The sequence below is a fragment of the Microcebus murinus genome, chromosome 8 (genome assembly GCF_040939455.1).
Source record: "Microcebus murinus isolate Inina chromosome 8, M.murinus_Inina_mat1.0, whole genome shotgun sequence".
Classification (NCBI taxonomy): domain Eukaryota; kingdom Metazoa; phylum Chordata; class Mammalia; order Primates; family Cheirogaleidae; genus Microcebus; species Microcebus murinus.
The window spans coordinates 53,231,780-53,303,868 of NC_134111.1; positions in this window are offsets into that span (position 1 = coordinate 53,231,780).

Here is a 72,089-nt window from a genome sequence, read left to right on the forward strand (position 1 = left end):
GGGTTATCGTGGAGCCCAGCAAAGGGAGCCTCTCGCATCAGTGATCGTCACAGCATTGTGGGTCAGAGCTGGGCTTGGGTGGGAATCTTACCTCCTCCAAATTCTAGTTGTGTAAATTTTGGTAAATTACTTAACTCTCCGTGCCTGAGTTTTCCCGTTTGTAAAATGAGGAGAATGATTGTATCCACGTTGTAGGGATATTGTGCAGATTAAATAAGTCAAGTGCATGTGAAGCAGTAAGGACAGAGTCTGGTACTCGGTGAACAGACAGAAAATAGTTATTTGTGGGTGGAACAAACATTCTTCCAAAAATCACAAGAAAATATATACTATACCCACCACTGATAGGCACTGCTATCTATGGGGTTATAAGGATGTTTGATGGGGATAGTGGAACTGAGATCTGAAGGAAGAGGGGGAAAGGAAGCTTGTGAGATGGGAGAAGGCGATTGCAACATCTGTGCCAGAAAAGATGGCCCCGGTGGGGGTGGGAAAAGGTGGGTGACCATGGGAGGGCCTGGCACAGCATGTCACAGATAATAGTGCTTGATAACCCCTTGAATGGGCTCATCAATGGGTAAATGAAATGACACGAGGTTCTAGAAAAGTCATTTCTGAGCACTTAGTTACCTGTTACAGCATTGGCAGAAGAATCCTCTTGCACAGAGGCGGCATGCACTTGGGCATGTGCCTTTGGGAAACACATGCACTGTTGTTTTGTAAAGCAAATATTTGGCCTCAGAATTGATTTATCACAGCAAGAGAGCCACTTTGCCCACCTCTGTGACTCTAAAGAATGGACCCAGTGCCCCTTCCTCACAATCTTTCTTGGTTTACTGCCAGCTCACATTTGGCTTTTGTGAATTGTGAGTTACTTTCATCTTGCCGATCCTTCAGTGATGTTTCTTTTTCTTTTCTTTCTTTTCTTTTCTTTTTTTTTTTTTTACAGTATCTCTATTTCTATTTCTCTACGAATTCTTAGGCCCACAGGTAGTTACTGTAATATAACAGGATTTTTTCTCAATTAACAAAATATTAGAGTTATATTTTCACATATTAAATGTTCTCTTTCAATGATATTTTAATGGCTATGCAGACTATTCCATTGTAAATATAAATAAACCATAATTGTTAGGCATTTAATTTTTTTAGTGTTTTGTTATTATAAACTATGCTGTGAGGAGCAGGCTTTTAGCTAAATTTTTGCCACATCTATGATTATTTCCTTAAAATAATTTCATAAAAGTGGAATTACTAGGTCAAAGGATGGGATGAATCTTAAGTGGCAACCTTCAAGCACAATGGCAAGTTTGATGGGGGAGATGTTTGGGGAATGTCAGGATTTACTGATGTCCTCCTACAAATGCCCTCTATCCCGGGGATAATTCTAGGCAAAAATAATAAAGTTGAGGGTAAAGTTTTTTCTCCCATTGCTTCTAAGCTCTCCTTTCTGCTCTCTTTTCTCTCTTCAAAAACTCACTTTCTCCTTTTTTCCAAAGAACTCAGTGTATTTTAAGTTATAAAGTTGTGAAGCTTATTCTGGGAAAGGGCTCAATAAATCCACTTATAATATTAAGATGTAAATGATTGCTATGGCATTATTTACAATTACCTTAGGGACTGGACTAACCCCTTGTTTTGGTAAGTCAAAAGGATGAGTATCCAAGTATAGGATTGGCATATCTATTGGAGAGGTTGACAAAACAGCCTTCTGGATGCCCTGGCACCAGACCTCACAGTGTGGACAGAGGCAGCTTTGCACATATCATAGTTAGCAGGCCGCCCTTTGTATATGACATGGTCCTGTTTAGTGCTTTTCGTTAGTGACTATCTCCATGCGATGTTGTAGCATCTCACACAGTGAAGGATTCTCATTTAAATCTGATTTTTCTAAGCAGGGTGGGGGGAGGAAATGGGTGAAAACCTGCCCAACTGGCACAATGAACACTATCTGGGTGACGGGCATCTTATAATCAAGCATAACAAAATCAATACATGTAACCAAAAACATTTGTACCCCCATAATATCTTGAAGTGAAAACAAAACAAAACAAAACAAATCTTTTTTTTTCAGAATAGTTTAGGAGCTTAGCAAATACCTAGTCTTATTAATAATCATCCCTGTTACTGAGTTTTAAAACCAGCACAGGAAACTCTTGTTATCTGAGGATAACCATTAGTGGAAAAAGGCCACTTGAAGTACATCTATATAAAATGAGGAATCAAATTTTACAGTAAATATAGAAAACTTTAGCTTAAAAATGAAACAAAAATTACAAAAACAAATGTATTTTCTCTTAAGTTTGGCCACATTTAGATCAGAATTGCAACTATGTGCCATATCTAAAAAAACAAAGAATCGATCAAGAGTTGATTCTTTTTGGTATAATTTTTCTGATGACACTGTGACAACATGACTCAGCATTCTTTATGGCATGTTTGACCTTTTCAGTATAAATGTGATGTTGGTGAGTTTATAAAAAATATTCTAGGGCTTCATCCGTTTTCCCAAAGGCCTCTTTTTGTTCTTTGATACTTAAATCATTGTCTTTTGAAGTGGCTATTATATTGTCCATTCTTAGCTGCTCTAACTTGGCCAAATCCTCATTTGTCAATGGCTTTGCTTTGTAGTTTCAACAGTTCCAGGCTAATGTGGAGAGGGCACTTGTTTTCTAAGTCAGTTCATTAGTGAATATGTTCATGTTCTCTAGATTTTTGCTTTCCTAATTTTATAACTGTAGGGACTCAAATAATTAATTATAGTTAATGAGCAACCCCTGTTCTGAATTTCTTGGTTGACGTTAGGAGTCAGGATATTTGTATTAAAAAGCAAAGGGCCATTCATCCCATTCTACAGATATGTAAACTGAGGTAATATGGCACCACCTGATGTCTTTAAAGTCAGAAGAGTAAAATTTAGGATGATACATGTTTTCTTTCAATTTTTACCCACCTGCAAACCTAGTTCCATTCCTTGAGGTTGTGAACAGGCCCTCATTTTGGAGTGATATTGCTGGCTAGTAGGAATTTGATTATTAGGAAAAATAGTATCTTTGCCCTGGCCTATACCATAATAAACTGAATGACAGAAAAACAAATGTCACTTATTAGAACATTGAGGTTTACTGTTCAAGTGATTAACTAAGAATCATTTGTATGATTAAATGCTGGAAAATAATCTGCTTTCCCTATGAACCTATAGCTTAGATCTCATTACACAGAAGTGCTGCATATTAGTTGAAGCAAATTAACATCCGAACACTTTCTGGAGTGGCTGCTAATCAGAGGCTGTTAATTACTGTCATTACATTAGGCTGCTGCAGAGACTATCCAAAGAATCATTCTCATGATCTTGGTATTTGAAAGTGATCTTCACCAATAAAAACACATGTCAGACATACAGAAATTGCAAATTGCTGAAATTGCTGACAGGGTTGAAAATTCCGCTGACTATAAGTACCCATCTAGTGATGGATGCATTCTTGACACAGTTTCAGTGTTTGGACTTAGGAAATAATGAGTATCAATGTCCTAGCAAGGGAATATGCAAAGATGAAGGAGCCCTTTTGTATCCTTAATTAAGGAAAGTAGTAGCAGAACTCGTTCACAGATAAGTGACTGTACATAATAATCATGTATTTATGTAAGGGACTGCTATGCTATATTACTGTAGTGGCAATTAGATTTTCACAAAGTCGTTTTAATAAAAGGCATACTTACATAATAAATAAACAAAACCGCTCATTTTCATGGCAGGCTCTCTAATTATACACTGGCTTAAAATAAAATGTTCTGCAATGCTAAGTTAAACATATAGACTCTAGCTGCCTTCTGCAATATGCCCCAAATCTTTTTTCACCCACAGTCTCCGTCGCCCCAGGAACTCTGCTAAACAGGGAAAGAATATTTGTGCATTTTGCTTGTTCTGTATAAGGGAGGAATCATTTGAGAATTTAGAGGTCAAGGCTTCTGGTGCCTACTGACCTGACTTCCTTTATTGCCCAGAAGTTTGCTGCCCATCCTGTGACTGCCAATAATTGGGATCACCTCAGTGCCCGAAAGGTGAGAACTCGGGTGACCAGCACATGTGTTGGCTTTGCAGGCGATTCAATTCATTAGCAATACTATATCAGGGAAGCCCAAGCCACCAGCCTTTGGAGATCCATTTGTAGGTCTTCTGATTCTGGTTTCTCAGTCATTCATAATTCGTTCAATAAATATATATTAAATACTTTCCTTGCAGAGCACATTGTACTGGGTACTGTGGGAATGCAAAGATGAATTAGATATAAATTTTGCTTTATAGAACTTTAAAGAACTTATAGTTTAGTATATGCCAATCATCTTACTGATGTAAGCCTCTTGTCTCAGGAGGACAGAGTGAGAGATTTTGAATGAATCTGGGTAAATTCTGATCCTGTAACTGTGGAACAGCTAAGACAACTTGCCCTACTAACTCTGAGTGTGGGTACATCAATAAAGGAATCCCTGTCCCTAAGTACACAGATAGCACACTATCTCCTAAGGACTAAGGCACATCCATAGCTATGTATCTCTTCCCTTCTTCCCTCCATCACTCCCTTCCTTCCTTCCTTCCTTCCTTCCTTCCTTCCTTCCTTCCTTCCTTCCTTCCTTCCTTCCTTCCTTCCTTCCTTCCATATTTACTCAGTGTTTGCTATGTGCCAGCTTCTGGGGATTTGAAAATGAACATGATATATATGATCCTGCACAGAATTTGCAATCCAGTGGGGAAGATAGATGAGTAGAAAGGCATTTCCAATATGTGTGTCCTTTGTTGGGGTACATCTAGCATGCAATGAGAGCACATGAGAAGGACTCACAGACTTGAGGGGAAAGGTTAACTGGGATTTGCAAAAAGACTAGCAATGAGCAGTGAGAGTATGGGGGGTGGGTGGGTGCTAGCATGGTGTGCTGAAGGAACTCAATGAAGTTCAGCATGACTAGCCTGTAGAAGGCAAAGGGATGAGAGTAATGAAGCCCAATGCTGAAGAAGTAAGGCTTGTCAATAATGGTGAAAATATTAAGATTTATCTCAATTAATTGTTTCCTAAAAAAAGCTACTGATATTTTAAAACAGGGAATGGCACGATCAAATTTGTGTTTTGAAAAGATCACTCTGGATTTGCCTGGACAGTGAATTGGAAAGGCGCAAAACTGGAGACAGAAAGAGCAGTTAGGATGCTATTGGAGTGATCTAGATGGCTTGGGTGATGTGGTAACAGTGGGCTTGGGAACCATTGAATAGGAAGTAGAAACAACTAGACTTGGAGCTTGCTTGGATATGTATGTGTATGCGTGTGTGTGTGTGTGTGCGCGCATGTATGTGAGGGTGCTTGTATTGAGGAAGAGGAAGAAATCAAGGATGACTCTGAAATTATTGGGCCCATGATGTTCATATTTCTAAAATGATGATGTAGCCGGTTTTGGGGGGTGTTGATGATAAGTTTGGTTTTGAGCGTTGACTGTGAAGTCTATTTTAAGGGCTTCCAAGTAGAAATGTCCAGTAAATAGCTGGATGTCAGTAAATATTCTGAGGCTCAGAAGAGAGAGCCAGCATGAAGAATAGTCCCTGCCATTGTCCTTTGTGTTTATTTGCTTTCAGTTGCTCGGTTTCACTACATTTCATCAACAGAGGCAGAGATTAAAGTCAGTTCTTTTCGAAAGCGTTTTTCTCCCAGCATGTGTGCATACCTTTTAATTATCTTGCTTTATGTATTATTAAATATAGGAAATTGTGCTCAGATATCATGGGCTTAATTTAAAATGACAGAAGCAAAAGACATTACAAACTAAAGTTGCTATGTTTCTCTTTAATGCCTTTAAAACTTTCCATTTATTAAAAGGAAATTTCAAACAGGAAGTGGTTGTGTTTTTTTCCGGAAGAAGTATTTCTGGAATGTATCCAACCTTGAGGCAAGTTCTTGACATGGTATTAAAAGGAAATATATAATACAAATACCAATCAGCTTTGGGTGGATTTATGAAATGCTTTTCCCCTTTGATAGGAGTAATGCTGTGGTTAGCCATAGGAAAACACTTCAATGGGCTCCCAAACCTGGGCCAGACTGAGTTCCATCTATAGCTGGTCTACTGGCACTGTCTCCACTTCTTTCTCTAGGAAGGTGGCTGTCAGCATCCAACTTCATGACAAACCAGTGATGGGGATTTTGTAGCAAGGCCAGCTTTCCTGGGGAAAGCTGGAAGAGTTTAGTGGGTGGGTGGGGTCACCCAGACCTGCCTGCCGACAAAATAAGAGGAAGGAGTTACCTGCCTCAGAACAGTTTTATGAATATGTAAGACTCTAGACCATCACATAGCACAGATAAATTCATCCACTAATGCAGGTTCTATTTCAAGATTAGAGGCATTGTTTCCCTATTACTAGCCACTGAGGAGCACCATGAGGTGCTTGTTTAAGAGATCAGGTCCCCCTGACAGAATGCCACTCTGTGAGAGCTTGCAGAGTTGCAAGCGACAGTGTCGTATACTCTCATTTGATGGGAGAATCTCAGCCCATTCTGTAGGATGGGGTGGCTCCATTCTCACCCTTTCCTTTCTCACTAACCACTGGTAATCTGTGGTAGCCACTGGACAGAGATAAGCTAACAGCCTACTCAAGGACCAGTTTCCATTAACTCAGGGCCATGCGGTGTGAGGATCCTTTGGCCACTCTACAGTGTGCACGGATCTTTCAACCCCCAGCATTTTCCTAAACAGAGGTGAAATCTGGCTGAAATAAATATTAAAGTCAGTAGTTTTCACTTGGACTCAGATGATGGCTGACTGAAGTCTCCAGGGGTTATTTGTGGGAGACAGACCTCTGTGGGGATTCAGGGTATGAGAACACATTGAAGGGTGCCATCCTCATGAGTGAGAAGACAAGAATTCCCTTCCCAGATTTCCAGGTACTGGGAAAAGAACTTAGAGACAACAGACTCAAAAACTTAAGAATACTCTGGAGACTATCCTGGGTAGGTCTGGAGTTGGGGATGAGGGTGAGAAAAGTAAGAAATTGTGATAGGAACAGGGTGTGGGCACAAAAGAGGGAAGATAAACATTATCCCATCTGTGTTGTTGATGGATACAGTGAAGACATATGTTTACACAAATTATGATTAAGCACCAGTGGTAGATTTCAGGGCCCATTTTAATGCCGGGGGACTTCTTTTCTTCCTTTTGCCATCATTACACAGCTCTAAAAGTGTTGGTATTTCCCAAATCCAAGACCCAGATCTAGTACTACCATGTGCTTCATCCTAATTGGCTCCAGTACCCACCAACAGACCTACTGAGTCAAAGATAATCAAAGCAAGCTAGGTCTCAAGCATAATAATTATAATTGTTAATAACAAGTGCCACGCTATGAATGACAGGCTTCAATAGGATGTAAATATTAATATGTCTCTAGTTTCTTCTAAACATTAGTAAATAATAAGGCATTTGTATTTCAGCTCAGATGAAACAATTTATTAAATCAGAATTCCTCTTTGTTGTGCAAAATTAGAATATAAGGACACTTGTCCTTATACATGAATATCAATGTAGACAAATTTACATAACTTGCCCCAAATTTTGCTGCTCTAATCTCCCACATTCTGGACTGTAGCTTGAATGGAATTAATTCTTTTTTTCATATCTTTTCATTCCAATTTTCTGAACATTAGCCCCCCTCCTGCAAGTCTCGCTCAGTTTTTCACGAGTCACCAGGTGTTATGGCATGTCTCATCTCCCAGTTCGCCTCATCATGAGTGCTCGCCCAGCTGTCCCTTCGAGGGCACTGTCTGGTTCTGGACTCTCTGCAGCCCTACTCAGGTTAAGAGCCTCTTTCTGGGTTCCCAGTCCTCTAACTGTCCCCGGGCTGTGTTCTCACCACTCAGCAAGGTAACTCCTTTCTCTTTTTTTGCTCAGGCCCAAGCATGGGCAGGAAGCCCCTTCCATGACCCTGCTCAACACACACAAAGTTGAAATTGGTCTGCAGCATGAAGCAAGACCTTTCGGAGGGCTTTGAAATAATGGAAGGAAAGCACAACCCTTTATAACTTGTTCCTAGATATGGCTGCTCCAAAGCCCACAGAGTTTTGTCTATTTTCAAAGAATTCATGTAAAAACTGCCTCTAAGCCCAGCTGCAGAGCTTCTTCCCATCTCAGTTACAGACACTTCTCTGGCTAATCAAGGCACAATTTCCAGGCCCAGCCTGTTTCCAGATGCCACCTGAGGCAGAAGCCATATTCTTGTCACCAGGTAAGAGTGCTTTAGGTATGTCTAACCTCCTGCAAGGGGCGAATCTCCTAGTCCATCCACTCTTTCACCCCTAAGGGAAGAAACATCTTCCTTTGCTGGTTTAGGCTGGTCTTTCTAGTTTTGTTTTCTTTTGGTTTTTTTCTTGGGTCCAAGGATTTTCTTTTTCCCAGAATGATTGATAGTAGAAATAATCATTCTCTTGTATCAGTAGAAAAGCTGCATAGACAGCAGATGTCTTTCCTTTCACTCATCCAAATTAAAGAAAGAAAAAAAAAAGGCTCATTTTATTTTTGCATTCTCCATATTTGAATTATACCTTTAAAAATAATACCATACCAAACCAGACCAGGTTAAACCTCTGAGTCCACTCAATCCAGTTAGCATTTTACAGTCTTTTCTCCAGTGAGAGCTGGGGATCAGGTCTGCAAATCCTTGAAATCTCCTTGGTCTCAGCTCCTGATGTCCTATGGACAACTGATCAACCATGAATGATATGTGCTCACAAGAACTCACGGCCATTTAAAGGCCCAGGGCAAACTAAATCTATATTCTTTTATCTACTAAGTATTTATTCAGGACATACTTTATTCTAAATACTGTGTACACACTCTGTGGAGATGTGACTCTGTCTACATAATAGACAGTGTATAATAGTGTCCCACAGATCACAGCAAAATACCATACTGCCCCGAATCCATCAAGCGAAACTTAAAATATGAGCTACTATGCCTTTTACTTCTCAAAGAGCTCCATTTCCAGTTATGGTATCTTTCCATGCATGGCATCCAATCTGGTGATTTAAAAAAAACAAAACCAAAAAAAACAATAGAATATTCTAAAGGGATGTTTTCCAAGTTCTTTCTCTTTCAAAACAGAAACTCTTTGTATCTTTCAAGATGACAGCAACCTCCATTCTTTCCCCAGCTTCTCATCCCATCAAGGTTTCAAAATCCTTGTGGCAAGTTTTAGGCAGGACATCCTGGTTCAACAGAACAGGGGATAGATATGGTATCACAGTGGACAGAGTGTGGTGTAAGCCAGGAGAGCTGCCCCGCCACTTACTAGGGGCATGATCTGCCAAGACTGAGGCAAAATATTTCATGTTCCTGAACCTCAGTTTCCACGTCCTTGAAAACTGGTTCATAGGAATGCCATGAGGATCGAGTTAAATGAGGTAATATTACCTTATATTGTGCCTCTTACCTACCAGGCACTTTGTAGAGATGGAGTGCAGTTGCACTGTAAGTGCTGGCTGAGTTTAGACCCCCAAACCCAGGGAAAGATATGCTTAATCCTGACAAAGGTGCTCATATTTTATACTGAGGTTATATCCCAGAAAAATGCAAATTGAAATGGGAAGACTTATAAAGAAGAATCAACTCTATTTTAACTGACTGCAAAAAGTCTAGGTATATTCCCAGACCAAGTACCCAATACTTTTCCAAACACATTATGTAACATGCATTAAAAAATGTAAATGGCACAATAGGTTTTATTTATTTATGATTTTGGGTAATTTTTGTTTGATAAAATTTCAAAATTACAGAAAAGTTGCAAGAATAGTACAAAGAACATTCATACCCAAGTAAAATATATACTAATGTTAATGTTTTATTAATGTTTCTGACCATTTGCTTTGTCATTCCTCTCTCTCTCCCCCTTTCTCTCCATAAACACATGTGCACACAGACATGCAATGATTATTTTTGGAATGATCTGACAGCAAGCTACAGACATCAGGCCTATTTACCCCTAAATACTTCATTATGTATTTCCTAAGAACAAGGACATTCATCATAATATATATAACCATAATATAATTATAAATATCAGAAAATTTAACTTTAACATGATACTATTATTACCATGATAGTTATAAATGGTGAATTATACATTCAAAAGGTTGCATTCTACTATAAACATGAGCTTTCCCTTCTCTCTCATTTACTTTTCATTCATTTAAAATCAATATGAAGTCTAGACTCTCATGGTATTATCTATTATTCATTATTTTGATGCTCAAATTGTCCCAGATCTGGCCATTTGGAACCTTTTAAAGCTGACTCCTGTATCTTTTCTGACATGTCTGCATCATATTTTGAGTATTTATTTACTTTCTAGCCCCCTCCCAAATAATCCAGGCTTACCTTGTATTTTCTTCCAGTCATTTCTCTGAGGAACTCCAGTTTCTTTTAGTGTAAAATGTTACTTAGTAACCAAGCTTCAAGCATATATAATGTTTTAAATAAAAATAAATAATGAAGAATGAATGCAACTCTTTATGTAATTTTTCTCACCTAAAAATATTGTGACATGCTTGAAGCTCTGACTTGGGTGGGGCAAAGGCAAAATGCGTAACCTAAACACTTGTACCCCCATAATATGCTGAAATAAAAAAATTTAAAAAATGCTGTGCTTGTTGGAAGAATTATAGGGAATTACAGCACAGTCATAAACACATGTCCCCAGGATGGAGTCAGATAGGCAGTAAACCAGAAGGCTAGATGTGGATGGAGGGTGAAGAGTTGAAAGTTTGAATGTCTTACTGGTTCCTTATCCTTTGATACAGTCAAGAAAGAAAGAAAATTGTCAATAATTTCCACATGAACCCACTTTTATTCTTCCCCAGCCAGTGGACTTGAACTTACCGAAAGCTAAACTTAGGTTCACAGTGGCCTAGAAAAATGTGTTCCATTGACATGAGCAACATAAAGAAGAAAATACGCACAAAGGGTTGACATGTAAGGCAAACCTCTACCTTTATTAATTTATTTTACATATGAAGACACTGAGGTTCGTGGAGGTTATATTATCTGATGAAGATGAGACAGTCTCAGAGACAAGATTTGCATTCAGTTCTGCCAATTTCTAAGTTCCTTTATTAGGCTGCCTTGCCCACTTTGTCAACATCATGTTAAATCTCGTTTCCTTTATATACATTCCCAAGAGTCCTCCAGGTTGGAATTGGTCCTTTTGGGCTTTCAGCTGTTTAGCTCTACAGTCTTTGGAAAAATAACAATAGCTAATATTTCTAGAAAGTTTTCCAGGTGTTTATATGTATTATCTTGTTAAACCTCCAACAACACTGAAATGACTATCATTATCATCATCATCATCATCATCATCATCATCATCATCATTATCATCATGTTTCCATTTATAAATGAGGGAACTGAGGCTTGGAGTGAGTTAAATAACATTCCCCCCTTCCCCCAGTAAAAAAAGCAAGTCAGAGATAGAACTCAGATTGGAACCTGGTAGTGAGGTTCTAAGACTACATTTTTAACTATCTTCCACTGGAATCCATTAACAGGTGTGTGGGTATTACTGGTGGTCTAATGGCTCCTCAAGACATGCCAATTGGCTACTCCTAGGCTCTCCTGTGACCCATGCTTTTAGTAATGGATTGAACCAGGTAAATTGAGGAAGCAGCAGCAAGATGGCTCACAAATCATGGATACTGCTTTGGAGTATACAGTGATTTTTTTTTTCCTAGTATATATTGCCTCTTAATTTGTTCCTGACAATAATATTCACTTTTATTTAGGGCAAACAAGTTATAAAACTTGTTGGTTGGATGTGAGATAACAAATTAGTATTGAGATGTTTTTTTTTTTTTTTCTTTGTCTTTTGTGAGACAGAGTCTCACTTTGTTGCCCAGGCTAGAGTGCTGTGGGGTCAGCCTAACTCACAGCAACCTCAAACTCCTGGGCTCAAGCAATCCTTCTGCCTCAGCATCCCAAGTAGCTGGGACTACAGGCATGTGCCACCATACCCGGCTAATTTTTTCTATATATTTTTAGTTGGCCAATTAATTTCTTTCTATTTTTAGGAGAGATGGGTTCTCGGTCTTGCTCAGCCTGGTCTCGAACTCCTGACCTTGAGCGATCCTCCCGCCTTGGCCTCCCAGAGTGCTAGGTTTATAGGCATGAGCCACCATGCCCAGCCAGTATTGAGGTGTTTTTGTAGATAGACTTCCAAGTAAAAAGTGTACATATAGACAATCCAGAGTTTACCACATTTATGAAATTTAGCAAAGACCAAATACTCTGATGATGTCTAGCAGGAGTCAGGAGACAAGCTAACATGTCAGCTAAAAATGTGGGTTCTGGAGTGAGATCACTTATGTCTTAATCCTGGCTTTGCCAGTCCTTGCTGTGTGACCTTGAGCAAGTTATTTAATCTTTCCTTGCCTCAGTTTCCTTGACATATTCTTCTCCCTCCCTATCTTCCCTCCTCAGGATAGGGGTTTGAATGAGAATCTAGGTAAGGGAGGATTAGAGTTGCAATATAAAAAAGTTACCTATGAGTTTATGATACCCCCAGCTCTATCCACCTTCTTCCCACCACCCTATACCTGTATGCAAAACTACTGGTCTAAAAAATTGCTTGTAAAAACTGTACTTAGTTATAATGCTAGCTGCTATAATCAACACATCTGATGATGTATAATGGTTCAAACATGATATGTGTTTACTTTCTGTGACTGTAAAGCCCTAATGGGTGTTCCTAACTGGTGGTGGTTCAGGAACCCAGGCTACTTCCAACTTATGGCTTCACTGTCTTCAGTCATGACTTCCTAGTTGACCATTCTTGTCTGCATTAAGCAACTAGAAGGAACACGGAGGACACATCTGAGAGGTATTTATGAGCTAGGCTGGGAAGGGGTTTGCACTACTTGTACTCACATTGCATGGGTTGGAGCTGAGCCACATGGCCAGCCACACTTAAGTGTGAGTAAGATTGAAAGATGTAGTCTGCATGCCCAGAAAGAGGAGAAAGTGGGTCTGGTGAAAAGCGAGGCAATCTCTGCTACTCTGTTATGAATAGCAGCAGCAAAAGTAAGAAAAGAAGTTTAGAAAAAAACCCACATCTATCAGACTTACACTGTGTGTTGTTTTTTCTCCCTCTAGAAAAACCAGAAAAGATGTACTGTTTTTGCAAAATCAATAACAGGGTTCTCTGCCTCTTTCCTTCTGATTCTAGCCCTGTAGGCTGCACCTGCTGATTAGTCAGTCCTGATCTGACCCTTCAATTTCTGAAATGGAATTTTACTGTGGACATTTTCATCAAGCAAACGTGACATTGTGTAAACTCTGCAAAAAGTTGATCTAATACTTTTGATGGTATAGATTGTCACATTAGCATGCTATTACCATTACCCAGAGTGTGCAGAGGCCACTGTGAAAATGCTACTGCACAAACAGCCCATTGAGAGAAGTTACATTTTGTATACTCCAGTGAGCATAAAATACATGGTTGCATTTGACTCTAATATGTGTTAATTATGAAAATCAGCTCCAAGCAAAGAAAGCCATAATAATTAAAAAACATCTTTTCATCTTAAAAAAGCCTCCCTCCCCAAAGTATTTATGCACTGTAATGAAACAAATAAAAATAATTACGGCAAAATCTAAATAATAACCTCTATTAAAGTAGTATATATACTCTATAATATGTAATTATGTTGCACTTAGATAGCAACAGACATAAGAACAAATCCCTTTAGTGAATAGCAACAAAATAGATATTAGATTATGAATGTTGCTACTTCCTTTATTGTTTCTTTCTACATTCTGGTATATGTAAGTTATGAAATAAATGCTACTTTGGCAAGATTCTCACCCCATTTTATGCATTAAAAAATTTCAACAGCTGCGATACTGGCTCCGAGGTATAAAATAGGATTTATTTAATATGATAATTCCAACCAATTGTAGTGGCTGATTGGAAGGATGCATAGAAAAGACTTATGTAGCTCTGTCCAAACTCACTGTGGAAAGAGAGTCATGATCAATTAATGATATCTGCCTAGGCATAGGCATACGGAGCAGTGGCATTCTTGTCAAGTGTTTTCCAAGCATGGATATATTAATATATTCATTAAATAGACTAGGGATAAAAAAAACAGAAGAAGAATATAAGAGAAGGTCACTTGGGTTCTTACATTTGGACTAAAATTTTTCTTCCTAATTTTAGGAGTCAGTAGGGTAAAGCAGACAAATCCTAGAATCAAAAGCAACAAATAATGGACAAAGTTACTTAACCTGCTTTAAAAAAATTTGTTCTTTTTCTATTAGGTGTATTTCTCTAGGCCATCACCATATAGACTAGTCACCATAATGTGGTACTTTAATAATTTTTAATTGCATATCTTAAATCTTCAGCTTCCATAAATATATGCAAAACAACCCTATGTATACAACATCAATTAAAAAAGTTAGAAATGCAAACATTTACTTGTTTATTTTTTATTTCAATAGATTTAGGGGGTATGAGTGTTTTTCATTACACAGATGAATTGTAAAATGCTGAAGTAAGGATTTTAGCATAGCTGTGTTCAGAACAATGTATGTTGTCTCTCACCTCCCTTCCACCCTTCCTCTTTCTTAGTTTTCAATGTCCATTATACCACTTTATGACCATATATAGCCCTTGTTTAACTCTCACTTATAAGAGAGTACATGCGGTATTTCTTTTCCATTCCTGAGATATTTAGGATGATGGTCTCCAGTTCCATCCAAAAGACATTACTTCTTTCCTTTTTATGGCTGAGTAGTACTTCATGATGTGTGCATGTATATGTGTGTGTGTGTGTGTGTGTGTGTGTATGTATGTCTCCCACACATTTTCTTTGTCCACTTATCCACTGGTGAGCACTTAGGTTGATTCCATATCTTTGCAATTGTGAATTATGCTGTGATAAACTTATGAATATAAGTGTCTTTTTTGTAAAATTACTTCTTTTCCTTTGCCCAGTTAGCTAGTAGTGGGATTGCTGGATCAGATGGTAGGTCTATTTTTAGTTGTCTGAGGAATCTCCCTAGTGTTTTCCATGGAAGTTGTTTATATTCCTACCAACAGTGTATAAGCATAGCCTTTTTATTTTTTTACCACATCTGCACCAACATCTATTATTTTTTGATTTGTCAATAATGGCCATTCTGACAAGGGTAAAGTGATTAAAATCTCATTGTGGTTTTAATTTGCATTCCCCTGATAATTACTGATGTTGAGCATATTTTCATATGCTGGCCATTTGTTTCTCTCTTTTTTTATTTTTTGTTTATGTCTTTTGCCCACTTTTCGATGGGGTTTTTTCTTGCTGATTTGTTTGAGTTCTTTGTAGATTATGGGTATTAGTCATTTGTTGCATGTATAATTTGTGAATATTTTCTCCCATTCTGTAGGTTGTCTATTTATTCTGTTGATTATTTCCTTTGCTGTGCAGAAACTTTTTAGTTTAATTAAAGCTCATTCATTTATTTTGTTGTTGTTGTTATATTTGCTTTGGGGGTCTTAGTCATAAATTCTTTGCCTAGGCCAATATGCAGAAGAGTTTTTCCTATGTTTTCTTCCTGTGTTTCCTTTATGGTTTCAGGTCTTTAATTTAAGCCTTTGATCCATCATGAATTCATTTTGGATATGGTGAAAGAAAGGGATCCACTTTCATTCTTCTGCATGTGGCTATCCAATTTTCCCAGCACCATTTATTGAATGGGGAGTCCTTTCCCAGTGTATATTCTTGCCTGTTTGATTAAAATCAGTTGGTTATACAAAATGTTAAACAAAACAAAACAAAACAAAAAAAACTTCCTAGCAGGTGGTGGGCAGGCAGGAGTGGGGAGGAGGAAAGGGATGTGTGTTTCCATAACGTGTACAGTGCACACCACCAGGGGATTGGACATTCCGGGGGGAGGGAGGGGGCAGGAATAATATTTGTAACCCTAAAAATATTTGTACCTCCATAATATGATGAAATAAAAATCATGTTCTAATAAAAAAAATTAAAAAAATATCGGTTGGTTATAGCCATATGGCTTTATTTCTGGGTTCTCTATTCTATTCCATTGGTCTAGGTGTGTAGCTTTAAACCAGTACAGCTGTTTTGGCTACTATTATCTTGTAGTGTAATTTGTGGTCAGGTAATATGATGCCTCCAGATTTTTTCTTTTTTCATAGGATTGCTTTGGTTATTTGGGCACTATTTTGGTTCCATATGAAGTTTAAGGTTATTTTTGGTAGGTCTGTGAAAAATGACAATGGTATTAATGGAAATTGTCTTGAATCTATAAATCACTTTGGGCAGTATGGACATTAATGGGGTTGTTTGATTTTTTCTTGCTGATTTTCCCGAGTTCTATATAGATTCTAGTCATAAGCCCTTTGTCAGATGGGTAGCATGTGAATATTTTCTCCCATTCTGTAGGTTGTCTATTTGCTCACATGATAGTTTCCTTGGCCGTGTAGAAGCTTTTTGATTTGTTCAGGTTCCATTTATTTATTTTTGTTGTTGCTGTGATTGCTTTTGGGGGTCTTCTTCATCAATTCTTTGCCTAGGCTGATGTCCATAAGAGTTTTCCTAACATTTTCTTCTAGAATTCTTATGTTTTCATGCTTTAGGTTTAAGTCTGTTAACCATCATGAGTTGATTTTTGAGAGAGGAGAGAGGTGTGGATCCTGTTTCAGTCTTCTACATGTGGCTACTAATTTTCCCAGCAGCATTTATTAAATAGGGACTCTTTTCCCCAGTGTATGTTTTTGTCTGCTTTGTCAAAGATCAAATAGCTATATGAGGATGGTTTTACATAGTCCTGTTCCATTGGTCTTTGCCTATGTTCTTGTACTAGTGCCATGCTGTTTTGGTTACTATAGCCTTGTAGTAGTATAGCTTGAAGTCTGGTAAAATAATGCCTCCCAATTTGTTCTTTTTGTTTAAGGTTGCTTTGGCTATACAGGGTCTTCTCTGGTTCCATACGAAGCATAGAATTATTTTTTAGATATGTGAAAAATGATGTTGGTATTTCAATAGGGATTGCATTGAATCTGTAGATCACTGTGGGTAGTATAGACATTTTAATCTTTCACAATAGCAACAAAGGAAATAAATACCTAGGAATATACTTGTTTGTTTTTTATTGTTTGCTTATTGTGTTTGTTATTTAGGGGCTCTTTGGATTCAATCCTAAATGACTCACTTCTTCTTTTTTTTATTTTTTATTTTTATTTTAGCATATTATGGGGGTACAAGTGTTAAGGTTACATATATTGCCCATGCCCCCCTCCCCCTTGAGTAAGAGCTTCAAGCGTGTCCATCCCCCAAACATTGCACATCTTACTAGTTGTGTTTGTATATACCCATCCCCTCATCCCCCCCCCACACCCAATAAATGTTACTCCTATATGTCCACTTAAGTGTTGATCCGTTAATACCAATTTGCTGGTGAGTACATGTGGTGTTTATTTTTCCATTCTTGAGATACTTCACTTAGTAGAATGGGTTCCAGCTCTATCCAGGAATATACAAGAGGTGCTATATCATCATTGTTTCTTAAAGCTGAATAGTACTCCATGGTATACATATACCACATTTTATTAATCCACTCATGAATTGATGGGCACTTGGGTTGTTTCCACAGCTTTGCAATTATGAATTGTGCTGCTATAAACATTCAAGTGCAGGTGTCTTTTTCATAAAGTGACTTTTGATCTTTTGGGTAGATGCCCAATAGTGGAATTGCTGGATCAAATGGTAGATTCACTTGTATCGCTTTAAGGTGTCTCCATATTGCTTTCCACAGAGTTTGAACTGGTTTGCAGTCCCACCAGCAGTGTAGGAGTGTCCCTCTCTCTCCGCATGCATGCCAGCATTTCTTGTTTGGGGACTTTTTGATAAAGGCCATTCTCACTGGAGTTAAGTGATATCTCATTGTGGTTTTGATTTGCATTTCCCTGATGATTAGAGATGTTGAGCATTTTTTCACATGTTTGTTGGCCATTATTCTGTCTTCTTTTGAGAAGTTTCTGTTCATGTCCTTTGCCCATTTTTTGATAGGGTTGTTTGATTTTTTCTTGCTGATTTTCCTGAGTTCTAAATAGATTCTAGTTATCAGCCCTTTATCAGATGTGTAGCCTGCAAAAATTTTCTCCTATTCTGTGGGTTGTCTGTTTGCTCTCTTGACAGTTTCTTTGGCTGTGCAGAAGCTTTTTAATTTGATCAGGTCCCATTTGTTTATTTTTGTTGCTGTTGTGATTGCCTTTGGGGTCTTCTTCATAAATTCTTTGCTTAGGCCAATGTCTAGAAGAGTATTTCCAACATTTTCCTCTAGAATTCTAATAGTTTCACACCTAAGAGTCAAGTCTGTTATCCAGCGTGAGTTGATTTTTGTGAGAGGTGAAAGGTGTGGGTTTTATTTCAGTCTTCTACATGTGGCTATCCAGTTTTCCCAGCACCATTTATTGAATAAGGATTCTTTTCCCCACTGTATGTTTTTGTCTGCTTTGAATGACTCACTTCTTGAACCTCTTACCTGCCAGCCCCTTTCCTCCAGTGGATTATCTTTGCCTTGAAGTAAGCTCTTTGCTACATGTAGTCAAAGACATTGCATTTGTCTGGACAATCTCTTGTTTCTAATATGGGGCACATCCCCTGGCCACAAGACTTCCCTTTCTGAAACAGGTTTCCCCTGGTACCCACCCCTGCCTGCTTCCTCCACTACTGATCTCCTGCTGACCTTAAAACTGTAGCTGTAGAAAGTGTTCATTAATTTGCTTAGCATTTTCATTTTACCATGCTAATATATCCCCAGCTTTATTTCTAACAGGAGGAATTGCCTCTTCTTTCCCACTTGAACCTACCTTTTAAATTATACTTAAACAAACTAGAACAACTTTGGAAAACAGATACAAAATGATTTCTGCACAGTTTACTGAAAAGGGAGATTTTATTGTCCCATATTCCTAAGTCTTACTATTTAAAAATTTTAAAAATTTAGTTTTTATGAATATGCAATAGTTGTTGTATGTATTTATGGGGTATGTGTGATACTTTGATACAACCATACACTGTGTGATGATCAAATCTGAGTAACTGGAATATTTATCACTTCAAACATCCATCGTTTCTTTGTGTTGGGAATATCCCAAATCTACTCTTCTAGTTATTTTGAAATATAACTAGAATTATATTCAATAATATAACAATGAATTATTGTTAACCATAGTCAGCCTATTGTGATACTGAACACTAGATCTTATTCCTTCTATCTAACTGTACTTTTGTACCCATTAACCACCCCCTACCCCCTCACCCCTACCTTTCCCAGCCTTTGGGATTTCCTCACCATTCTACTCTCTGCCTCTATGGGATCAATTTTTTTAGCTCCTACATATAAGTGAGAACATGTGGTAATTGTCTTTCTGTGCCTAGCTTATTTCACTTAACATAATGTCCTCCAGTTCCATCAGTGTTGCTGCAAATGATAGGACTGCATTCTTTTTTTAATGGTGGAATAATATTCCACTGTGAATACAAACCTTATTTTTATAGCTTCATAGTGGTCTATAGAGCTCAGGTTCTGAGTTTTGTCTATTTCACATAGCAACTGAGAAATTCTTTTCCTGTTTTAGAAGGGAAGACTTGCATTAGATTCCCTTTACTCAGCCCTTAGAAGTAAGTGGTTTAAATGAGTTTTCAATTTTATCTTCTCCACATGGACAGATACAAATGATGATGTTATGAGGAAAAGTTATTGATGATAATTATAAACTAGTTGGTAGATATTAAAAGTTCTCTGAAATTTTAACTTCATCCATCATCAAAATACCAGTCTTCTCTCCACAGCATGACTACAATTGGCTTTTTTTTCCTGCTGTTGCCTGTCACTCAAAGAACAAAAGATAACTAAGAATTCTCAGACCACTACTAAAAATTGGAGAGCCTAAACCCAGCCAACATGGAAGATATAGAACTAGTCAGAGAACAATGCAGAAGGTGCATTTCATAGTACCTTGATCAACCCTGGGGAGAAATTTCTAATTTAATTCTATTATATATAGAGAAATAAATATATATGTTTTATTTCACATCACTGCTGAATAAAACTTTTATTGCCTTTCCATATTAAATCTTCTTTTGAATAATTGATTTTATTTAATTGTCCATTATTTACCAGTTGTTTTTTTATTGATAATTCAGTGTTTTACAGGAGTAGGACCTCTGCAGGGCAGAGGTGGAACCATCTGTAGAAGTGCTCAAGAGAGACCAATAGAAGAGCCAAGGATGAGCCAGAGACCAACAAATGGTCAGCGGTGAAACAGACTGAGGACTTTATCATCTCGGGCACTTTCCAAACATAGGAATCAATAACAATTAAAGCAGATTATGAAAAGGCAATACCGCATAGTTAAATCTTTGGACTTGATATAAACTGGGCTAAACACTTGCACATGGAAATTTACTTCATGAGGAGGGTTCAAAGCTTGCCAGAGAGGATAATTCATGGCTGTAGATGGGGTAAGGCTTGGAAGCATAGCTTATGTGCACAGACATATATGTAGATATATATGTATTTGCATATTTCTGGCATATGAGGATTGAGATATATATTGATTGACATATCTATATCTATATCTACATCTATATCAATACCTATATCTATGTTGTCTCTCAGTATCTGTGGGGGATTGGTTGCAAGATCTCTTATAGATACCAAAATCCCCAGATGCTCAAGTCCCTGATATAAAATGGGGTAATATTTGCATGTAACCTGCTCAATATCCCTCCATACACTTTAAATCATTTTTAGATTACTTATAATTCCTAATACAATGTAAATCCTATGTAAATAGCTATTATACCGTGTTGTTTAGATAATAACGACAAGAAAAATAATCTATCCATGTTTAGTACAAATACAATATTTTTTTCTCGAACACTTTTAATCTGCTGGTTGGTTGAATCCACTGTTGTGGAACCCACAGATAAGGAGGGCCAAGTCTCTCTATATGAATATATGATGTATACAAAATAAATATTATATATATATGTATGCCAGAAATCCACATAATGACATGGACTTGGTGCTGTTTTTCAGTCCTGTCGATATGCGCTTTCCTGCCTACCCATATGTGGTGGTTATTGCTGGGTTCTTGCAGACCTCACAGACAGTCTCAGGAAACTAAACATCAAAACAAACATGAATGACTTCTGTGGCTTGCTGTCCTAGAGCAGGGTCTGAGCAGCGTGATAAAGACGCACCACTGTCCTAATACCGTAGCACAATGTAAGGGCTCTTTCCCCCAAATTATGCAAATTCCAAACACTGATACAGCCTAACTTCCATCTCTGGGGCGAAACCAATCTATTGGTGAAGGTGGTGAGGGTGGAGGAAAACAAAAGGACGTGTTAAATCAGTATCTGGGCTGATGGAGTTTGGAAAGCTAAGTGCCAGAAACTGCTTGTCAAGAGAAACTAAGAGGTTGGAGAAGACTGAGGCAGTTAAAAAGGTGAAAGGTCCATCAAATTCCATTTAGTCACTCTGCTTTTCAGAAGCAGGAACTCCCAGCGCCGTAGATGTGAAGGTCAGAATGATTGCGTGCGTCTGGGAGAGGCAGATTGTCTCCAAATAGCTCTGGGCCTGGGAGGCAAGCCAAGGTGCCCGAGGGGAAGCTGAGAAGGGAAAGCCTTCGCTCAGCAACGCAGCAACTCGCTCGGTGTCCCTTTCCGTTCAGGAGGGCCCACCCAGCCCTCCTTGACTCATCTCCCATCCCCACGGCCTCACCTTACTTTGGGCCTCCATCATCTGACCACAGCCAGATCTCTCCTTTACTTCCGGTTCTATGTCTTCCTCAGTTTATCCCACACGTTGCTGACCTCACGATCCTTCTGCAAAATCCCTCCAGCAGAGTTAGTCTCTTCCGTCGCTGTGCATCTGGCGCTCCTGGGGCATGTTGCTCCAGAGCCCTTTTGACACCGCGCCGTCATTGTGCGTAGGCACCTGCTCTCCCCAGCCGCTGGTGAGCTCCAGTAGGGCAGGACTGGCCTCTTCCTCAGCTCTGCGTCCTCCAGTGCCGCGCGGTTCAAGATAGCGATTCCAGCGTCCTGTGGTCTTTCCCATCTCGGGAAGTGGCAGCTTTGTCCCTCCAGTTACTCAGGCCAAGAGCCCAAGAGTCATTCTAGATTTCTTTCTTTCTCTCCCACAGTCTTTCAGGCTTTGGCACAGAAGTCTAGGTCGTCTAGATCCGCATCATCTGAACCAGTGGTTCTCAACTCTAGCTGTACTTTAGAAACACTTGGAAAATTGTGCAAAAAGGAAATATTTAAAAATACTGATTCTCTGGCCCCACACCAACCAATTAGATCTGAAGGGTGAGGCCCAAGCCTGGGTATTAAAAAACAAACACAACGAGTGAGATGTGCAACGTTTGGGGGATGGTCACGCTTGAAGCTCTGACTTGAGGGGGGAGGAGGGGCATGGGCAATATACATAACCTTAACATTTGTACCCCCATAATATGTTGAAATAAAACAAAACAAAACAAAAACCAAAATAAAAAAAAATAAATAAAAACCTTTTAAAAATAAAAACCAGAATGCAATGTGTAGCCAGAGCTGAGGAACCTGAATTCCGGTGCTTTACTGGGATGCGATTGTCCCCAGCCCTTACCCTGTGTCTAGAGGCTGCACTCCTCGTCCACTTCCCACCTGACCTACCACTGCATCCTCTGTGCTTTTCCTGTACCTGGGCCAATCTTTATCTGCTGCTGTGTTTCCAGGTACTATTTACTGCGTGTTTACTGCGAACAAGGTACAGTGCAAAGAACTCCATCATCTCATCAAATCTTTTCAGGTATCCTATGAAGGAAGGACTACAATCATATCCATTAATCAGATGAGAAAACTGAGGCTTAGAGAAGCTAAGTAATTCACCCCAGATGAAAAAGCTAGTCAAGTAGCCTAGCTGGGATTTGAACTGAAGTTTTGTCCTTTCTTGCAGTCTCTCTTCTTAACTCCTATGCTAACTCATCTCTGTCTGGTCTATTTGGGGTTTCTAACTTCCATTCCTAGTAATATGTTCTTTCCAAATGGATTGTTTTCCTTATTCAATTAGTCCCAACTATTGCTGCTGACTCCTAAGGATCCCTTTAATGTCCTTCTGAGTATGCATCTAATTAATTCAACATCAGCCTCTATGATTGTAGCTGCTATAGCACAAATGAATGTTATCTTGACAATACCCAATGTGATCTTGTAATTACTGAGATGCTTCCAGTCAATTATTCTAGACTTGATGTCTTTTAGAGGCTACTCATGGACTTCTAAGAGGAGGCCCTTAGGATAACCTGCTGAAGATGGATTTAGAAAGGCTGAGATGGCATCTTTACTCTTGCTCCGGGGATGTCATCCTCTGAGGCCAGACAGAGAGACCTTTCTCGGGGCGGCTGTGGTCGTAGCTTTCCGAGCAGCATGGTCTTCATGACCCCGATTCCTTTCTGCAATAGAGCTGCTTTTAGCTTGAAAAGTTGCTGCTGGCATTGAAAGAAGGTGAAGTGAAAATGTGGAATTGATCTACAAATAACTACAGCTTTCTTTCTAGGTTCCCAAGGACACATGAATATCAGAGCAGAACCAATGCTAAAGGGTTCAACCCAAGTTCATCCCTTTAAAAGGACACAGACAGCTTAGTCCCACCTTCTGCTCTATAGCATTCCTATCCCCAGTCCCTTAGCCTTTGCTAAGGGTGGCCTCAGACTTGCACTTCCCATCCTATCGCAGCCTTTTTCTCTCTAGGTAAGGCTTCTCTAAGGGGGAAATGTTTACTCTGGAGCCTGCAACCTGTGAATAGTGGTTTGTGCTGTGTGTGCTATGAAAGCTAAACATAAAAGATGTGTGTAAAATGTCCTGACACGTGTGGTCTGACACTATGGTCTCAGTTTGGGCCCAGCTGCAAAAAAACAGATGGAGCTAGGCTTGATGACTGCCAGCGGTTGAAGATGCAAGCAAGTCCCCACAGCTCTTCTCCAGGATGGCATGGAGAGTGTCAGGTGCCCCTTTAAGAGCTTCTGTAGCTCCCTGTGTCCAAGCCTGCCACAGCATGCATTTGGGCCGGGGACCACTAGTTTACCGGTGTAGATCAAGGACTTTGGGTGAAAGTGAGTTTTTTGGAGATAAGGAGAGGATTCCTACCGTTTGTCATAGTTATCACTATGCTCTATTGTCTCCTGGTGTTGAGGGTGAGTGCTAACTTCCTGACAGCACCACGCATACACCCTGGCCCGCGGCCCTCAGGGAGCTCGCCCACTGGGCCTGGGTTCATGGGCACCATGGGAGCAGGACTGGGGCTCCCCTGCTCAGAACTCCACCCCCACAGCTCACCGCTGTGCCTAGCATGCAGAAAGGGCTTCACCTCTGCACGTTGAGTAAATGGATGATGAAGGAGTGAGGAAGACAGGGCATAATTCCTCCTAGCCCCTATCCCAGGCCTTCAAAATGACTACATTTCAGCTGCATTTCCTCAGTCCCCTTTGTTTATCCAACTGTCTTGCTGTTAAAAGGCAAGAGATAAAGTTTTTATTCTGTAATTAGCTATGAAAGGTGTAAAAGGCAAATGGCCTGGTAGAAGTAAAACATTAGAAATGATTTGGTTTCAGACAAGTGAAACCATCAGCTTTTTTCTTGGTCTGATATGAGGAGAGAGTAGTAGAAAGAAGAAGGCACTGAGATTCTGGACTTGGGGAAGGCATGACAGGAATTTATTCAAGATGAACCTGACAATGTTCATTTTCACTGATGTGCTAAAAGCAGAAATTGTGTGCAGAGGTATTTTATGTATATGTTACTGTGAGGGTCTTGTTTGGTGAGAATTATATTTGTGACTTACTAGATAACCTGGGCTCTAATTTTTGCTGCTAAAGGATTGTGTAATAGAAAGACAAATTATATTTGAAATGAAGATGATCTGGCCTTGAACTATGGTCTTGTGATTTACTCACTAGGTGTGACAAGAAGCATATCTCAGCTTCATAGGTCTCAGTTTCTATGTCTGTGAAATGGAATATAGATGATGAGTAACAAATGTTGCTCCCCAGTTGATTGATTAACTCAATGAATGAATGGATAAATGAATTAAGTAGTTCTGTGTTAGTTTCCAAGGGCTGCCATAACAAATTGCCACAAACTGGGTGGCTTTAAAGAACAGAAAAGTATTCTTTCACAGTTGCGGAGGCCAGAAGTGTGAAGTCAAGGTATCAGCAGGGCCACATCCCTCTAAAGGACCTAGGGGAGAGTCTGCTCCTGGCCTCTTCTGGGTTCTTGTGGCTCCTGGTGTCCCTGGGCTTCTCTGCTTCAGTGTCAACTCACCTTTCACTCTTCTCTGTGTGCTAAGTTTTCCTCTGCCTCACTCTTATAAAGACATTTGTTATTAGATTTAGGGGTCCCTTATATTATTTATCCAGGATGGTCTCATCTCAAGATCCTTAACACAGCCCCTAATTAGAATTATCAACCCATTGAAACTGCCCCAGGACTGATAAAGATGCTAGAATTAGCATAAAATGAGATTAAAACAGTCATTATAACCTTATTTCATATGTTCAACAAATAGGTAGAGACATGGAAGCTATATATATATATATATAAAAAGACTCAAATTGAACTTCTAGAGATGAAAAATTCAATGTCTGAAAGGTGTTGGTACTTTAAGACAGGAATCTGCCAACTTCCTCATTTGCTGGCAAATTAATAAACTTCCCTTTCCTTCTCCTCAAACCACATGTCATCATTCTTCTGGTGTAGCCTTGGGAACAAGTGCCAAACTTTTGGTAACAGAATTTGGCATCCCTGGGTGGGCCTATCAGTGCCCCAGTGTAAAGGCACCCTACGACTGCTGGAAGAGGCAGGGAGTAGCCCTGGGTCAAAGCTGTGGGTCTTTGCAGGTAGGAACAACTTCTTTTTGAGGTGGAGAGAGCAAGGCAAAGCCCCAGCAGCTGCTGGAGCCTGTTTTAGCTCCAGGGAACTCCTGTCTCTATCTCCCTGAAGTAGATGCAGCTCCTTGCAATCTGAACTGAGTTGAGGAGAAGGAAATGGACTTGGGAAGTGTCTGGAGGCCAGGCCATTTGTTGGGTAAGTTTCCTGGCGTGCACACTGAGATCCTGATTCCACCCATTTAGGGAGGGTTTTGAACCCTCTGGCCCTGTAGCAGGGCATTTGTTTGGAGCCCTATTAGGACATTTCTTTTGAGATGCCTTTTGGATGTGGAAGTCATAGGTTGAGTGGAACTAGGGAACCTGGTTTGAATTTGGAGTTCCCTTGCAGTTCCCAGCGAATGGGGGGACTAGACCACCATTTGGGGAGGGTTTTGAACCTCCCAGCCATTTGGGGTGGCATTGACCCCCTTTGGATTCCCATGTGATAGGTTCTGGCATTTTTGTGTATTTGTGAGTTTTGTCGCAACATAAGGAAGCTCCATCTTAAAGTCCCTTGGGAAAAACATTGATAGCTACAAACCTATGTGTAAAGAGAATGGTGTTATTGTAATCCAATGTACATGCTAGAATATGAGAAGTGGCTGTTAAATGAAAATTCCTATTTGATTGATAGGCTGTGACATTTTAGATTGGTTGTTTTGGGAATCCCCTATATTGTTTGTGTTTGTGAATTTTTGTACCATTTGTCTGGTGAATTTTTGTACCTATGTCTAAAGATTATTGTCTGGAATGGAAGGAAAAGTGGTGGAGTGTGAGGGAAAATGGTGATTGATGATCCTTGGTTTATTCCCAGGAATTTGTTGTTTGGATCCTAATTTTGATTTGGAGGTGCATTCTAAAGGGTTTTCTCCATTGTCTTTTCCTCCCAAAATTAATCTAAATTTGGCCTTTCTGTACTTTTGCAAAAGGGGAAACTGAACTGTCTCATTTATAGATAAATGAGAGCCTGAGTTACATGTAGGAGGGTGGTGAAACACTGTGGAGTCTCACCTTCAATCAGCACACTCTGATCCACTACACTCAACCTTAGACCACAGAAGAAATGGGGAAAAATTCTTTAAAAATAAGGAAACACAAGGATAATGACCCCCTTTGGGCATCCCATTGGTTTATAGTGCTTCTATTTACAAGTATTTGTATAAATGGGAAGGTTCAAAGGCATGCCAGGTTTTCTAGGATGGTCAATTATTATGCACAAGTTTTTATTGAAGGGCAAATGGTATCAAGGCAAATTTGGAGCTCAAATGGTTGACCTTCCATTATAGAGTTAAAATATTGAATCTCAAGCTCTGTGCTTGAGATAAACTCATTGTTTATAATATATAAAATGATTTGTATTTGTATGATTTTTGATAAATGAGGTCCTCCTGCCCTCACTGGAACCCCTGCAGATGGTGAGGGTAAGACACCAGGCAGGGCCACAGTCTATGGACAGGATCCAGCAGGAAGGAGGCCTGGTGCACGGGCCACCACCCAGTGATGTGCGCAAGGGGGAAGGAATGCCTGCCACTGCTGCCATCTTGGCACCATGGGAGGGGCCAGGGAGTGCACCACTTGAATTAACTCTTCACTCCCACCCCTAGTAAATTATGACTTGGGGTTCAGAATGATCTCTCCCAGCAGCAACTCAATTTTGGCCAGAGGGAAACCCTAGTCGTAGCAGGGCAATTTATGGCAATATCAGATAGAGGGCTTGAATGTGTAAGAACAGTTGGCAGGGTCCTTTGAGACAGTCAGAAGGAATGGGTGAAAAAGCTACCCCAGACTGACTTTTTGTAAAGAAGAAAAACCTCGAAAGGAACATGCCCTACATTGCAAAGGACTCTGGGTGGCAGGAAACCTCCAGGAAAGCAAATATATATATTTTTTAGGTCCAGGATTCAGATGGCTAAGGAGGGTGGCCCAGAGCACTTTGCCTCCAAATATCCCTACAGGAGCCCTGGGCAAAATTGATGGTGGGGATTCAATTGGCACTAGCCACATGGTCAGAAGTGGTCTGAGGGGGTCCCTTCCCCTGGCCACCACCCTGATCCCCTGGTGTTCTGCGACAGGCAATGGGTGGCAGTGGAAGGGCCAGGTGGCAGCGAGGCAGCCAGATAAGTGACTGAGAACCTTGTCACAGCAGGCCCAGGAGGCAGACCTGGGAGAACAGCAGGAGCACTGGGGGTTGTTTCAGAAGCAGCAGAAGCTCACCTCTGGGGGGCCACCACCAAGCTTCTGCTGGATGAATACCAGGACCTGGTGAAGTATACAGAAGACTGCCATTGTGCTCTGAAGTTTTGGGCCTCAGCAAGTCTGCACATCATGACAGCATTGGCAAGAAGAAAGATACCCAAAGTCAGTTAGGATATTAAGTATGCCACCAAAACAATGGCCCTAATACAGACCATGACTGAGCCCCAATGGGGAGCTAGCATAACAAAAAGAAATCAGGCCACCGACAGAGGTGCAAATGAGGCTGTTGGAGGTGATCTCTTCCTTGGGGCCTTAATATCCTGGCTAGATTTAAATCCCCTTTAAAACTAAAGACTAAGGCTCTGACATTTGGGATGGCACAGCTAAATGGAGACAACATTCTCATAGACTTGTTCTCCTTCCCAAACTTTGGTTCGGTGCCTACATGAATACACACATTGGGAGCATGAAACCTTGATAGATTTTGTGGGTCCTCATTTGGGAGCACTCTGTTTAAAACTAACTGTGTATGTGCTTGGGATGCTCCAAGGACAGAAAGGTAACCTGCTCACAGGAAGCCCAACATATGGGGATCTACCTTTTCAATGATTGACAGTTTTACTTGGATGCCTAGGCTTATATTGGGAGATACCTTTTCAGGCTGGGTAGAGGTTGTCCTACTCAAACAGAGAGAATGTCTGAGGTTCCCAGATGGGTCCCTACCAGGAGCTGCTGGCCTGAGACAGGGCCTTCATCAACATACAAAAGCTGAAACAGTTCATCACCAGCAGACCAGTTAAATGTTAAAGGAAGTCTTCCAGGCAGAAAGAAAATGATACCAGATGGGAATATGGATCTACATAAAGAGTGCTAGAATGATAAGAACATAGATAAGTATGTAAGTTGTTTATTATCTAAATAATTTTATTTATTTAAATATATTTAAAAGATAATTGATCATTTAAATAAAAATAAAAACAATATATTGTGAGGTTTATAATGTATGTATTAATAAAAAATCAAGCAACAATTACATAAAGATTGGGAGGGAATAAATGGAAATACACTAAAAGTCATTGAGTTGTATACTGTATATCAGTTGAGGTTTATTCCAAGAATGCAGAGTTGATTTACCTTTAGAAAACCAATCACCATATTAACAAACTAAAAAAAGAAAAACACATGATCATCTAGATAAATATTTTAAAAAATCACTTGACAAAATCCAATATCCATTCCTCACAGAAACTCTAAGCAAACTAGGTAGGGACAATAACATTCTTAACCTGATAAACAGCATCTGCAGTTCATATCATACTTAATGATGAAATACTAAGTCTTTTTGATAAGATCAAGAACAAGACTAGGATGTCTGCTCTTACTACTTCTATTTAATATTGTACTGAAGATTTCAGCCAATGCAATCAGACAAGAAAAAGCAATAAAAGGCATCCAGATTGAGAGAAAAAAATTATCTTTATTCACAATGTAATTGTTTAATTAGAAGAAATTTTACTGGAATGTATTAAACAAAGCTATTAGAATTAACACTGAATTTAACAAGATTCCTGAATACAAGATCACTACATTAAAAATCAGTTGTATTTTATATACTAACAACAAACATTCAGAAATTGAAATAAAAAGCAATAACAATAATGTATTTAATTCACTGAATATTAAAAATCAATACTATCTTTAATACAATAAAATAAAAATAGCATAAAAATAGAGATAAATTTGACAAAAGGTGTTAGATTTGTACACTTAAAACTACAAGATGTTGCTAAGAGAAATTGAGGAAGACATAAAAAAATGGAGAGTTACACCATGCTTGTGGATTGGAAGACTCAATATTTTTAAAATGTCATTTCTTTCCAAATTGATCAGTAGATTCAATATAATCTCAGTCAAAATACTGAGACAAGATGTGACAAGATGAGTCTAACAAACATATGAAAGTGTAAATAACCTAGAACAGCTAAAATAAATTTAGAAAAGAAAAACATTGCTGGAGATTCGGCAACCTTTTATCAAGATCTATTACAAAAGCTATGGTAATCAAAACAGTGTGGTACTGGCATAAAGATGGACATAAAGAAAACTTATTTTTGACAAATGGACAGAATATTTGCACAGACACTTCACCAAAGAAGATATATAGATGGCAAATAAACACATGAAAAAATGCTTAACATTATTTATTAGGGATGTGAAAATTAAAACCACAGTGAGATATCATGATGCGTCTATTAAATGACTAAAATTAAACAATCGACCATATCAAGTTTTGATCAGGATATGGAGGAACAGGAACCTCCATTGCTGGTGGAGGTAATATAAAACGGTCCAGGCACTCTGGAAAAGAGTTTGGCAGTGTCATTCAGCCATTGTACCTCTAGGTATTTATCCAACTGAAAGAAAACATATGTCCATTCTAAGGACCTATGTTGAATGCTCATAGCAATTTTATTTGAAATAGCCCCAAACTGAAAACAAGTCAAATGTCCACCAACAGGTGACTTAGATAAATAAACTGTGGTATATACATACATAAAGTGAAATGTTACTTGGTAACAAAAAGGAATGTAGTGCCGATAGATGCAAAAATGTGGATGAATCTCAAAATCAGGCTAGATTAAATAAGCCAGACACACAAAAAAAGAACATGTGCTAAAGTGAGCCTATTTATAGAAAACTCTAGAAAGTGAAAACAAATCTATAGTGACAGAAAACAATTTGAGTGGTTCCCTGGGGAGGAGGAAGAGTAAGGTGTGGAAGAAAAAGATTGCAAAGGGGCATAAGGAGAATTTTGAGGTGATGGATTTGTTCCCTATCTCGATTGTTACGATGGTTCTACAAGTGAACACGTATGTCAAACTTAACAAATTGTGTGCTTTAAATAGTGCAGTTTTCTTTACCTCAATCATACCTCAATAAAGCTATTTTTAAATAGTAGAATTAATGAAAGAGTGAAAATAAACGCACCTTTGACCCTGATGTGCGTGATGGACGCCCGGGTTACCTGGGACCCCAACTTCCCAGCATCAAAGTTAGACCCTGGTCCCTTCCCCACTCCAGGTCCCACAGTATAGTTCCATTTCAGCTCACCCTGCTCTCACCTGCCTGACATTTAAAGGATTTATAAGGAACTGTGAATGAAGAGCCTGTTAATTGACTCATAAAAGTGATTTGTATAAGAATAATTTCTTGTGAGACAAGGAGAGTGAGGACAGAAAACTGACAAGTTTCTTGCTCCTGGTCTCAGCTGGGAAAGTCTTGGGAGTTTGGGGGTAGCCTAGGAAAGCTAGAAAACATCACATCAAACCTAATTAGGATAAGATCATATTTATACTCCATTGCAGTAAATTCATGATCAGGTGAATCAGGTCACCTGTAGTGTTGTAGTTGTAGTTCTGTTATGTGTGAATGTCAAAGATTCTCATATGGTAGTCATTCTTAAAAATAAATTGTAAGCAATTACATTGCTTCTAATTCAGTTTGGACTGTTGTGTCATTGTCTTTCCCATTTTATTTTTTATTTATTTTATTTTTTTGAGGCAGAGTCTCACTCTGTTTCCTGGGCTAGAGTGCCGTGGCATCAGCCTAGCTCACAGCAACCCCAAACTCCTGGGCTCAAGCAATCCTTCTGCCTCAGCCTCCCGAGTAGCTGGGACTACTATAGGCATGAGCCACCATGCCCAGCTTATTTTTTCTATATATAATTTTAGAGAATATTCAATGCCATTCCAAGACCTTATAGCCAAGACCGCTCCACAAACAGCTAAATACCCTTGCTGAGGAACTTTGAAAGTGAAAGCCATAAAAGCAAAGGTAACTTATAAAAAAAAAAAAACAAAAAAACAAACAAACAAACAAACAAAAACCTTAGTGTAGAACTCAGGTACATAAAAAAGCTGGACTGATTTGGAAATAGAGTTAATTACATAAAACCAATTATGACCAATATATCCCAAACTATTTATGGAGCATATTTACTTTTAGCTAGGAAAAACCCCAAGTATTTGCATACTATTTCCCCTGACCAATTGCTTTACCTTTTCTTCTTATTTTTTTTTAACCAACACAAAAACGTCACAAATGTTCTTATTCTGCACAGGGCTCTGTTCTTGCAGCATGCGGTTTTATGCAAGAGCAAGCGTTGCTGTCTGCGATGGTGTGCTGCCTGCTGTAGTGTTTACCTTCACTGGGGCTGCCTGGCTATTGTTGAGTCAGTTGAAATGATTCATGGGTCTGACAGATGTCTGGTACAGCTGGATGTGTCCTTGATTATCCCAAAAGTCTGGACAGCACTGTCATTCACCATTGCCCAAATTATCTTTGTATTGACTGTGGAACCCTCTGTGACAGTACTGTAATGGCTAATTACCCAGGATACCTTTGGCACTCACTTCATAATGGTTTAGTGGAAAAGAAAAAGACCGTAAGGAAATGAGAAAAAGCATACCAGTAAAAGTAACATCCTGTTCTTTGCCGAGAACATGGGCTCTTGTGTGATACAGAATATATATTTATTTGACATCATGCAGTTTATGCTAATGAAATCCAGGGCCACAATAGTGGAAGCGGAGATTTCTCCTGAAACACATAAGGAGGGAATAAAATGTAAAGAACCTTGACAGTGATAAATTAGGGACAATAGAAGGAGCTATTAGCTGTGAGAGAATTGTATGTATAACATACTTGAGAAAGGGATGACGAGTGGCCATTTGCCTGCCTCGTATGTTGAAGGGGGGGAAAGAGAACATGTTTTGTTTGGCGATAACCTCCCCAGAAATAGAGAGGAGGGAGGGGGGAAGGAGGAGGCACTTAGGAAAGCTGCCTGAAGGAACAAGAATTGAAAGCTGAGGTTTCATTTTTCCCCATAATGCCATAAATTAGCACATTTTGACAAACATAGCTCCCACAAAGCAGATATATATTAGGGGAAAGAAAAGATAAGGGAATAGAGGGTACAAAATCCCATTTTGACTTTTAGTGGAGATGATGAGATCCCAGGAGGGCAGACAAAGCAGGCTGGGAACAGCTTTCCACAACAAAGAATACAGTAATTTGCCACGTCCTGTCCAGGCTGTGTTTGAATGTCACTCCTGTCTTAATTACCAGACTAACAAAGCTATTCTGTTATTCTGAGTTCTCCGCCACAGTTCCTGCAATGCAAGGGAGCAATCTGGAAGAACTGCTCATGGATCATTACTGGGCGAGCAGGTGAGGCAGGCGGCTTCATAGGCTTGAAGTAGTGAGGCCCCCAAAGGTTGGGGGAAGCAGTAGGTGTGGAGACCTGCATTGTCTCTTGCTCTTGGGTGGAGACAGTCACCCACCTGAGTTTTGGGGTGTGTAGCTTGGCAAGACGGAAGCCCTTAAGCTTGTGTTGAGGTCTGGAACCACAGTGCTTTGGCTCTGTGTGCCATTTTAGTGGGAGAAAGTGGGGATGGACCCATTTCTCCACTCCTGTGCCAGTGCATCAGCCTCATGCCAAGTAAACATAAGACACAGCCAATCTGGTGGTAAAACATTGGTTACTGAAATTCTGGCTCATTGTCTAATGGTTCTTTTGACTGAAGATAAAGAAAGCCCTTCTTATTTTGATCCACTGCTGAAAGCATTTCTAAAATATATCATTCCACTGTTCTTGGTCTTTCTCTGATGAGTCTCCATTGTTTTAGAGACACTGTTCTGTCCACTGATTCTCATTGAGGACCATGGTGGTGAGGCTATTGGTTTTCAGTGGTCCCCAACCTTTTTGGCACCAGGGACCAGTTTCACAGAAGACAATTTTTCCATGGATGGGACGGTGCAAGGGGGGACAGGGCAGAGCTCAGGCAGTGATACGAGCAAGGGGGAGCGGCTATAAATACAGATGAAGCTTCCCTGACTCCCCTGCTGCTCACCTCCTGCTGTGTGGGCCAGGTCCCTAAGTTTCATGGAAGACAATTTTTCCACAGATGGGAGGAGGGACGGGGGAGGGGCAGAATGAGGGCGGGGGGAGTGGGGGTTGGAGGAAGGGGCAGCGGAGCTCTGCAGCCCCGGTTACTAATAGGCCACAGACCAGTACCAGTCCCAGGCCCTGGGCTTGGGGACTGCAGGTTTAGATGACCAAGGTGCAGGAATTTGGGCTGAAGGCACCCTGAGTTCTGTGCTTATGCACATCCGGGATGGTGGCACTTTAGATGCAGACTAACAAGTCTGTATCTATTGTACCAATCACATCTTTTTCCTTGAAAATGATTTGCAGTAAAATAATTCAGTAAAATAATCAAAGGGTCTGGTTGTTGGAGTATTTTTGTATTTAAAAAAGAAGCTTGCTACATTTCAAAACCATTCATGTGGTACATTTATGTTTCATTTTCATCAGATTTGAGTGTGATACAGTGTGGCAAAAGAAGAGGAAAAATGAACCATAAACCTTTAGTTCTTTGTCTATGCCAGCCGACTAGCAATGTCCTGTCCTTTATATTCACACCATTAAAGTTATTAAACAAAGACAGGATCTCCTGATTGTATTTCATCTATAGCAATTAGGATTTTATTTGGAAGAGATGCGCATTGTCCTAAAAGTATTTTACAAACTAGGTATTGGACTAGTTACATAAAATGCTAGCTAGCCAAGCTTGGTAAAGAAGTCAATTACCCTTATTCCTCTTCCACAGCTTAAAAGAATCTATGAAATACAAGAGTTCAAAGCCACATACTGCCTGGTTTATCTTTCATACAGACGTGCCATTTGTCCTAAGACAAAGCATGACAAAAAAAGATGGGATGGCTAATTTTAGGTATAATGTAAAGTTTGTCTTAAAGTTACTTTGCAAAAGGGAATAATGATATCAGACTCCTGAAACCTCCTCCACCAGCCTACATGAATAGGATTTAGATAAGTGATGAAAGGAAGGTATGAAAATAAAGCAGGTGACAAAATCTTGAAAAGGCTCATATGTATTATAAGCAGACCATCTATTATAATAATCTTCTAAGTGGGGTTTTTAATCAATTAAATAAGTGTATTACAAACATGTCATATAGTCATCCAATTGTTTATATTTCTGTTTCTCTTCACAAATGTGATGTATAACTTAAAATAAAAAATATAATCTTTAAAAATGCATCAGTTATTATGGTGATTACCCTGAAAGATTGAAAACTTCAACACTGAAACAAGAAAAGGGTAAAGAACACAGAGTCCTTTTATTGTTATAAAATAAGAGTATTATGGCTAAAATCCTACAAATGTATATTTAGTCTGCCTAGAACTAATTGGTTTGGATGTGCTAAATACACATGTTTTATTCACTAATTCTAACTCTATGACAATGATGGACCAAAATTCTAGAAAGGGGGGAAAATATCACAAAAGAAAGAAAAGAGGCAGTCCTGTGTGCTGACTTAACAATTTTCCATTTAAGATCTGAAAGTGTTTCCTGAGTGATTGTTATTAGTTACATTAAACATAAAATTCTGTGGCACAGAACAGTCTCAGAACTGCAAACTCAGACACTGACAGGGCCAGGCAGGAAGGCAATGGGGTGGTAGGGATGTGGCAAAGGCACAAAACCAGAGACAGCAGCTTCTACCAATTGCTGCCTCGTGGAAAGGAGAGCCAAGTTTTGCCAGATCTCTTGCCTTTTCAGGAAGCCTGAAAATCTAAATTTTTGTTTCAGAGATTCTGAGTGTATGTGACCTCAGAAGCCGCTAGTCTATGTTTGCTAGCGAGCTGGGTTGAGGAGGGTGGAGTGGTTGTCATGCACCTGGACCTAATGAATTCTGGTTATTTTAATAAACCATAGACTAGAGAACCATAGACTAGAATAGAGTACCATTTGGTATTGAGTAATACGTGGTTGGTTACATTGGGCTTACGTGTATACAGTTCAGCTCAGTTATTAGCGTGCTTTCTTATATCTCGTATCATCCAATGCACATGATTGGAGAGATGAAGATCTTTCTACCCGGCCCATTTATAGGTTCCTCTTCTCACACTGGTATCTCCCCTTCCCTCTCCTCTTCAACTCATCTTTCAGGGCTCAGAGAAGACTCCCAGCACTGCTCTGACTGGGTGGGGACCTTGCGCCATGCCCCCTGCACCCTTGCTTGGCAGCACTGTCACAATTGTGAATATGTAATTTTCATTTTCTGTCTTCCCTGCTAGACTCCAAGCTCTGTGAGGACAGAGAACTATATCTGTACCCTCAGCACCCACTTCAGTGTCTGGTATGTATTTGTAAAATAAATGTTTGCAGAAATAGAGACATTTGCATGAATCACAAAAATATGTATTTATATACATTTTCAGAGATTAGTCTTATTATACAAAATCCTTTCTGGAGAGTCTAAATGAGCTACTTCTTTATTCACTGTCAAGTAGACTTGGCATTTATTTCTAAGAATTCTCTTGAAGTTCCTCTGCTGAGTTGGGTACTCTTAATTTTTAATTTTTGGGGGTTTCTGATTCTCTTTTTCTGATATGTGGAAATTATGAAGATCTCCTCAAAATGCCCAGTTAGAACAAATGCTCTGCTTCTTCCAGGCAACAGAAGGAATGGGAAATTATGGTAGCTTGTAAAAGTGGCCACAAATGATTTACCTCTCTTTAGCCATGCACTTGGATAGTCTCCTTGCACACAGCTTGGCTATGTGACTTGTTCTGAGCACGGTACAGTAACAAATATGATGCAAGCAGAAGCTCAGGTATTAGGATCTGTTTTTTCCTGCTGCTTTTGGAAACTCTGTGACCACCATCATGCGAATAAGCCTGGGCTAGCCCACTGAATACATGTGTCCAGCTACCCTCTTACTCCAGTCAATAGCCAGCGCCTCCAGACAAACAGGTGAGTGAGGTCATCCCAGACTAATTAGTCTGGGATGGTTAGTCTGGTTAGTCAATATTAACCAGTCAATACTAACCAATATTAGTTAGTATCGGTTACTCAATACTAACCAGTCAGTCAATTGACTGGTTAGTCAGCACTAACCAGTCTCCAAGTGACCTGTCATCTGCTGCAGTTTTACCAGTAAACCAAAGTGAGCCTAGCAGGATATCTGCCCAGGTGAGCCCAGCCTCTTTTGCTGGTCCAGAGAATTGTGAGCTAAGCTTTGGGACACCTTGTTATGTAGCATAAATAAAGTGATGCACACATTTTCGGGTCTGTGGTGCTTTTTCAACAAGACTAGACTAGAAAATATGAATACGAATCCTCTTCTTCTGCTGACCTATCCATGCACTGTTACCATTAGCTGCACAGAAGCAGAAGTCTCTCAACGCCGGGGAGCAGGCTATCGGAGACAGGGAGTGTGACTGGAGAGGACAGAGCTGCACTCCATTCTCCCATCTCCTCCCCAGATCCCACTAACACCGGGGTATGGGCAGCAGATATGAGAAGGTGGAAAGAGGAGGAGGAAGAGGGAAGGTGGTGGTGAGAGCCAAGAGACCGGGGAAGCTCCCACGGAGCAAATGAAAGAATCCTCGGTACTGGCATTATATCACAGTATCCTCATTATAATAAAAAGAATCCAGTGCAAGTTTGCAGCCTCTGAAGGCGAAAGAATGAAGCCAAGCAAATATGGGGACTTTGCAGTGCGTAATTTTAATGTAGAGAACACACACACATTAGATGTAGAAGCTTGCCTTTGTCTAAGGCCCATAAGCCTTTCTTAGCATTTTTAGGAAAATGCATTGAAAGTAAACATTTGTTACTTTCTAAAATGCTGCTCTGAAACTTTTAGTATCTTTTTGTGCTGAATCTTGATATAGTAATTTAAAAAAGCAAGAACCACACAAAATGTAGAGTGTCGTTGCAGAGTGGAGGTAGAGCAGGGTGGGTGTTTACTGAGTGCTTGCTATTCTCCAGGGCCTTGCCTCATTTAATCTTTGCAAATGCCCTATGAAGTAGCTGCTTTATCTTTATTAAACAAATGAAGAAACCGAGGTTCCGAGAGGTTAAGTAACTTGGCCCAGGGCACACAGTAGCTAGTGAGATTGTAAGTTACAGACATGGACTTCAAATCTGATTCCACTTACCGGCTGTGTTGCCTTACCAAAAATATAGTACTTTTATTATTAGCAACAATAATAATTTGTATTGTTCCCTTATTATGTGATATACGTTTTTATTTAAATTAATAGCTGACAATTATTGACAGTATATATGCTAACAAAGATCTAAATACTTTACACATAATAAATAATTTAATACTCAGAAAAAAAACCCTATGAGGTAAGTGTATCTGTTGTCTCTATTTTTGAGAGAATGAAACCAAGGCGTAAGGAGGTTAAGTAATTTGCCCAAAGTTGCAATAAATAAGAGATGAAGCAAAAATTGAATTTATGTCTGTCAAATCCCAAGTTCTTACTATCAAACCACTAATTCTCATTTTAAAATTTCTTCTAAAATAATTTTGCTATGTTTTGAAATCATTACTATAACTGCTGTTAGTGTGCTGGTTTTCCAAAAAGAGAGGTGACAAGCCACACTTAGACATTCTCAAAGAAAGCAAGACCCACTAGGACATACATTCCACGAGGTTAGTCCTGTGTGTGTGGTTCCTAGAGTTGAAGCCCTTTCATGAAACATGTTACTTGGCACATAGTAGGAGATCAATTAATATGTGCTGCATGAATGAGTTATTGAGATAATTTGGTTCTATTCTACAAGTAGTAGTAAAGGATGGATGATATAATACTATGTATCCCTCTGGCCTTTTTGGTAGAATGATAGTATATTAGTTTCCTAGGGCTACTATAACAAAGTGCCTCAAACTGAGTGTCTTAAAACAATAGAAATTTATTCTATCACAGTTATGGAGGCTAGAAGTCCAAAATCAAGAAGTCAGTGAGACCAGGTTCTCTCTGAAAGCTTTAGGGATAGATACTTCCTTGCCTCTTCCTAGTGTCTGGTGGTTGTCAGCCATCTTTGGCATTCTTTGGCTATGGCTGCATTGCTCTAGTCTCTGCCTCCATCTTTACATGGCTGTCTTCCCTCTGGGTATGTCTGTGTTCAAATTTCCCTCTTTTTATAAGAACACCAGTCACATTGGATTTAGGGCCAAACTCTAATCTGGTATGACCTCATTTTAACTTGATTACATCTGCAAAGGCCCTATTTCCAAATAAGACCATATTCACAGGATCCATGTGGACATGAATTTTTTTGGGGAAATTGTTCATTTAACCCAGTACAGATACTTTAAGCATTTGAAATATGTTGTTACTACTGGGACTAAACATAAGAGGAGGCAGGGCAGAGCACATCTGGTCAAGGCTGGGAAGGGCCCCCCACCCCTCGAAACAAAGCCCCCAACTCCTTTTGGCATAAGCTTGATTTTTAAGTTCAAACACCTATGATGGCAAAACATAGAAGACCTTATTAGTGATAAGACCTTATTGTGAATAAATTTTTCTTCTCTGAGAGCCAATTTGGACAAGGAATGTGGAAAAAAAGCACAAAAGCTACAGCAAGGAAGTAGGGAGTTGTATGGAAGTGCCACCGGCCAACGAAAAGTGGGAAAGTTGACAGATGCAGAAAGTTTGGGTGGATCTGTACCAAGATCAAAGAGACAATAAACTTAGAACAAAAGACAGCTGAAAGCAGAGAGTTTTCTGTTGGGTACTGGTAGAGGCATCTGATTAGGGGCACTAAGGCTAAGAGATGGTACAGAGGCAAGACCTCTCAGATGTTACAGAAAAAAAGCAAGAAAGCCACTTGGAATGAGTAGGATCAGGGACCCAAGGAGGGGGTTCCCTAAAGCTGTGGTCCCCAACATTTTTGGCACCAGGGACTATTTTCATGGAAGACAATTTCTCCATGGACTGGGGAGAGGGGGGATGGTTTTGGGATGATTCAAATGCATTACATTTATTGTGCACTTTATTTCCATTATTATTACAGTATAATATATAATGAAATAATTATACAACTCACCATAGGTTGGGGACCCCTTCCCTAAGGGAAAGATGCTGCCTACATGTGAGTTAGTCTTTTCCTATTTCTTTCTGCTCTAATGCCAGGCACCCACTGGAGGGTCTGTGTCCCAGAGGGATATGCCATAATCTTGCCTGGAGCTTTCCCAGCTGGAGTGAGGACCTCATGCTTGGTAACCACGCCATGTGGCCAGTGCCATGGTGCAGGGTGCTGTGGGAGAGAAAATGGAATATCCCCCCTCTGGTGGTTGGTGGCCTCTCCAGACCACCTCTAAGAGACATTAGGGAGTGACAGAAAGAACGTTGATCAGGAGTTGAATTAGCAGAGTGGCCTTGGATGAGTTACTTACAAGATCTGAATTTCCATTGAAAAAATTAAATGTAAATATTCATGCAACACCACCATTCTGGGCACATAGTGTGTGCTCAAAAATCATTGTTCTTTTCTATTTTCCTTGATTATTGAATTTATTCTTTAGATAAGCCTATGCTGTGATCTAAGTTTCTTGAGCTGAGTTCAGAAATGTTCATCTTAATCGTAACTTTGTTTGCTTTGTAAGAAATTCCTGACTCATCTGGAGACTAAAATTGCATTATGATTTTGATTTAAGGACTTAAGTTGGCAGAGGGGGAGCAAAATATGCATTCTAGAGCTGAGCAAATGGAATGCTGCTAAGGGTTTAAATTTGGATAAATGCATAGCTTTTATGTTCTTCCTGGTTCAATTTTGCTCTGCTGTATATTGCAGGATTTTTTAAAAAATACCCCATTTTAAAGGGAAGTTTCCTTTTTGCTTTTGGATATTCTTTTTAGGGGTGGTGGGTGAAGATTATGGAACAATTCCCTAAGTACATTTGGTGATACGGTTAATAAAGAATTTAAAAATGCTAATTAAACTCCTTATTTAACCACTTCTAACCTTCCTCAGGATGGTTACAATGCCAGTGATTAAAAGTTTCAAAGGTATTGTAAACTTCTCTGGGTGGTGTTTTTTTTTTTCAATAATGCAAATGATCCTTCCAGCTCTTGTAGCATCATTTAAAAATGGATTTGATTACTTCTAAGCTTGTAAAAAAAAAACTAGAATTATAAATGTGCACATTTCCCACAATAGAGGGGGCAGGGAGGGAGAAGAACAAAAAAATACATCACATTTTTAAGTAAGCAGTCACAAAAAAGCTTTAAATAACTCAACTTCCTACCATATTTTATTATCTTCTCTCAGTTTTACAGCATTATCTACCATAGAAATGCAGAGAGATTTGTAAAACACTATAGCATTTAAGTCATTACATTTTATAGCTAATTTCTAATGTGGATTTGATTTTTTACGAGCAGAAAAAGAATCTAATTTGCATTAGTGACAGTAACTAGAGAAATTTAACACCTGGCCCTGGTTGTACCAGAAATTGAATATTAGGTACTTGGGTGCTAAAAACCCATTCAGATCTGCAAGGGGGATTTTTCATTTATTTATGCGCTGCTCTCATGTTTACCATTACAAAACTGTTCATATTATGATGGAAGAAAACTCCCTGCCTGCAAAAATTCTGGATATACATTTTTCATCCGCTGCAAAAGAAATGGAACTATTTATCCATTAGTAACACACCCTGGAAAAAACACCACCATTCCGTGCATCTAAAAAATATCACAGCAGTCCCTGTGAGAGGCGCTTTGATTCCTGCTGGCCTCTCCCATCTCCCCCTCCGCTCCTCTCCCCCAACCTTCCCTTTATTTTTCTTCCCCCTCCTCCTCCCAAGCCCCCTCCATGTCGCTGTTTCCCCAGCAGAAGCTTGGGTGCAGTGTATCCAAGCAAAATTAAACCTCTGCTAAGAAGATCACATTGTTGTTACAAGAGCAATCCATATGTTTATAAAGTGTAGAAAATTAGGAACTGCAAAAGAGGCGAAGCTGGTGTTAAATGATATGGGAAGTGACACTTTACATAGCCAGTTACAATTAACACATTGATGGCATTTTGCTGGCTCCTTGCAGTGATAATGCTGTTGTCAAATGTGTTTAGTGCACCAAATCTCCTGGAGCCTTCAGCCAGGCAGCGAGCTTTTGACAGATTGAAGGTTCGGAGATAGGCTATCATGACAGATGGAAACTGGCACCGATGTTCAGCTTTCGCCCATCACAGGGGACCTGCCCCCCTTATTCTGCAGGGCTCGGCTCTGCAACCTTCCCCCTTCTGATGAAAGCAGGGGATGGCATTGTTAAATAGTGCATCTGTGTGAGTTAGACTCCTCTGATGAAAGCATAAGGCAGACGCGCCGTGAAGCAAAAGACAGCCTCTGCTCTAACTGCATTTTAGATAGACTTGAGGAAGACCCTAGGGAGCTGGGAGAAAACTTTGGTAAATTTCAGACAAAAAGGAAAAAAAGACCACCCATTAATTTCCTCTCTGCAAAGGATATAAAAATACACCTCTGATGATAAAATCTCAATTAATGGCTTTCATAAATAGTTCCCCAAGCTAGCACTCTTTATGGAGCCATGTGGATGTGTTTTTCTTCTTTTATTATCATTATTTCATTGTTGTTAATCAATTAATTCCCAAACAATCCAAGGAGATCTGTAAAAAGGTGCCCAGGGCAGTTGTGAATCCACTACTTGTCAGAAACTAATTCAATTACTCTAAGACATTCTTCTTGACACTGGACTGGGTTCTTGAATCCAGATTTTAGAATCCAGGGCAGGAGTACACCGAGCTTTACACAGCTGGGCATAAACGGGAGGATAATATAGTTAATTAACCTTTCACCCTCTTCCCACCAACCCTCTTTTAAAGAAAAACATTAGTCATTTTATTTCAAATGCCCATTTGTTTCAAAGGCTTCACTTCGGCTCTCATACTTCTTTCTTCTCACTGACAAATTCCTCTTTAATTTCCCTAAACTGGCTGAAGAGTCCTCGTTCTTTGCAGTCTTAATCTTCAATTCTGCTCTCGCCCGTACAGGTTGGGAGCAGCAAGTACTGCAGCCCATTTGAGGTATGATAATCAGCTGATTAGCTAGTGGAGTCGTTTTCCCTGAGGCTCTTTTGTGTGCAAAATCCTCACACTCAATTGACATGTGGACATCATAAAGCTGATGAAATGCAATTGTAATGAACAAGAGGGAGCGGCATCTGCAGCCGTCTAAATGAAGGACCCTTTCCTCTCGCCATGCTAATTCAGAAAATCTGCTCTTAACGTGTACTCCCCCTGGACTCCAAATTGAGGCACATCTCCATGAATGCATATTCAAAGAGTGAATTAGCCTCTGTGGCAAGTGAGCGCCTAGCCTGGCCAGACTGATTCTAATTTCCAGACAGATTATACTGCATCAACCGTAGTAATGATCTGACAGTTCATTTGTGATGAGAGTCCTACAGTCAGGTTTACTGCACGGACAGACAGGTGCACGGAGAGAGCCAGCAAGACCTCTCAGACAAGACCAAAGGCTGCTGTCAAATTATTTCAGCCAAAATAGCCCAAGGAAGGAGACAAGAGGTAATGCATTAAAAAAAAATTAATGAGTCCTTATATTTAATCCCTGGCTGTAATGGTGGTCAGTGGGTGCTCCCCTACCTATTATGGGTTCATGTACACTCAGCAGTGGTTAAATTAGGAAGAAAGAGGTGAGACTTCCCTCCCACATCCCCTTGCAGAAAACTACATCACTTGCTAAGAAATTTTCAAGTGAATACAACTTGGCACACAAGTTTGTTTTTTAAAAATTGAATTTTGCATGAATCAGTGTGTATGAAGAAAAACTGCAGTATTAGGGAGAGAAGCTATTCATTTCTACTGCCTGCTCTGTGACAGTTACTAATATAATATGACAGGTTTGTTCATCACAATTTTGGATCACCTTTGTGTTTTCTGTACTACTCTTTCTATTAATAAATGTTAATTAATGATGGTCAGGAATGGTTGCCTTTATACCCAAAAGCTCAACGCACTTTTCAGACATTGATTTATCTTCGAGAGTTAGAAAGAGGGCAAGTGTTAGCACCGTTATTTTTACCGAGGTGGAAATAGAATCATGGCGATAAAGTGACTTGTGCAAGGTCACACCGCAAGCCAGTCCCAGATCTCTCTGCCTTGAACTCACTTTCACCCCTCTCTCCATGTAGACACAGAAAATACTCCAGGGAAAGGTGTTGCTAATCCAGCATTAAGGAGACTCCTTCATAAGCATTGCTAATAAATATAGCACATGCCTTAAAAGCAAATGAACAAGACAAGCCGAATAAGGAGTGTTGTTATTACGGGGCAATCCACCCAGTGCCTGCACGGTTCACACAGAGGTCCTTCTCAAGGAGCCTGTTTCTGAGATTACAAGAGCTACTCCTTGGCCTCTTTATGCTTCTCTTCAGCCCTAACACTGCCCTTGACCTATGGCCTTTCAATTCAGTTTAACTCAATAACAATGCAGTATGTTCCTGCATTGATTGTAGATCATCCTGCTTCTTCCAGGATGTTTGGAGGCAAGATTTGGGGTGGCCGATGAGAGCTGTCATTGTATATGGCCCCTTCCTCTAGAGAGCAGGAGCTACCTGCCAGATCCCTGGCTGTCCACTGTGGGCAAAGCAGTGCAGTAGGCAGCTTGCCAGAGGTAGGGTGGTGGGGGGTTGAGGTGAGAGGAAGAAGATAAGTTTGTCTCCAAAGGCAGAAATGCCTAACATTCACGTATAGGAAAGACAGAGATGCAAGTAAGCAAACAAACCAGAAAGCACAAACTTCATTTTAATGTGCCAAGGTACATATATGCCCCAAATTTACCACCTTGCTGTTTTCCAAAATCTGCTTGTGAATCAATTGTTTCAAACTCAGTGTGTTTTCCCATGGAAGCTGAGTTTTAAATGGTAGATAGGATCTCAGGCCAGGTGTCCAAGCCGTATTTAACAAATACTGTAACTGAATAGAACACTAATAGTACCTGCACAAGCATGGCTGAAAGATTGCCATTGCATGAAAGGCAGTGTTTGGGCTCCAAGATCAGGAAGCTTGTATTTAAATCTCCCCTCTGCTGCTTACCAGTCTGGTATCCTGTATAAGAATTTAATCTCTCTAAACCTCAATTTTATCCTCTGTGAAAGGGGTTGATAATAGTACTTCCCTGGTAAAATTGTTAAAAGGATTAAATGGAATAAGACGGAGTAAAATATCTGATATCGTATATAGTAAGTAAATGCCAAGCAGGAGCAATTGGATAGTTTACATATTTTATTTTTTAGCTTATGTTTCTCAGGAACTCATTGTTAACATCCCTCACACCTCCTCACCCCCCATCCCAAGGGTATAAAGATGCTTGTGTGTGTGCATTTTTGTTGTTGTTGTTGAGGAAGGGGACCTTTCTCATTTGTTTAGAAAAGAGCATTATAACCTAGAGGTTAAGAGTCAGATTCCAAAGCCAGAATGAGTTTAACTTCTGGCCCTGGCACTTACCAGCTGTGTGACCCTGGGCATGTTATTTAATCTCTCTGTTCCCTATCTGTAAAATAAGGATATTATTAATATCTATCTCATAGGGCTGTCCTAAGGATTAAGTAAATTAACACACACAAAATGCCAGGCTTGGAAACACAATCAATGTAAGTAAACGTAGCTATCATAAGGATACCATGGCCTATTATTGGCAATGACAAATGAGCAGGAAAGCAAAGCCCAGTTGGAGATTAATGACTGTCTCAAGGTTACTGTTAGTAAATAATGATCTAGGACTCCAGTTTGGTCTTCTAATCCCTAGTTGCATGCTCTTTCCAGGTCATGGTGTTTCCTCTACCACATACCTACGAAGCACCCTGGAGCGTCAGCTAACATTTACTGAGTACCCACTGGGTGTACAGCACCAGGCTGGCTCCTGTAGGGTTTCCTTAAAAAAGAGATGTGTTCAAAACTCCAAACCAAGGGCTGGCAAACTGTGGCCACAGGCCAATGCGGACTGCTGCTTGTTTCGTATGGCACGTGAGCTAAAAATGGGTTTAATATTTTTAAATGGTTGAAAAAATTCAAAGGGAGAATATTGTGTCACATGTGGAAATTATATTAATACAAAATTCAAATTTTAGTCTCTATAAATGAAGTTTTATTGGAAATCAGTCACACACATTTATTTACATATTGATTTTAGGTACTTTTGTGCCACAACAGCAGAGAGGAGCAGTTGTGATAGAGACCATATGGCCCACAGTACCTAAAATATTTGCTGTCTGGCCCTTTACTGAAATGTTTGCAGACCTCTACTCTAGACGCAAGAAGGCAGATTCTGTAGAGTTTATTGCTGAGAGGGGTTAAGAGGTTCAATGATCTAACTCAAGATACATACACGAAGCCCAGAGTGGCTGAGATGAGAATATAATTGTCTCCTACCACCTGAGTACTGTTTCAACATTATATTCTGAAATACCTTGGAGATACAGTGGTTGAATTTATGGACTCAGGAACCGGCCTGCCTGGATCCAATCCCAGTTTTACACTTGGAAGTTGTGTGACCTTAGGCAAGTTCCTTGACCTTAGGCAAGACACATTTTCTTTTGTGTCTCGGTTTCCTCATCTAGAAAATGGGGTTATTTTGAAGATTATGTGAGTTTTTACATAAAAAGTATTTTGAAGACTACCTTGCACATTGTCAGCACAGTACTAGTGTTTGTCATTGTTATTTTTGAAGTCTTAAGAGCCTTTGAAGAAAAAGAGAAAGGAGCCTCCTCAGAACAGTGGGCAATGTGTGCTAAAGTTTCCTCCTTGTTGCCCCTCCTGGCCCAAACGCCAACGCAGCCTTTTGGCCAGCACAGAGGTCTGTGTCCTTCCTGGCAAGCTTTCCTTGAGTCTGCTTGCTTCTTTGTGCTCCCATAGAACATGGTAAACCTCTCCTTTCAAGCTCTTACATTGAATAAAAAAAAATGTTGTACACATATTTGCCCCTACTAAATGGTAAGCTCCTGGAAGGAAAAATTTATCTCATCCCTATCTTCTCAGTGTCTGTCGTATAGAACATTTGGATGTGGTAGTGCCACAGTAGCAGTAAATATTTGGTGAGTTGGAGGATAAATAATAGACCAGGACACCACAGGGCTGAGAAGTCTTTAAGGATTTTTTTTTTTAATGTGTGAAAGCCTTCTAAATATGCTAATTACTACATCCCTTAAAGGTACTAGCTTGCAGTGCAATTAAATTGGGAATTTTGAGGCTTAAAATGAAAAGCAGATAGATGTTTCCACTTACCAAATTTAGAAACCACGGAACAGAAATTCTTGGTCTGAGGGGGGGCTTTGTATGAATAGGTTAAAATACTCACTGACCAGAGATGTGATTTTGGGGCAGGGTGTTTACTGACTTTGGACTTTCATATGTAATTGAAACACAAGGAAGATGTTTAATACATAATCACTGAGGACTCCTAGATCCCCCAAACCATGATTTCTGCTTCTCCCAGAAGACTCACAAAATTCTGCTCATCTGTGAGCAGGGCTTCTCCATAACGCTGGTGGGTAGGTTGATGAAGCTTTCTGAACCTGAGTTTGGAAAATACAGAGTCAAGTGATCGCTTGGAGGGCACACATAGGATGAGAGGCAGAAAATGAATCTATAAAAGAGTTAGGGGCTGGATCATGATAGGCTTTGGGTGCTGCGGGAAGGGAGGAGTCTGCAGTTAATGAAGATAACAGGAAGCTGTGGATGGCGTTAAGTGTAGTCCTTTGTATTGTAGAACAAGAGCTCTGGCCGGGGTGTGGAAGGTGGGCTGGAAAGGGGAGGATGAGAATTGACATACAGCAGTGCCGGAGTGGATACAGGTTGGAGAGGTAGTTAAGCGGTTGGATTTTGGATTTGAGTGTTTAGATAGAGCTGAGCACCTAGGCAAATGGAATGTCATTTACGTGGTACAAGAAAAACAATACATAGAGTCAACTTTTATTTCTTCTAATACATTCTTAGTTCTTAAAAATTTATGGATTTATATATTTGTGGAATCACATTGGAACCAATATAGGGTAGTTAGTGGCTAAGAGCTCGGGCTTTAGATTTGATTCTTAATTCTTAATTAGCTCTGAGATCTTGGGTAATCACTTTATTTCTTTAAGCCTTAATTTCCTCGGCTCTACCTCCCAAGGTCATGGTGAGAATTAAATAAAATGATGCCCATTAAAGTGCATATCAGAGGCCTGGTAACCAGCAAGCAGTAGATTAATGTGGGCCATTATTACTAGAGAGCTTTGGGTTTGCTCCAGCTGCATCTTCTCAAACCTTCAACTATGTTTTCATTCTAGAAAGATTCCTTTGGAAGACACAGGTTTAGACTGTTCTGCCCAAACTGGATTTTTAAAAAATTAGATGACTAAAATAAAAGTTTAAATCCTCTATCCTAATAAGAGTTTAATCCTTGAAAACCCAGAAACAATTTAATGAAGCTATTTGGCTAAATTAAATGCATTTTTTGAAATCAGCTTAAAAGCACGGATTGTTACTCAAAGGTTCCAAAGAACTCCACTTGCCTGCTTGGGAAGCAGCAAACAAGGTCAGTATTGATAGCTCACGCTTCAGTGAGTGTATCAATTTAAAGCTTCATCAGTGATTCTCACTCATCTGCAGCCCTGCATGGCGGTTGTCTTGTAAGAACCGGGTGACTTACGAACCTATTAAGTAACTTCTTCACTTGTGCTCTAATGAGCCTATTGTTTCCTTGGAAGAACACAAACACCTGAGTACAAGCACAAACCTAAGGCGCAAACAAGAGGGTGCGGATTTCAGCCAGGCAGTTTTTGTTTTGATTCTCTCTGCTTTCCTATCGCTTCGCCAGCCTCGTGGAGTCTGGCCTCCTTCTTGCCATGCTCCATGTGAGCAGGGACGAACATTTTCATAACAAGCCCCGAGTAGGACCGCTCAGAAACTCCTGTCCACTTCGAAGAGCTCTGGTTACAGCTGCTTCGTCTGCCGTGTGGGGTTCCTGTGTGTGACCTTTGGGGTTTTAACATAAGACACTTGCATGTGCTCTGTTCTCCTGCCACCAGCAAGTGTCTTCGCAGCGAACACTGCCATCCTGCCCATTCCTAGTTCCGTGCTGCAGGTGCACGAGTAGGATGAACCTGCGGCAGCGGGAGGGGCGTGGAACCCACCCACCTACAAGGGGCACGGCCTGGAGACGCCCACCAAGAAGTTCTTGGTGCTCTGCCCTGGAAGGCTTTCGATGTGTTTTTCTGTTACCGTAATTCAAAGTTAGTTTTCCCACATCTTCTACACACACACACACACACACACACACACACACACACACAGAGTATCGTTAGCGAGAGATGCAAGATTGGAAATCAGTCCCTTACAGTTTGGGCCAACAGATATAGTAAGTAAAAATACAAACAAACAACAACAGTAACAACAAAACAACCCAGCACACACACACACACAGGTGGATAGATACAGACATAGACATATATTCGTGTATGTATATAGAGATACATATCTGCATGTATTTACCACTGGCACCAGAGTTCCTCTTAGAAAAGTATTTAGGGAACAACTTCTAAATAAGAGCTGAGGGCAGGGTTGGCAGGATACAGCAAATGTAGATGGCTGTGCTTTTCTTTTCTATTTCAGAAATGAAAAGGAGTCTGGAGAAGACAGGGGAGGAGAAAAGAAGGTGGGGAGAGAGCCCAGATGACGGAGGCATAAGAAGCTCGAGACTACTCAGGAAGATGGCCCTTGAGAAGTTTTCTGTGGCAAGGTGACCAGAGGTGTTAAGGCATAGCTCATCTCTCCAAAGTTTCAGAAATTACTTGTTGGAGGAGTCCAAGAGGAGAGTAAGGAAAAAGGCTAGAGTTTCCTAGACGTGGGAGGACAGGAGGGTAAGCAGAGAGGAGACGACAGCCTAAAAGGCAAGAAGTGAATCTAAAGAAGCCCACGGTGTCCACGAGAACCTAAGCTCCTGGGAATTTTCAGAAATCCTGGGAAGAACCTTGAATTTCCACGGGATATACAATACAAGCTGGAGAGAGTTTCATTTACATTTTAATGTGCAGACTATCCTCACCGGGGACCTGGATTTTACGGACTCCATAGTGAACGGCATCCATCTGCCACTGACGTCTTCTAACCCATTGAGTCTCTGTGGAGGTGTTCACATGGCTCGTCTTTAATAAGTTTCCTCTTATTATGAACATCAATGTATACTTGGACCTCGAAAAATAAATTGGGTCAAGCAGGATGCTGAGAAAGCAGGAATTGTAGTAATCAGGACTTTTTAAGCTTATTGGAACTAATTTCCTGCTTTGTGTCCTCCCTGGGCCATCACAGAGATGGGAGTGGCAACCGCCCCTTGGGGGTAACAAGATCCCCATTGTTGGGGGGGGGGTCCAAGCAGAGCCTGAATGACCAAGTGACCCGAAGTTGTGCAGGAATTCGTGTGTCAGTGAGAAGCTGGACAGATAGGCTTCTGGGCCTTTTAAATGTTGAGCACCTATCACCTGGGGGAGGACTTAAAACTTTTACAGAAGTTTAAAATATTCCAAATGTCTGTGGCTGTTCCTAAAGAGCGTTTATTTAGTCCTTCCCACAGTTCTATGCTAATCTGTTCCTGTTTATGCTAATTGTATTCTCATTATCTGGGAGACAGGAAAGGAGACTTGGACCTTTTCCAAGTGGGGGGAGCACGCTGTGCAACCCGTGTGCTGGTGGGAGGCAGCATTTGGCTGGGGGACCTTCCAAGTGCCCATAGGACTGGGGAGTGGCAAGGGGCCTCTCTGGTCTGTACTTGGATCCCATGGCAACGTGGGGGTTTCTGGAGCTACGTCACGTCTGTTTGCAGAGGTTTAGACTGAGGTGGCTGGGGAAGAACCACAGCCACCAACGTCTGTAGGGTCAGAGCTGTGGATCTCAGGCACTCTTGGGACTGAGGAGTCATAGGGGGAAGAGTGACGGTGTGACTTCATTGGTGCAGGCATAGTCAGGGTTTCTCCTGGTAATCTATCATTCTCTGTTTTCCTTCAAAAGTCATTCCAGATAGGCACAAAGTGGGGAGTCACAGCTTGGCTCACATTGCAACTCAGAGGTGCAGAGAAAATGCACTTTTAAAATTTGGCTCTATAACTGATATCTTTTCTCCATGAACCACTTGCTCAGAGTTATCAGGGAAAATATATATTTTTAGCTCACCCCAGTTTAAAGCTTAGTATGATACAAGAATTTGCAAATAAATTGCTCTGACTCTTTGCTGTGGTTTGAACGTATATGATCCTCCAAAATTCATATGTTGGCACTTAAACACCAATGTGAAGGATTCAGAGGTGGGGTCTTTAGGAGGTGGTTAAGTCACAAGGGTGGAGCTCTCATGACTGGGATTAATGACTTTATAAGAGGGCCGGAGGGAACTAGCTAGGCCCCTTTTGCCCTTCCATCCCCTCAACCATGTGAGGACACACCATTTGTCCCCTCCAGAGGATGCAGCAACAAGGCACCAACTCGGTGGCAGAGACTGGGCCCTTGCCAGACACCGACCCCGCCAGCACCTTGATCTTGGACCTCCTGCCTCTAGACCTGGGAAATGACAAATATTTGTTCTTTATAAATTAGCCAGGCTCACATATTTTGTTATAGCACTGTGATTAGACAAGACACTCGCAGATACCTCCCTGTCCCTGCTTCTGTCCCGAAGGTGGCTTCTAGATGTGTGGGGTGCATGTGAGTTCAGGGCGCCGGGGAGGCATGCACTGAGGTCCAAGTGGTGTCCTTACCCCGTCCGCTGTCTCGGCTACTGCAGCATCTGCTTCTGCCTGGCCAGTGGGCCTCTTGGTGGCATTTGTGACTTGCGGTCTGGTTGTGCTCCCAGCTTGATGCGAATGTGGTACTGCCCCAAGTGACGTGTGGCAATAGCTCTTGGCCAGGCCCAGGTAGGGTTGCCATATTTAGCAAATGAGAATACACGACAACTATTTAAATCTGAATTTCAGATAAACCACGGATAATTTTAATATAACTATGTCCCAAATATTACATTTAATATGATTTGTTATTTATCTGAAATGTAACTGTTGTCCTATATTTTATCCAGCTCATAGAAGACCAAGCACCCTCAGCAACAAAGTCTGTGGCTCCTGATGAGGGAGCCCCTTGGGCAGACTCACCAGTCACAGTTCCTTCGGGAACCTGCTGGGTCCCCTACAAGGCACAGGCTAACATCTGGGTACCTTCTGTGTTCCAAGGAGTCAGAGATTTGCTGGGAGAGCTAAATCAGCTGTGCTAGCCTGCTACTGCCCCCCTGATGGGGCCACCCCACACTGGTGCCCGGGGAGTGCCTGAGTGTCCTTCTCCTACAGCCCAGTGGGCATGGGGCCGGGGCCCTCCCTGCTTTGGTGCTACCTCTCTCAACATATACACTTTCATCTTCTTCACCTTCTGCCTCCTTCTCCCTCCTTCTTTTTCAAATCCTTCGGGCAAAAAGAAGTCTCTCTTTTATTTCCTGTATGTTATATCCTCCTCCTACCATAGAACAGCAAGCCTCATGCCTGCCTGTCATAGCAGAAAAAACATTTCCTTTGCATGACAGAATTCAGTCACCTGCATTATCCAGCCTTGGTTCTGGTTATGTTAAAGACAGAAATAAAGGACTGTAGAAAACTCTATCTCAAGGTGATAACCTGGCTTGCATGATTGCTGTCTTGCTACAAATCCTATATTGAATGTCAGGTATTGAATATTTTTTTTTGTTTTTCCTTGCATTCCTGTGTGCCAAGCCTGTTCTCCCCCTAGCTAGAAGGATATTGCCAGCTGATTGGAGAGAAGATCATGAGCTCAGAGATGTGACAGAGAAAAGTCACATTAATAATTTTTTACAATATTTGCTTATTATATTCATGTCATGAGGTACTGGCTGGTGTAGATACTTCTGCTGTGAGCTGAGTACCCTCCACTGTCTACTGAGAGGGTTCCTGTAATGTGAACTTATTTCTATCCATGAGGGAAGTTGGCTTAGTCTCCTGAAATCTGTAGGAGATAAATTAATTTCTGGGCATAAAGTACTTACTTTTTTTATTTTTTTATTGAATTATGTGTCTCAAATTCTGTGTCTCAAAGACACAGAAAGGTAAAGGAAATAAAGTAGCTACATGCTGGTACCTACCATCTAGATAAGAATCTTTGGATAGGACCTTACAAACTTCAAGTTTGTTTATAAAGCTATCAATCAATTTTAAAATATGTTTACAAAACCAGTATTTTGCTCTCAGTCTAAGCGTCCTCTCTGAATTATCCTAATGTTTTCAGTTTAAGGTTGGGCCACTTTGAGGCAAATAATCTAGCTCCAGGGATTAAATTACATTATTTGAAAGGACACAATTGGGACTTCCTGAAATGCCATTTGTAGGTTGAGCATTGGAGGTAAGAATAGGTGATTCTTTCAGTTTGAAAATGCAACCATTTCTTACTTCAGGTAATCTGTGTCTCTGGCCTCCTTGTCTGCCCGGGAGGACCCATCGCTCCAGGATGTGTTGTCATGAAAACTGAACTCTGTAAGGAGGACTGTTTATGTGATATCATCTCTGCACGCTCAATTCATGCTTTTCAACTGCCCATGTTTCACAGTTTTTCTTCTTTGGTTTCATAGAATATTTGGCGTGGAAAGTGAATGGGACACAGCCCAGTGCGATCTGCTCGTTCTGTGGATTGAAAGAAGGGCGTGAAGTGATCTCTCTCCTCTTGCGAGTGGGACGCAGACCTGTGGTCTGGCCTTGGAGCAGCCCTGCGACAGTCGCTCGCCCCGCCGCCTGGCTCCACACCGCCTCCCCTCTGCTGATTAGCAGAAACAACCCGCCATACATTCTGGTATCAAGAATGTCGTAAAGTTTAAATTGGACTATCTTGTAATTAACTGCATTTTAAGGGTTTGGAGGTGGGCTGAGCGCTCCACTTAAGCATATTAACTGTTTCACAAGGAGGAAGGAGAATTTAAACAGAAGACAAAAAGGGAAAACATGTTCTTTATTTGGTAGCAGTGAAATCTGTTACAATGTTATTGGGTTATAATGGGCCAATTTTTATCTAGAATCTGTGCCCCTGGAAATACTACCCTGAAAAAATGAATAAAAATTATTTTCACACCTTTTTTAGATTACCCTCAAGAATGGTATAGAGAGTTTACCTATTTGTGGCCAATTTATATGACTTGGGATTTCCTACGTATAAACTTTTCTGAGAAGCACTTATGTTCTGCATCATCATATATTTATTTATGTTAGTAGAAAGAAGATCTCAATTCTTTATGTCCAGATTTAAGACCCTCCATGATCTAATTACATTTCTAAGGACATGTGCTGTATCACTTCTTTTTTTTTTTGCCTCTGACTTTCAAATTGAATGACCTAACACAGCTTTATTGCACTGGGTTTTGAGCTATTGTTCATGCTTTACAGATTTTCAAAACTTCACTCATGTTTCTAAAAGCAGCTCAAATGCCACTTTCCTCATGAAGTCCTTCCCTATCTTTATTCCTATGTCTGCCTTCTGCAAAATGAATCTTTACAACCTTAGAGTTTCCATAGCACATTATTCATACTTACAGTAACTAAATAAATAACCAATATGTGGAAAACTTGCCACTTTGTCAAATGTTTTTGCTCTTATTATTTCACTTAATTACAGCACTGGTATCATTCTGCATTATTACTCGGATGGGCATCTTAGCTCTTTCCCGGAATGTAAGAACCTTGAGAGCCAGGCCCCAATTTCCTATTTGTTTTTGTGTAATCCTCTGTATTACGTTTTGCACATGGCAAGTGTCCCATCTGATAGTTATTGGCACTGAATTGACAGTGCAGCTCATGCCGACCAGAAGGGATTAAATTACTAAATATAAATAGATTTTTTTCTTGTCCTCTGGTGAGGGCTCTGGTAGGGACCCCAGCTCTACTATTGCCCCGGCCGGTACCGCCAGCCTCACATTCCACCTCCGACTTTGAAGTCTGGCAGCCACCTCAGAGCCTTAATAGGGAAAGCTGTGACTTGCTGGGTAATAACACACTGCCTTGGAATAATCATTTTCAAATGAATCAACAACAGCAGCTATTTGCCTGATCTAATTAGCATCACCTTTTTTGAGCAGGCGGAAAAAGGTTGGCATATTCTGTATGATGCAACATGTAGCAAATTATATAGACAAGGCAACATCACAGGGTCAGGCACTCACCTCCGTGGCTGAGGGCTTTCTGGCAGTCTCTTTTTTTTTTTCTTTCTCTTGCCTCCTTCCTACACTAGCTCAATAAATTGCTTTCATCCTTTTAAGTATGAGAACCATAAGGAAATCTTTAATTTGAAATTTAGCCCAAATGTAGTTTCTGTATTTAAGGAGACCTACTTCTTAAGAGCATTGCAAGAGCAGAGATGAAATTCTCTTCACATCCAAGAATATTTAGGAGTAATTTAACCAGAGTGAGAAATTAACTTTGCTTATTTACCTGGCAGGAATGTCAAGAAAGAGCACGGATAGCCTCTTGTTCCTCATGAGAGTTAAGAGGCTTTCGTCTCCAAAGCCTAGGTCTGTGGCTATTCTGCGAAGGGGAAGGCTTGAAGGGAGAACAGAGAGGGGTTTGGCTCAGTCCTTAGGAGGAAAATGTTCTCCTAGAACTGGAAGGAAGATGCATGGATGGGAAAGAGAGTCTGCTCGCGGCTGAACGCTGTGCTCTCTCTCACTTAGAAGGGGTGGTGGGCCTTGGGTGGGGGAGTGAACTGTTAGGTGGGGGTGTGCTGGGGCCAGCTTGGCAAAGCACTTTTCTTCCCAGATGTGATCATGGTAGCCTAGAAATTTGTCCCTTCCCCATATTTTCAGGACTGTGTAAGTCCCACCCCACCCCAGCCCTGACTCTTATAAGACCCTTAGATGAGGAAGAACCCTCCCTTAACTCATGATGATGAAATTGATTGCTCTATCCACCCTGGGGAGATTCAAGCCAGATATAATTTGGTTTGGAAAAATAAAATGTGGACTCTAGAGCCAGACTTCCTTCGTTCATAAATCTGGCCTTGCCACTTGCCAATTATGTGAGCTTGGGCATTTGCCTCAGTTTCCTCATCTTTTAGAAGGAAAAGTTATATCATTCTTTATAAGGTTGCTGTGAGGATAGAGCTAATACATTGGAGTCTTGAGAGCAGGGCCCGGCAGACACGAAGCACTGTCTAAGTGCTCATTCTCACTGTCGTTGCTGGGTGGAGTGGCAGGGCATATTCACACGCGCTGGATTAGCCACTTAGGTACCAGCATCGACTATAGTCGACAGCCACAGATGAACGCGCACAGTGACTTTAGCCGACAGCCGGGATATGACTTTTCTAATTTTTCATTTATCAAACTAACATTGTGAACATTTAAAAATAACGAAATGAAAACATATATGTATATGCTACCTATTCTGATTTACATTACAAGTAAAGCTGCCTGTAAAGTAAAACAAGCTTTCAGTGTTTTAAAGCTCTCCTCATCACACAAGAACAAAATGGATCCGTCGTCAATGCACAGCACAGACTATCGTGCGGACTGTGAGTGCCGGCTTGGGCAAGGTTTCGAGGCTGGTGAGAGCCGTACGGAAGTGGTTAATAACCCCATCACTGTGTGTGTTCTTTGTTTACTGTCCTCTTCCACGTGGTTAATTTTAGATGGCAAGTTCTTAGAGGCAAGTGCCAGTGGCTACATTTCTTTATCTTTGCCTTTGCATTGCGTCTGTGCTCTCCTAACACTCCCTGTTCCAGTGAGTTGTGAACATGTGCGTTCTGAAGTCCTGGTCTCTGCAGCTCTCCCAGTTCCAGACATGTGGTAGGCACACAGCAAACAGTTTTTAGGCTGAACTGAATTTAGATCTGTTCTAGGGTATTCAGCAAAGTGCCCAGGTTTAGTCAATGCTTTCTGATGAGTCTGATTACAAAACAATTATGAGTATTTATTAAAGGGCTTCCACTAATATGGCTCCTTGGTCAGGAAAGCGAGACTCCCAAGGAAGTCATTATCACAAGATCACAGGGACATTTCCAGGCAGAGCTGACTCCCTGAGCCTTCCCTCTCCAGAACCTCCAGCAACCAGCTATGCTTCCTCCAGAAAGAGCAACCGAGGCCAGAGGACCTTTGTCAAAGTGAGAATTCAAAGGGACCCTGAGTTGCCTCTGGAACCGGATTTTGGGGAAGCGCCACCTGTTTCATAGTAAGCAGATATTTCGGTGGAGACTAGATTTGTTAATTGGAACTACTGATAAACTTCTATTTTCTTCCTCCAGTCGCAGGAAAGCACCTAGACAAAGACATCTTTCTTGAATTCATAAGGTGTTTTTATGAACTTTCATGGCTTACCAGTTGACCAAAATGTCCTTGTAACAGGTAAGTACCCTTTGCTTAACAAATAAAAACAAAAACATTTGGACAGACAAAGGCTATATAGCAGGGGGCAGCTTTCCGAATTAATATTCGGATGACTACGGTGACATCCACCATTGATTGAGCACAGGTCCTGTACTGGGTTTGTACATGTGTCATTTCTTTCTATCCTCACAGGAGCCTGTGGAGACATGCTATTATTTTTACTTCATCTTACAGATGGAGAAATGACGATGAGAGTGTTAAAGGACTATTCAGTCTTTGAACCCTTATTTCTGAATGGAAATACCCCACCAATCACCCCCTCTAAATATCACAGCTTAAAAATTAAAGCATGGACCGACTTGGGCCACAAAGGAGGAATAAATAAAGATGATGGCTGAGGCCAAAATAAATTCGCTTACCTTTGAAATAATAGTCACAGTGAGTGAGGAGTTCAAAATCCACACTCTAACTTTTGCTGTTGCTGTTTTTTAGTCTTTATTAACGTTAACATTATGGCATTGAAAACGCCAGTGTTACGACAAAAAAAGGAAAATGCTGAGTGAAGTTAGCAAAAGAAAGAGGACCATTAAAACAGCAGGAATGAATAAAACTCAGAAAGCATGAAACAACGTGAGATCAGCGGGCTCCAACCCACCAGTCATGGCTGTGTGACGAGGCCAAGCTCTCTTTTCCCCGTTTAACTATAAATCCAGACAAAGCGACAGAGAAAGGTTAGAAGTAAAAGGTAGAGCAAGAGGTTACCTTAAACATACAAATAAAAGAAGGCCAAGGACGTGGCATCATTAATATCAAACGTCATGGAAATGAAAGGAAAAACAAAGCATTAAGCAGAGGACAGTTTTTAGATGAAAGTTAGAGTCTTCAGGGAAGAGATAACAGAGGAGCCTTCATGCACAATACCAGCAAGGAGCGTTAACATGCCATCCTCAAAATTTGACTTATGTAGGCACAAAGCAAACTATTTATTAATAATATAAAGTAGTCGAGCCCAGCCTTCAAAACCACAGACTCTGCTGGTTTAGCAACATTTTAGACTCTTGGCCAACATATTCTCCTGCCCTGGGGGCCTAAACCCTACAAACCGTTCCAAGTGATTTCTTTATTTGCTTCCTTCCCTAACCCTTCTTTGTGACGCCTGTAAACACACCGCACAATTACAAAGTCGCAGCAGCCCGCAATATTGGAACAGAGACACCCTGTTAAATCCGTTCCTGACAGCTGCGAGCCCCTTTTATATTTCATTTATAAGATCAACAACTGTAACTGCTGGCAGACCATTACCACCCAGAGTTCAGGAGTTCTGGGGACAGAGCCCTGCTCCCTGTGCAACCACCTGAGGGGGTGCTGGCCGGAAGTGGTCACCCGGACGCTTAGCCAGCCAGTCTGTGTCTGTACCTGAAGGACAAGCTCAAGGGCAAACATGAAGGGCTCAAGGCCAGAGCAACTTAGGTTGTGTGACTGGAGCTGGCACCTACAGCCCCATTAGTGCCCTGACTCTGCTCTATTTTTTCTTTCATTTCATCTTGCTTGAACTTGGAAACCAAGTCCCCTTATACTCAAAGTTAGGGGGGAAAAGACATGGTGTTCCGTGATAGTTCTTAATTCAAAGAATTGCTCTAAAAATTCTGCTGGGAAGACCAAACCCACGTTTTCCCCTTTGAAGGCAAAGAGCCCCAGGGCAGCCCACAAGTTTCCCACCCAGCCTGGGGCTCTGGTCTGCTGTGTGGGGCTCCATGGGAACTTCCCCCACAACTTCAGCAAATGGGGATATGCTGCCTGCCTCAGGTGGTGGGTCTCCACCTATATTCATGGCTGCTGGATCCTTAGCCAGAGTGAGCTCCCAGCAGTTCCCAAACTAGATAGCTGACAAGGTGGTTCCTATGAAGGGTCTCACTCTCTAGAATCTGTTTCCATCAAGTTGCCTGAAGTTCTTTGCTTTTAAAACTTAAATTAGACCGACCCTCATCCCAAGAAGACTTCTTCACTGAGTTTTCTAGTTTAAGGTCATTTGAAATTAAGTCCAGTTAGCAAATATTTATTGAGCTTCTGCAAAGACCTGGATTCTTCATCCTCAAGGAGCTTAGAACTAGTAGATAGAAAATTTGTTGTTCTGCTACCTTACCTTTCCATTATGAAGTACTGATGTATGCATCTTTTTCAGAAATTATATATTCAGAAGGGTTCCTTGCCAAAGGCATCTCACATCTTCCCTCAGAGCTAATTTAGCTATTTGCAGAGTTTCCTAAAGAATAGTCTGTGACTGCTACATTCACTTCCAAACCCTGGCCACCCATACACCTTCCCTTGAGAACACTGAAAAGCCACATTTTGTAGATTAGGACTTTTATCCAGAAGTCCTAGTTGGTCTGGCTCCCCAAACCTAGGACCTAAAAGAATTGGGCCTAGAAGGAATCAAAAGGTACATAAGATGTTTTGTAAAAGTCCACAGTCTTTCTGGCATTCTTCTTGGATCTACTCATGCCCTTTGCCTTGAGAAGCACTTAATGCCAACATTGCTTGTCATGTCTGAGATAAATTGAAGAGAATATGGTCAGGATGGTGTATCTTTGACATAGGTTTATAGAGAGCGCTTCATTTATTTTTTGCCAAATGTATGTCAATGGCAAAGCACATACAAATTGGAGTATGTAGGTGTGACATCTTAGCCAGATGCATTAAAACAGAACCGTCGTTCAATGACCCAGGGAAGCCCTGCACAGTCTGTGAGAATGTGCCTGGCACCCTGAGAAAACATTTTCTATTATTCCAAGAATCTGCTTCTACAGCACCTAAACCTTTAAACCAGTATATTTTAAGTGCTTATCTGTCTGAAAAACGGGTGTTGCATTCCTTATTTGGATCCAGTCTACCCATAGTTTGATAATGAGAATTTTTATTTTTAAAGGATTGTTTAAGGTAAACTTCTAAATTTTCTTTTAAAAAAACCATCTCTTTCTGTGTCTAGTAAAACAATGGCTCCTCTTAAATTTCATCTCATGTTATTTAAAGTTTGTAAAGTATTTTGGCAATAAAGATTTAAAATTTGAATTTGATAAAGATGAGCTAGAGAAAGATGATCTCCTTCAGTTATCAGAAGTTCTTAGAGTATTGGATAAATAGGTATTTGTAAAACAGATCCACCTACAATTCTTAAACTCCCAAACCTTAAACTTTTTAGAACTTATTTGGCAGCAAAACCTAACCTAAACTGACACAAGTCTGCTTACATCTTTATTTCTTCTCCTTTGTGTGAAGATTCATATGTTTCTGGGCAGAAGCATTGATGTGTTTCCCGTGGGGGCTGCTCTTACCCTTTTGGGGTGCTGTGTAAGTTCACGCACCACATTGCCTTTTTAAACTCTAAATAATTCTAGATTCTAAGACACACCTGGCCAAATGTTTTAAATAAGGGATATTAAACCTGTAAAATCATACTGTAGTGGATACCAATACATTTTTCATTAGGGTTCTATCTCACTATTCTTACTGGAAGAGCCACTCATTTATTCATGGTATTTATACAAAATGTGCACCTAGTTGCACTGAGGATGGGGTCTTTCCTGGAAATATTTTTTTTCTTATCAATTTTCTTATCAGTTTCCCCCCATCTTTGTAACTACTGGGTATTTTACTCACATCTTCAATTTGGTTCAGTGTGTAGTAATACCCTACCTGTCCAGGCACCATGCCAGGTGTTGTGAGGGATGCAGACGTGAGCATGATACTATGAACCACTTGGAGCTACCTGGTGGCAGTTGTATTAATAGAGATGTAAATTGGATTCATCTGTAATGAAAGGTCAAAGGTCATAAAGGGCAGAGTTAAAACAAAATGTTGAGGGATCAAAGAGGAAGAATAATACATGTCAAGGGAGGCTTCACAGAGGAGGTGACATTTGAGCTTAAGCATCAGTGCCTTGAAGGATGTTGAAATTTTCTCATATAAACAAGGGAGTGATGCTATCTAAAAGCTTTTCACTGGTCAGAGAAGCCCTGATTTTTTAAAAAAGGGTACTGTATATTAAAAAAAAAAAGCAAGCAGAAATTTCAAAACAAGTTTACAAAATTAAAATATATTTTAATATTTACTTTGAGTACTTTTTTTGCATAGCAAATGCAATGCAATGAAATTGTAGTTGTGAGATAATTATTGGATTGCAAAAAATTGTTTATGTCTAGTATTTCATAGAAGGAGTGATCTGGTTTAAAGTGGTATAATGGAACCCATCTTTGAATCCTATCAGTTATCGCTATGCCTGTAGGTATTGTCTTGTTTGAAGATGAGGTAAATGTCTAAGCTTAAGGGCCCATATAAAAGTGAGACCAGTATGAAATAAAAACTTCCAAGTCTCCTGACAACGTGTCACCAGCGATCCCCCTCCCTTGTTACCCCTACAATGGTTTGAAGGACTCCTGGGAAGGGAAAGGGCACAGACAGAGGCATGAGTGTGTGACAATGTAGATATGTCCCAGGGAAGATGCAGAAACTCTTCTGAGCTATGATCAGTTTTGTGATCATGCTTTGCTTTCCACCACTTTTGTGCCTTTTCATATGCTGACATACTGTTGCCAACACTAGCCCAGAGAGAATAAAGTGGTGTCTCCCATGTTTCTACTAGACCTCTATGTTAGCCAGACTAAATGATCATGCTGTACTGTATGTAATCATTGCAATGCATGTATGTCTCCCCATTGACGTTCTGGGCCTTTTATCTTTGCAAACCTAGAAATTGTTATAGTTGCTTATCATAGCTTTCAATAAGTTACATGAATGTATAAAAGACAGGTTGAGGTAGAATATCTTCAGTGTCAAGTGGATGCAGCTTAGATTTTATTTTGTACATGAATCATTCAGGATATGTTGGATTATGCTGCAATAACAAGCACTCTCCGAATTTCAGTGACTTAACACAAAATCTTTTCTGCTCACATCACATTTTCACTGAAGGACACAGAAGGGCTCTCTCTGCTCATCATCATCACCCGGGCATCCTGGCCAAGGGAGGCTCCATCTTGATGTGTGTTTCCAACAATCACCGCAGCTGTGTGGCAGATCGCACACTGCTTTTTAAAGTTTCTGCCCTGTGTCACGTCCAATCACATTGTATAGACAAAATAATTCACATGATTACACCTAGTTTCAAAGAGGGTGGGAAAGAACAATCCTATTCTGGAAGATCAACAGCCAGAATTATCAGGTTAGGAGTACTAATGACAACTTCAGCAGGGAACACGGAGTCATACAAGGTTCCTTTAAAACTAGAAAACCGAGAACATATGGTTGAGAATACAGATAAAGAGTGGGGGAGAGCATAGATTATCTGAAATTGGGTGCCTGGGGAAAGCAATCAGGGAGACACATTGGACTAAAAGAGAGCTAGAAGTTTAGGGATCTCTTGGCAGTCCTGGCATTGAACTGTGTCTTCACATTAAGCAAGATACTTATTCTGGCTTCGCTTCAGTTCCTCCAAGGGGAAAAGAGATACAGAGATGGTAATGTATCCTGCCTTCCTGTTAGTCTGAGGGTTAATGAAAGTTGGGGGATGAGGCATTTAACTCCCTGTTTTCTATTCAATTCTGGAGAGAACTGCCTTTTAAACAAAAAGAGCCTTTTTCTTTTGAGTCTGCAGTACATTTCCACAGTGACAAATTTTGCCAAGCTCACCAAAATTTGAGCTAAACCTGAATAATAAGTTGATCATTTATTTTATGAATTGGATGCACATCCTGCCGGGTTTTCCAAGTGGTTATGACAACAGAATCCCTCATCTATAATATCCATCCACAACCCTCATCTATAGCTCCCTTGTTTGTTCTGAAGATAATATATTGATTGTGTCTCTTTCGATGGCATTCTTTCCATGCCTCTCACAAGAGGAAGAGTTACTGCTGTTTTCCCCAGGAGGCCTAAAATGACTGCATTTTTACACGTGTTATTTACTGTATACATTCTAATATCAAAATGGCCAATTCATTTATAATCTTTTTAACATGCCTTAGAGAATAAAGGATTTGTTATTATGTTTTGTTTGGAGGAGGAGCTTTTTCCTTTTTGCATGCAGTTTTACTTTACAACTCATTAATTGATCTTATGTCCATGAATAGTTAACATTAATTATGCACAATTAGCATACGATAATGTATGACACACGTTTCAAGCAAATATTAGACAGCATAATTATGCTGAATATTATTGCGTTCAGCTATGTAGGTCCACAAAATATGATGGATGGTGTGTTCATCTCTATTGAATCCATTTACCTGGCCTAAAATGATGACTGAAAAAATGAACACAGTAGAAAATATATGCACATAAGTCAAACACTGTTAATCACTAAAGAATATTTCCAAGTAGCAAGAGATGGAAGTCAGTTGATCAGTTCTTTTGCTTTTAGCTAGAAGGTTATTTTAGATGCACATTGTAGGATTTTAGAACTCAGTTTTAAAATCCTTCAGAATTCAAGGGCTGTTTTATGTAAAGTGTTCTGACAGGTAAAATGATTCCTTTTTAAACATAATTCACCTCTGCTCTGCAGGCGTCTTGTGGAGAGCAAAACCATCTATGCACAGCACCAAACAACTATTTTTGGCATGTGCAGAATTTAAGGTGCTTAAGATGGGAAGGCCTACAACGTTGTGCCATTGGTCTAAACGCACCCGATGAAATCAAGTGAGAGAAGTAAGACTTGGAGAAATCCTCTCCCCTGCTAGAATTATTAGCAATAGTTTGCCTGTTTTTTCAAATTATATTAGTAACATTCAAGTATTCTATTCAAGTAAAATAAGATAAATGAATTGGCTATGATTGAATTTGATTTTCTAGTTAAGAATTCACTATTTGTAAAGTCCATTAGCTTTGGAAAACCGAGACTTCCTTTAAAAAGAACCACAAAAGCCCACAGTAAAGATAAGCTCATCCTTGTGGACATAGAAAATTTCCAGGTTGTGGATATAGAAAATTACTCTATTCTGAGCTGTCACGCAAACCAATTTTTGTACCTGGACCTGACCCAGCTGCAGGGCTGGGAAAGGCACATTCTGCTCGTCACATCCTCCTTTTATTGTGTCCTCACATTCACTTTGAGGATCCCATTTTGAGAGCTCTTGGCTGATTTCTATTTTAAGAACTTAGTTCAGCCATTATAATTAGTCCCCAGTTTGTCTGGAATCCTCTCAGGCATTCAGAAGGTTCCAAAGATCCTAAACAAGTACTTCTCAAAATTTTCCACTGAAATATCCCTGATGGCAGAAGAAAGTCAACTTACCTTTGGGGGCCTGGGGTGCTAACTCAAAATGGGAAATGCCTTTGACATCTTTTATTTTGCTATGAAGTTCTATATATACTTTGTATTTTTTCATATAATACAGTTGAATTATTTTAGTTAAAAAAACTATAATATTTTAAATTATTTATCATTGAGTAAAACTGGTGAGCCAGGAAGACACACCGTGCCTGTGGCCTCGAACATGCCCCAGTGTACTGTTAGGTGCTCTCTGGGGCACCAGTCCTCAGAATGGAGCCTTATTCTGTTTTGTGGAAAATCCTTTGATAAAACAGGCTAAACTAATGATTAAATGTTTGCAGTTACAAACAATGCTGCAAATGCTGCAAAATTTTCATTATGCTACATCTAGACATTGAATGCCATGCAACTGTTCAAAAGGATAAACAAAATCTATTATATTGGCATGCAAAGATGACCATGATGCAGTGCTAGGGGAAAAAGTCACAGAATGGTATTACAGTGTGATCCCATCAATATATTTGTAGAAAATATTTTAGAAGCTTTACATGGAGTTGGATCTAGGAAAACTTCACTTTCCACAGAAATGCATTAATTTGTACCAAGTATGGATTACTACAAATCTAAAACAACTTATATAATCCTATTTTGCAAAAACAGAAAAACTTTGAACATATTGTACCTGTGGCAAACCTAAACAGATTAAAAACAAACCCTGTTTATTCTGGTTTTTAGTGGAAGATTTGTTAAGATAATCTTAATACTAGAAGGAAAGATAGATCCTAGTGTTCTCTGCGAATTAGGAATTCTTTCTGTAGTTCTGCTGATGAATGGCTATATAGACTCATTTGGAATAATTCCATCTGAGTCTTGGTACAATCTGTGGTAGAATATTCAGGGCATGTAGAAGAGGACCAAAAAGAAAAAAGAAGTTGCCTACATTCCTACAGTCCAGAGACAACCCAGAGGTCCTTTCTCAAATTGAGCTGAATCTGGCTCTTCCTCCCAGTGGCCTTGGTTTTTTTTTTCCAAAGATGCATTTCTGAGAATGCATCTGCTCCTACTTTTAGGTGAAAGCCTCCCAACAAGTAAAGGCGGCTTTGACATTTCTCTTCAGTCTTTTCTCAATGAAGCAGAACTGTTACCTTCAAATATTACTCAAAGCACATAGTTTCCTTTGGAGGCTTAGAAATTTGACACTGCTCATTGTAAAGCCTGCTCCCAATGATCGCAACCTTCTAAATAAGGTTAGACCGTCACAGAGAACACTGATTGTCACTCTATATCTGGGGACTAACTCAAGATGGGAAATTTCTTGGAAGTCATATATTTTGCCACAAAGTTTCATATCCATTTTGTATCAATCTATATATTGCATCTGTATTTTTTGTTTAAAATTAATATTTAAAGTGACCTACCAAGTAACATGGGTGGTTCAGAAAGCCCCACTGTGCCTATTGCTCTGAATATTCCCTAATAGATTGCCATGATGCTGTCCTAAATGGTGTGTTTTCAGGAGCAGTTGCCACAGCATTTTGGCTGTGTTATTGTTAGAATGAAGTTCTCCAAGTAAAAATGTCATTGTCTCAATTATCTAGTCATTCAATAAACATTTGTTCTCTCCTGTATATGAGGTGCTGGGATGCCATGACAACTTGGCAATCCCAGGTCCTACCCTCAAAGAAGTTTCCGTCCAGAAAGTGACGCAGACAAGTAAGCAGGTAGTTCATTGCAAGGGAGTGGGAGACACTATAATGAGTTATAGGATCTAATAGGGGTCACCAAACAGGTGTTTGGGGCTCAGAGGAAGTTTCCTGAACAGATTTGAAGGACCAATAAGAATTAGCCAGATTATTAGGAAGCCAGCGGAAGCATGTTCAAAGGTGTTCTAGGTACAGGACAGCATCGGCACAACCCCAGGAGCAAAAGAAGGGTGGTGTATTCCAGGAACTGAAGAAAGTTGAATATGGTGAGAGTGGAGTTTGAGGAGAGGAGTGGTAAGGTTTGCTGTTTGAGAGAATAAGCTGGGGCCAATCATAAAAGACCTTTAAGAAACTTGGTAATGAGCTTGGACTTCATTCTAAAGGTCAGGAGAATCCACTAAACCTTTTAAGGCCAGAGAACAGATTAGAGGTGGTCCACCAGACTGGAGGCAAGGGGCCAGCCCTAGGCATTGATTTATTTGGATTTTCTGAGTTCTAATTTTCTCATCTTGAAATGAGGACATTAGCACATATCTTAAGGTTTGTTATGGGATTTAAATGGGATATTAGAAATAAATAAGCTAAATCAGTCTGGCCTCTGATAGAAGCCTAATAATATTTCCTGGCCCCTCATAAGTCTAGGGTATTGTATTTTTATTGGTATCTGATTTATTTTATATCATGTTGATAATTGAATTGATATTTAATTACTGAATGATTCTTTATGGCTAAAGGCTCATATTGTTCATATGTCCAAGCAATGAATGATCATGCCTATCAATGAAAGGGCAAATTAATGTTCTTACACAAGTTATTGGAATTGTGGACCATGTGCTAGCTTTCATGACTATTGGAAGCACAACATAGGACATTTTTGTCTTAGTCTTTTGTCCTCTTAACTAAGCAAATGTATCAATTTCTCAAATTTCATATTCTCTTTAGATTTCAAGTATTTGTTTTAAGATTGCTCAGTTGTTGCTAACAAATCAAACCATATCCTTGGTAGAATCAAGAAAAAGGGAGGGAGAGAAGGATTGGGGGAGCAGGAGGGAGACATCTACAACTAAAGAATGACCCTTTGTTTTGGCTTATGTAATGTAAGATAATACTTTCTTTTAGACTATGGAACACCTTATACAAAGCAAAAATAAGAAGTGACACAAAACACTAACCTGTTGATCCTTACAACCTTATTAGCAATATGCGTATTTGAAATGTACATTTTAAATGAAATCATCTTTGGAAATATGATTTTCTCCAGAGCTGTACAAGCAGATTTATATTTTCCTTATTATTTTACCAATTAAGTCTGCTTAGCAAAACCATGCAATAGAAACTCTATCATTCTTGAGTATTACTTTTAAAAAAATCTGGCTAGGGAATAGAATCTGAAATCCAATGGCAAAGTATTCCAACCAGCCTGGGATTCTTTATAAGGGACCCTGGGTCATAAATGCCCCTGAAGAGTCCTATCAAGATGGCAGAGAACAGAATGAATTCTGTCCAATACCAGTGTGCAAGTGGAGAAAACAACATAGAAACACAATTCTTAGATATTTCTTTCCCCAGTAATAGGCAAATTATGTAACAAAAGGCTAAAGATTTAGCAGAAACCACCTGGACTTTAAAAACAGACTGATGTACAGAGAAAACCATTGTATTTTGTGTAGCTATAAGGTTAGTGATTGTGATTCAAGAATTGACATTTATTTTTCACATTGCATGGGCAGAATCAGTACCATATGGCAACAAACCATTGGAAGGTTAAAAATCACAAGGTGATAAATTTCTGCTTTTAAAATATAAAGTAGATCAAAATGCTTTGGGCTTATCTTTGTTTTATTCCACCTTCTTTTTTCCTTTCTTTTCCCTGGAAGTTTCACAATACCATATCAGTCACCTAGAAGACATTTAATAATAATAAACTGGTGATGATAAATATCGTATGCATATGTAAGGCACAAGCTTGGGTTTAAGTATAAGAAGAAAGCCTTCATGGAAAAAACTTCTTTATAAGGGATCACTCAATTTTTTCTCATTCTCCTAAAAATTTAGCTAAGGAAACCAAGCATTCTTTTTCTTTGGACTTTAGTATTTTCTTTGTTATTTGGTTAAAAAGTAATATTTCTACTTAAAGGTGCCCCAAATATCCTCCTTATCATTCAGCGCTCCAAGTTACACTGTTAGAGTTTTATTCACTTAGCTGAATGCTAAAATACTTATTAAAATACAGATATTCCCATAAGAAGGGTAGCAATTAGTCTTTTGCACCATATTGGGGTTTAAGGATTCCATGTGGAAAAGGAAACTGAGTACCCCAACTTATTAAGTACACAACCGCAGAAGAAGGATCTGGGTAAAAATGTATCGGAAGTGCTCCCCAGGTGGTTTGGCTAAGCTCAGCTGCAGGTGCAGATGGTTCCAGGAAAGGTGGTTTCTTTTCTCTCCATGGTGTGACTATTTGTAGGCAATAATTCTAGGGGATCTGCATCTGAGTCCTGGGGGATTGCATTTTTTGGCTGTCCCCCAAACTGACCCAGTGGGTAGTTGGACATTCCAGAAAAGTCACAATGCAATTTCTTCCTTGAATGGATTTATGTAGGAGCAGCAAGGAACACAATGGAAATAGCAGTAACAAGAGAAAAAAAAATTATTGAATTTGTAGCTGAAGCATAATGTTTATGCTTTAAGAATGCAACTTTGATAATAAACCTAAAGAGCTCTTTGCAACTAATGTAGCACCTGAAAACAAGAAATGATGGAGAGAACCCAGGCTAAAACCTGGGTGTATAAATTACCCAGCCAGCACAATCTAAAGACTTCTTTAATACTTAGAGAGGTAGGCTCCAGACTTAATATAACAAACACATTTTAATTATACATGAATATTTGAAATGATACCCAGCTTTTATTGAGCACGGCAGCAAATACTATATTAAGCTTCTCTCCTATTTTCATAACCTGGGTATTAATATTATCCTTATTTTACATATGAGGACATTGAGGTTTAAAGTAGTTTATCCCAAATTTCAGAGAGAAGCAATTATACTTGTTTGCTAGTATTAAGGAGTCACAGGCTGAGTGACTTAAACAATAGAAGTCCATTTTCTCACAGTTCTAGAAGCTTGAAGCTTGATAACTGATAACTGATCAAGTTATCAGCAGGTGGATTTTTTCTGAGGCCTGTCTCCTTAGTTGGCTATCATCTCCCTGGGTCCTCACAGTCTCTTCCTTCTGTGTGAAGAGGGAAATTTTTCCCTCTTCCCCCCCCCCACCATTTCTTTTTATAAGAATAATTTAGGGTGGGATTAGGATCCACCCTAATAACCTCATTTTACCTTTATTATCATTTAAAAGATCCTATCTCCAAATATGGTCACATTTTGAGCTACTGGGGTTAGGACTTCAACATATGAATTATTTTTTTGTGGAGGAGAGGAGACACAATTAGCCCATGGTTTCATTCTTTTTAATTATTTCACATAAACTCACTATAGATAACATGATTGCATTACAATATTAAGCTATTATATTGGCCAATGAAACAGAATCCACTGTATTTCAAAACAAGAAATTTGTCATGTCAACTGAAGAATGGCGAGGTCCATAGATTTGGATAGGAGACCTTTACTTCTCATATAGGGTTGCAGCCTGCAGGGTGGCGGTTCTGACAGGCTGGGAAGCAGAGCTTCCAGGCAAAGCTGGGAACAAGTACTTTGAGGGAGGGGCAACAGGAATTTACACTGAGCAAGGTGGCTGAACATACAGATTTAACAAGGTATAGGAGGGGATATGAATATTTATGAAAGAAGAAACATGTGCGTGTGAATTGAGCTTCATACCACTTCATGGGATCTGTGTTCAGAAATGGCTGCACTGCCAGGATCCAAGGGTGGAATTTTTGACTCTGTGAGGTCAAAAAATGAAGCAGAGACATGAAAACCCTTATTTCTTATCCTCCATAAACTAGTCAGAACCACTTCATGGTTTATGGCCACCTCTCAGGAAGGAATGCTAGTCAGATTTTATCCAAAACCACGAAAAAGGAGGAGCAGCATTAGGGGGTTGGTTGAAATCAGCAGTGGCACAAGTCTTTCCAAAGGTCTGGTTCTGTTTAATTTAACCATTATGGAAGAAAGTCTAATGGTGGTTAATGAAGGAGAGGGTATAATGAGATGTGCCTGACCTTTCATCCTATTGTGGCTGGCATTTCAGTTTTAAGGTTCCTCTGGGGTCCCCTTGGCCAAAAGGGGGTCTGTTCAGTCAACTGGGGGGCTTAGGATTTCATTTTTATTTCTCAGTCATAAGGAAATTGTTCCACAGGTGATGGAAGAGTTGGGAAGCCCAACAAAGACAACCTAGAGATGAACAAATGCAGGAAGATATTTATTCCCCTGGGGCTCGTGGGATAAAGGGAGAAGGGAGGTAGTATCCCTGGGGGAAGCTTGGCACTGGAGGCACCCTGTGGATCTGAATTGCTGTGGGCCTGCCCCAAAGGAACCCAGGCTGCAGAAGGCAGGGCTGCTTGACAAAAGATGGAACCAGCAGAAAATGGGTGCCAAGAAGATGCAACCTGAATCAGAGAGGAGGAGCAACCCCTCTCCCTCTCCCTCTGCCAGTGCCTGCCTTTACTCCCCCAAAACCAGAGGGCAAGAGAACCTCAGAAAGGCAACGTCCTTAGTTCCCTCTGATAAGGAGCATAGCAGGAGCAAGGCAAGGCATGGCCTGGAGCAAGGAGCCAGAGACCAACACCACTATAGAGCTTATTTCACACATTTGAACATGGTGGTTCTTGACTAGAGGTTTTGTGGGCCTTATGAAGTCATCAGTTGAATTCCTTTAAGAACAGCAATACCTGAATTGTTTAGACCTGGTGTAAAGCCAGGATGTGGGTGTCTACTTGTAGAAAACAGAGAAGGTCCCCTACTTTGTGCCGATGGACTTAATTTTCTTCACAGCTTTGTTTGGATGTGCTCAGCCCATGAGACCATTCTCTAAATGAGCAATGGCTTGTAAATAGGACTAACCTGATGATGGCTTGGTCCACTTGCTACCTGTTACCTGTCTTTTGCATATTTTCTCCTCTCATCTGCAGTTTTTGAGAGAGGAACACAGCTTTGCAGAAATCTCCAGCAACATCAGGACTGACCACAAGCATCTGTGGAGTCCTTGTGTGGAGAGGACAGGGAGAAGGGCAGTACGTGCTTCTTATGGCTCAAATCCTCTGCAGCCAGGAGCAGAAGAGTGGCATGGGATGTCAGACATGTTAAGGAAATCAGAGTGACTTGTTTTCTACGCAGAGACTTTTTCAAGACCTGGGCTGTTTTCACTCTTAATGTGCTCTGCATTTTCTGCAGTCAGACCCCACTGCATGGTTAATGACACAAGTTCCAGGAAGCTTGGGGATTATGCCGGCAGACACCAGAGACACTAACCTTGTCAAAGCAGAAAAAGACAACATCCGGTACGGCGTGACACTCAGTTCCTAAGCTCCGAAAGCAAGTGGAAAGAAAGAGATTTGATGTGGACACACTAATCCCACAGCTGGATTTCTCTGAAGGCAGCAGCTACCAATCCTCTCTCTTAAAAATGCTGATCAACAGAGGACTAGTTCAAGTGATTCAGTGAAACAATATATAATAGTGGCAATTATCCTAGGGGTGGGGCA